The 70,763-nt window shown below is 43.1% G+C and overlaps 4 protein-coding genes across 4 annotated transcripts; 3 read left to right on the top strand and 1 right to left on the bottom strand.

Moving 5' to 3' along the window:
• The first annotated feature begins 12,747 nt into the window (after nt 1-12,747).
• On the top strand, nt 12,748-45,905 carry LOC139451761 (aquaporin-5-like). The gene is made up of 3 exons (XM_071233075.1): nt 12,748-13,434; nt 44,403-44,483; nt 45,202-45,905. Exons 1-3 carry the CDS (start codon nt 12,862-12,864, stop codon nt 45,466-45,468), a joined length of 921 nt encoding a protein of 306 aa, XP_071089176.1. The 5' UTR covers nt 12,748-12,861; the 3' UTR covers nt 45,469-45,905.
• Nucleotides 22,307-29,964, bottom strand: LOC139444367 (uncharacterized protein DDB_G0290587-like). The gene is made up of 3 exons (XM_071225324.1): nt 29,899-29,964; nt 23,184-23,312; nt 22,307-22,321 (listed from the first exon to the last, which is right to left on the bottom strand). Exons 1-3 carry the CDS (start codon nt 29,962-29,964, stop codon nt 22,307-22,309), a joined length of 210 nt encoding a protein of 69 aa, XP_071081425.1.
• A 3,230-nt stretch (nt 45,906-49,135) lies between the features above and the next one.
• LOC139451754 (aquaporin AQPAe.a-like) lies at nt 49,136-53,577 on the top strand. The gene is made up of 4 exons (XM_071233070.1): nt 49,136-49,696; nt 49,851-49,943; nt 51,946-52,026; nt 53,386-53,577. The coding sequence occupies exons 1-4, from the start codon at nt 49,136-49,138 to the stop codon at nt 53,575-53,577; spliced, it is 927 nt and encodes a 308-aa protein (XP_071089171.1).
• Nucleotides 53,578-62,546: 8,969 nt separating this feature from the next.
• LOC139454476 (aquaporin-5-like) lies at nt 62,547-67,917 on the top strand. The gene is made up of 3 exons (XM_071236206.1): nt 62,547-63,380; nt 66,247-66,327; nt 67,314-67,917. The coding sequence occupies exons 1-3, from the start codon at nt 62,778-62,780 to the stop codon at nt 67,566-67,568; spliced, it is 939 nt and encodes a 312-aa protein (XP_071092307.1). The 5' UTR covers nt 62,547-62,777; the 3' UTR covers nt 67,569-67,917.
• Nucleotides 67,918-70,763: the final 2,846 nt, after the last annotated feature.

Genomic DNA, 70,763 nt, shown 5'->3' with positions numbered 1-70,763 from the left:
GTAGTGACCATGGCTTTGCTGACAGTCTATGCAATTTCTGTAGAGATGATGAACCACACGCCACCACGCCTGAAGAGAATGTTGCCTCTGTATTGACAATGAAAAATGAAAGAAGCACCGTAAAATCAGCTGTACATGCCGCTCTCCAACTTGTTCACAGGGTCATTTGGTCCCCGCTGCCTTTCCCTGCCTAAGCACTGTACATAGTTTTACTATAGGATCCTGGTCTCTCTGTGTGGAGATCAAAGTGTGATCGGTGGATTTTCTGAGGTCGCAGGAATTTTTCTTTTTTTTCAAAGATAGCATGACATGGATAAAAACTTGTTGTGCAAGAAGAAAACGGCCACATGTCTAAGTTGTAAATGAGTGAGTTTGGTTTAAACCCGCTTTGAACAATATTCCAGTTACATCACAGCGTGGCAGCGTGATGTGGGACGAAATGCAGGTCCTGCCACCGCGGTGAAAGCCACGAGCACGGGTATGGTGAGGACAAACTTAGAAACATCATCAGAGAGAATCTGGCATTGGGACCGACGATAATAGGCTTCGGGCAACTCTGCACAGCGTATTACAGCAATTACGGGATTCGAACTAACAATCATAGGTTCCTGGCGTGCCCAAGGGACACAACTCTGCACAGCGTATTACGGCGCTATAGAAGACGTCGCACTCAGCACTAATCCACCTATATGACAGCGGTATTTAAATAATCGAGTCTCGACCTGACAATTCAGTGATTGATATCATGAGCACCGATCCACGCAGTTAGGATACGTTGACATGAATGAACCAGCCTGACCACCCGATCCCGTTAGTCGCCTCTTACGACAAGCGTAGTCGCCTTTTACGGCAAGCAAGGGTTGCTGAATGATTGGTTGTGTGTGTGTCTGTCTGTCTGTCTGTCTGTGTGTGTGTGTGTGTGTGTGTGTGTGTGTGTGTGTGTGTGGTGTACAAAACGTGCTAGGGACATTTAAAAAAGGGAAAGGTTTCTTAGCATAATCATATCTACGCTGTTCTGGGCGTTTTCAAAGATAGGAGCAAATACAAAAACGGTATTTCAATCCCAAGGGCGGATCCAGCATTTTTAAAAGGGAGGGTCAAAAATATTAAAATCCTGACAGATAATTTTACTCCCTACCACATACTACACTTGGTTATCAAAAGGGGGGGGGGGGGGGGCGGACCCCCTGGATCCGCCTATGATGGCACTCTCAACTCACTGTGACTGATGTGTCACTCTGCTGTCTTCTCCGAGTGGCAAGTTTGATAACAGACATAATCTACGCCGTTTCTGTTGGTTTTCAGCAAATGTTTTTTGTAAACCACGCACGACGCACGCACAGCACGATACAATAACGTCTGAACGTGTCTACATATAGTAACCCAGGCACAGCTGCACCGGTGTCCGTCTCATACAACCTAACATTTAAATGTACATGGGCGGTTCCGGGAATGGTGCCAGTCATGGATGTCCGGCACCACGGTGAGCCGCCATGACCAGAGGACCTGGATGGATGCGGACGCAACAGCAACGCTTTGCAAAACATACCAGCACATACGGACCTGTTTTCTCCTGGCACCAGGAACTTCAGGACCGTCGCAGAACAGGAGGCGTGTGCAACAGTCAACATGCGTACACAGCTTAAAGGACATTCCTACCTCTTGTGTGACAGTATCCTTGACTTTCAGGCGTATTGTGCCTCCATTGCTTTGACACATATCCTAGCTGTCAGGGTTTTACACGACCTGAAACCTGTGTCCAGTTGGTTGGTTTGTTGTTTAACGCCGCACTCAGTAATATTCCAGCTATATGACGGCGGTCTGTCAAAAATAGAGTCTGGACCAGACAATCCAGTGATTGACGACACGAGCATCGATCCACGCAATTGCTGTGTCCAGTACGCATGTGCACAAATGTTTAGAAAGGACACCGAAATATATTGCGTCCCCAAAGAGCACACAATATCATTCATTGTACCAAAGTCTTGACAAAAACTATTTTGGTCATGTAATTAATGTAATTGTCAGATTTTATAGTACAGTACACTACGCCATTTCAGTATTTTACGGGGGGCATGTGTGGCCCAGTTTTAAGGTGCCGCGATTCGCTGTGCATGTCCAGTATGCTCAAGTGTATTTATAGACGCAGAACAAATATATTACATCTTGAGAGAAACACAGTAATATTCATTTACCAAATTACTTTGGCGGTTCGGGTGGCCCAGTCGTCGAAGGCGCCGCGATTCGCTGTGCAGAGTTGCGTCCCTTGGGCACACCAGAAACCTATGATTGTCGGTTTGAATCCCTGTTCGCCCCGATTATGTTTCTAGGTTTGTCAGCACCATACCCATGCTCGTGGGTTTCACCGAAGTGGTAAACGTCTGAGACCTGCATCACTTTGGGCTTTCCTCCCACATTACGCTGACACGCCGCGATAAAACTGGAATACTGTTAAAAGCGGCGTTAAACCCAACTCACTCACTCACTCACTCATTACTTTACGGGACATTTGAACTTTGTTACTGAGACTCCTATATTCCTCATCAGTGGAAATAGAATCACGAAATATTGCGATGATTAATTAACGAAGACTGCTTCATGTATGCTAATACTTATAAAGTGAACACCGCTTCCGTGGTAGTGGTAGAGCGTCCGCCGAAGAGCGGAAGGTGCGGGGTTCGATCCCCGGCCGCGTTAGACCAAAATACGTTAAAAGATGGTACTTGTTGTTACCATGTCTGGCGCTCGGCATAAAGGGGCTAAAACAAGGACTGGTCGACTCGGAGTCAGTATACTGTGTCTAAGTGGGGTATTCATGTTAATCTGCGGCATGGTATCTCAGTGAGCTAGCACTATAAATCGGTATCAGTCCGGAATAGTACAAGCAGCCACACACACACATGCATGCACGTCGCTATATAAGTGCAATAATCTTGGACGTTAAACCCCATTTCACTTCACTTCACTATAAAGTGAAAATAAGCCATTCTGCCGATAAGGAATATTATTTACAGTAATGACAAACATTGCAAAGTACCTTTTCAAGAAATATCAATTTTCTTGGCTATAAACTTCATCGTTGAGTTTTAATCACACCTCCTTAAGAATATAACTTCTCTGCCAAAGTTCTAAGAAAGCAAGACCAACACAAACTCCCTGAACTTTTGATGTCTGTCGTAAAGTTCAACCCAGCCAGGAACAATAAGGATCAACGAGTACGCGGGCACACACATGAACAGGAGAAAAAAATTTACAACTAAATATTCCATCTCATTTGTTCTTATTTTCAATTAAAATTTGATCAGTTTCACATATTCACGATGGATGGTAGTGCAAAGGAACAGTCGAAAACTTGGTCGACCCAGTTTTTCTTTTCATTTTTTTTTTACAATTTCTGTTGGCCCTACGAATGCCATTCATTTCAACCCGCGAGCGATGTGAGAAAATGGTTGCCTAAAGACTGTTGTTATGAATTACATTGATGCAGGCAGAGCTTAATCGCTTCCATTCCCTCACACGGATGTCGCCTGATTCAGAAGCGGACACACCATGTCAGCGCCCCTCTCACTCGATTATCCGGGACTTTGTGTCCGCATTACAAACTCCTCGCATCACCAACATCCCGGATTATCTTGTACAACAAACCACAGGTTTCCAAACTCCTCACACACAAACCAACCACTGTCCTCTCTCGTGCTGTGTTACGACAGGGCGCAGTTCGGTTAAAACTCACGTGTCTTTTACGCTTCAGCCATGCCGAGAAAGGATGTTTTATATAGAGAGCGGTGACTATCATGTTTCAAGAAATGTGTCAAGTATTTGTTTTGCTAATAAGTAACGTCACCTTTTTCATTGACCATTCTTCCCTGCTAAAAATAATAATTCTGGTATGTGATAGTGGTCATGTTTTTGTATTTTCCGATTATTAAAACTTTCAATGAAGAGGTTTGACATGATTTATGTACATAAAAATACGTTGTTTGCCATTCAAAATGGAATCCAGCACTCGTAGCCTTCAAACGTCTCAGCGTATGCGATAACGCCGTCAGCACACCAAATGTGAACAGCATTCTTCTGATCTTTTGATGAAACAATCACACATCTTGAGATGGATCTTGCAGCGGAGAGGACCGCGAGCTATGATGGTTGCACGTCGTTGTTAGGAATATAGTATTAGAGTTATGGCAGTCGTTAGGCGCCTTTGATGGGGATGCGAGATGTCGCCTTCTAATCTACTAAATATTTCCATTATTGTTGCAGTGAATAAATAAGCAGCTTCCTGTGACAGCGACTGCTGAATGTGTTTGATGGAATTTGATCGCCGCCGCCTCGGTTTGTTTTCTCTTCCACATTACTTTAGATATTTTATACCCGATAAACCCACTTCCACGTCATGAAATATAATTGAGGCCGCTTGAGTCTTTATTGTTCGTTTGGTTGTTGTTTAACGCCACACTCAACAATATTCCAGCTATATGACGGCGGTCTGTAAATAATCGAGTCTGGACAAGACAATCCAGTGACTGACATCATGAGCATCGATCTATCCAATTGGGACACGAAAACATGCACCAGCAAAGTCAGCGAACCTGACCACCCGATCCCGTTAGCCGCCTCCCAGCTAACACGACAATGTTATAAAAAACATCCCTGAAACATTTTACGAAACATTCCGGAAATGATTTTAAAATGTTTTCTTCACGTGATTGTGTATGGTTCCAGAAACATTTTAGAAACATTTTTCGGAAACATTTGGTTATAACGTTTCAAAAATGTTTCTGTAAAATATTGCAGAAATGCTTTTGAAAACGTTTAAGTCATGTGGTTTTATATGGTTCCGGAAACGTTTAAGGAACGTTTTCTGTGAACATTTGGTTATAACGTTTCCAAAATGTTTTGAAAACGAACCAGGGTGTTGGAAAAGCTCAGTGTTTTGCTGCCAATGTTCAAAACGTACAACACCCACTCACTGTTAACATGATACAATTGATTAGGACAAATAGTCAGGGACTGAACACCCTTTAGGCATGTACTGCAGAAAACAGAATACCAATGACCGACATGGTAATACATGCCTTGTCTTCAACATTCAGTCAACAAAGAACTTCAAGACTCAATTCTGTGGAGATTTTAATATTTTTAGAAAACAGTTACACCTTTCTAAATTATTGATTTCAGAATCTTCTTTCTTTGGTTTTGACTTGATCCACTTTTCTGAAACATAAAAAATTCTGAAAAAATCTAAAGCAGATATTTAAAAAATGTATACATCCAACGGAAGAGACCATATTCCTTTTAAGGTAACGTTTTATCCGTATTCTAACAATAATATATATGTATGTGTTTGTTATATATTTTAATATTCATTCAGAGACAGATAAGTTCTTGTGGTAACTATAATAGTATTACAGTATCATGCATCTCATTGAATACAAAAAGAGGTACACCAGGAACACCCCAACCCACTTAACAGTCAGTGGCTGAGTGCAGATACAACGTCCAGTTCTTAGCATTAATTAAAAGCCACAAAACCATCAAAAGATACTTGATCTAGTTGCTCATAGTATTTAACAACAGTTTCTGCACTTACGTTTGCATCATTCACAGCCCCTGGTGTATACACTTATGAACGTCAATTTCGCGGCCATGTGACCGACCTCTCGTCCAATGGAAAAGTCGCATATCGTGTAAACGTCAAATTAAAAAATTATTCCTCAATATACCTAACATTTCCGTGTGTATTTCCTGGAATGCTGGTGTCTCCTTTTGCCCCTGGCTGAGGCGAAAACAATGTTCCACATTATAACAAATTTATAACTTGAACTATATTCAATAAGCATTATATTGTTAATCCAAAGATGAAATATATTATATATACAGGTTTATAACATTATTTTAATTCTGGAAACCCATTTGTCCAGAAACGCTTCATGCTGTGGCCAGTCTCGATCAAAATTGCTCTGGGAGACGACATTGCTGTGCTCATGGATACACATTAAAGATGAATAAAATTGAGTCGCCAACGGGCCTGTCAATACACGCACAGGCTGACATGGGCAATGAACACTAAAGTGCCCGCTTGCAAACGTCCTATGTGAATGTTTGAAGGTCTTCATTAATGAATTAAATTAAATTATAAGTTATCGGTCGTCGTATGATCACATTCTCTTCTTAAGTCCCGTCACGTCAATCTTTAACTGTTGTGCGTGTGGTGACAGGTGCAGTTGGTAGGACATAAAACATGTTCTGAACAGTATTCAAATATCAAGTGGTGTGCAAGTCCGTGCGCAGCTACATGTATTTATATTGTGCAGCTGAAGAAAACAACCGAATGCGAGGAAGAGAAATACATTTACTCTTTACAAAAATTGCCTGCCGCAACGCTTTTTAAAATGTTTAAGAGACATGATTATTAAATTACCCCACTCTCTCTCTCTCTCTCTCTCTCTCTCTCTCTCTCTCTCTCTCTCTCTCTCTCTCTCTCTCTCTCGCTTTATCCTTTCTTTTGTTGTTGAATGGAAGAGTTTGTTATTGTTTCATGTGAGACTTCTCATTTCGTAGCTAAATTTCCCACCTCTCTCATTTTATATATTATGTATGTATGTTGTTTATATTGTATATAGTGTCTCATAAGCCAATGTCTGGCAGGACGCACTCCATACACCTTTTGTCTTATGTGCATCGATTTTAAATTGTACATGTTGTGCGTGTGACACTTTAATAAACATTTTGCTACTACTGTATTTTCATAGTTGTTTACACCAGGGCCTTTATGCATTGTGAACATCATTTCAATGCCACATTTGATAATGCGACTATTACTAACAATGGATTGCAACGACAGATCATGTTTGAAAGGAACTTGGTATCAAACAAACCGTGCCATTAACATTAAGAGGCAGTGAGAAACACCTTGTTGTATTAGCCAACGTATGTACTACAGTGTCTGGAATACGCTATGAATACACGTAACGCTCTTCATTCGACACGGGTAAAAGTCATTCATTGCTGATGTGAATTTCATGATAGTTCAAGTACATAAGGGAATATATTTTTTCGCATATGCACATTAAAGTTTTCGCTTCGAACATAACGTTTTTGTACAGACCTCCGTCATAGTCTTATGGCTGGAATATTGTGTCGCACCGGCGGCGTTCAACAACTAACAAACATTCCAACAAAACTTGAGTCTTTATAATTTGAATTTGACTAAACTTGGTGCGCAGAATTTCCAAGGGTCTTAATCGTGGGAGGTGACCTCCGTATGTCATGCTCACCAGATGTTATATTGCTTCCCACTGTTCAAACCTTCGGTTAAACTGCATGGATTTAGAAAGAGAGTATTTTATGTTCTTGAACATATACTATAAATGTATCTGTCAACATTTGTTATTTATCATGGAGGTAATCAATGGCAAGGTCCACGTCAAGGGCATTTACTAATGATTCTGTTTTCTTCAGAAAGTATAACAGCTTTGTTTTGCAGCTAGAAATATTATCGCATTATTTTTGTTAAGTTTAGTTGTCAAGGCAACTCATAATGAAACGAGGATCACTCACGCTTGTGGTTGCATGCTAAGATGCTATCAAACCTAATCACATATAGAAACCATCGTACGTACCCACCTAGTCAAAGTCAAAATGAATATACTGCCGGTTGTTGGAGAGGATTTTAATCTTTTTCTCAAATGAGGTTTTCATAGGGGCAGTTGCTGATATGATCCGAGATGGCTGGATTTGATGGTTGAAGTTTTGTGCTCTTTGAATTTGATGTTGTTTTTCATTCTTTAATAAAGAACTTGTTATCCAAAAACCTTTGCCAACTTTGTTATTCGTCAACTTCTAAGAAATGCCTATCAAACAATAATTTTCAAGTGTATAGTTTCTTTTGGCAGGCAGTTTACGTTATTTCTCCGGCCCCTGCGAAATGGGTAAGGTCATGTAATATTATCTGGAAACATATTATAAGATTTCCTAAACATCATGGCAAGGTTATGTTGAGTTTGTACAGCATGAGAGTTAAGTAGCGACACAAAAGGCTTTCCCTTAACATTGGAAGTGCAACGTGCTGGGCACAGCCTTCTGAAGGTCAACAAGGGGCATTTCATACGACAGTAACGGGTTGTACGGCTGATTCCGTCAAAATCAGCGTTTATCTCTTGCTTCAGTTGGATAAGCATTTGAAACGGAAAAGTCTTTTCATACCCTGTGGGAAGTACTGCCATGCGATCTCGACCATCTGACAGACATTTCAGAATTAACTTTTGTTCAATTTTCAAATTTGGAATAGAGAACTTTGTCAAGATATTTTTCAAAGCGTAGTCGCCAGTTAGAAACTTGTGCCGTATAGCTCGAGAAAGCTGCTTTATGATACGCTAATGTCCACTTTTTGTTGGTCATTTCATTGGTTGGTCAAAGTTCGCGAAAGGTCGTTCTGACGTGTCCCGTAATGTGCTGTCCTCAGATCTTTTTTAACGGTAGCGAAACTAAGATCTGATTTTAATGAGATTGTGATGATGCCAGGTATTCGCGAAAAGGTGTGCGTATCTTGTCCCACCCTTGGCACCTGTCACGAACACATGCAAAGGCAAGTCATTTGTTCACATGAAAAAAAAATGGGAACATATGGTACAAGTTAAAATAGGGAATTGCATCGGACAACATTTGTGTTTGAGACGGGTGCCACCGGTAGGGCAGGATACACTCACCTTTTCGCGAACAACTGCATGGTATCATCCTATTTAATAGTGAATCATAAACTCATGATATAGTCGGAATCGTACAATTGACTCTGTTTTTGGCAGACATTTCTTATAAATATGGAAAGGGCTTTTATTGTCCCCGATGCGTCACATTTGGTGATGTCCTCCACATGGGCGGGCACGGGTGGCCCAGTCGTCTAAGGCGCCGCGATTCGCTGTGCAGAGTTGCGTCCCTTGGGCACACCAGAAACCTATGATTGTGGGTTCGAATCCCGGTTCGCCCCGATTATGTTACTAGGTTTGTCAGCACCATACCCGTGCTCGTGGATTTCACCGAAGTGGTAAACGTCTGAGACCTGCATCACTTCCAGCTTTCCTCCCACATTAAGCTGAGACGTCGTGATATAACTGGAATAATATTAAAAGCGGCGTTAAACCTAACTCACTCACTCACTCACTCACTCACTCACATGGCAATTGGTGAATTGTTCTGATGGAATGAAGCCCCATACTTTAGACTCGTACAACAACGGTACATGTTTAATAACCTCTAATTTAAACATTACAGAAAGAACATCATCTAGAGTTACTTTTGCCCTTTACAGCTAAGTCATTGCCCTTCTTACTCACACAGAGCGTATGAGTAAATAACACACCCACATATTTATTCATTTACCACCTCAATACATTTACCTTTATAACAACACTTCTCGTGCGCTCTGAGGATCAGCCTCTTCTGAAGATAACAGTTTTGTTTTTATCGATATCATTTGTATAGGTATCTTGTTTGTTTGTTTGTTTAACGCCGCACTCAGCAATACTACCAGCTATATGATTGCGGTCTGTAAATAATCGAGCCTGGACCAGACAATCCAGTGATTGACATCATAAGCATCTATCTACGCAATTCGGATACGATGACATGCATCAACCATGTCAGCGAGTCTGACCACCCGATCCTGTAAGTCGCCTGTTACGAAAAGCATAGTCGCCTGTCGCGGCAAGTATTAGTTGCTGAAGACATTCTAACCGGATCTTCACGGGTCGTGTAGGTATCTGACAGACTCAGATGATTTCGAAACCAAAAAGAGTATCGACAAAGAGAAGCTGGAGGGTTTAAAGTAAATCGGGATAAAGTTGTACATCATGTCTACTAAATTAATGATAATGCACAGATGAAAGGCAAAAACAAGATTGGAACAAGTATACACCCTTGCTTAACTCCAATAGGGCAAACAAAATAATCACTTGACATGATTCTCAATAAGTCCCCACTGCATCTCACACAGGCCTTGCGATTAGAAATAAATACCCCTTAACATACATACATCTTTCCATTAAGAAAAACATTTCTTAAGGCAATATCCTATTTTCTGGTCGAGTTAAAGATAGAGTAAACTTGACATGTTGTTAAATATCCATCTCCGAATCCTGCATGAGGTATTTTGTCCTTTATATCTGCACAAGCAGCAAATGCTTTGTACAAATGGACGTAAATGACTGTCCAAACTATTGGTTAATGGTTAATGAGATGCCTCTGAAGCTAGCAAGATTTGTATTTCTCGCTTCTTATGAAAATACTGATCTGTAATGACGACGCCGTTCCCATTTGGAAATAGCGACTGGTGTCTTGCTTGGATGATACAAATTACTTCCATCCAAACCCGGGATGAATTGTTGTGATGTTTCAAGGTGACGAACTTTATCAAAGTTTATGCGATTATTATTATTAATAACTGTATACATGTTCGTAAGGTAACAGTACGCTCTTTCCTGTTCTGCCGGAGTTCCCCCAATGCCCCCCTGGACTCCCTTCAGGGCTGATGTACACTCAGGGTTACGAGGTCTAAATCTTGTCGATGCCTGATTTGCTCGTTCCTACATACTTTAAGGTGTGAAAAGATATACATAGCGTGTTAGTGTACAATTATTACAATCAGACAACTCGGGAGTATTGTGGATATTTGATGATAGGAGATCCTCTCAACAGTTTATGAAACATTAACTTTTATCACCATTCCACACATGCCTACCATTAACAGGTGCTGAATCAGTTTGGTTTTATTAGGGCATTTGCTATACGTTAAACAGGCACATGTTAAGATGTCTTCAGATACCACACATATCGCACACATCGCATATACATGTCTTAATATACCTAACTTACACACATCGTATATACATGTCTTAATATACCTTACTTACACACATCGTATATACATGTCTTAATATACCATACTTACACACATAGTATATTAATTTCTTGATACCCCATACCTTTACACATAATATATAAAATATCTGGATACCCCATACCTATACATATAGTATATCAATATCTTGATACACCATACCTAAACACAAAGTATATGCATGTCTTGATCCACCATACCTTTACACAGTATATAAATGTCTTGATACACCATACCTATATACAAAGTATATTAATGTCTTTATACACCATACCTATACACATAGTATATTAATGTCGTGATACACCATACCTATACACATAGTATATCAATGTCTTGATACACCATACCTATACACATAGTATATCAATGTCTTGATACACCATAGCTATACACATAGTATATTAATGTCTTGATACACCATACCTATACACATAGTATATTAATGTCTTGATACACCATACCTATACACATAGAATAATAATGGCTTGATACACCATACCTATACACATAGTATATTAATGTCTTGTTACACCATACCTATACACATAGTATATCAATGTCTTGATACACCATACCTATACACATAGTATATCAATGTCTTGATACACCATACCTATACACATAGTATATTAATGTCTTGATACACCATACCTATACACATAGTATATTAATGTCTTGATACACCATACCTATACACATAGTATATTAATGTCTTGATACACCATACCTATACACATAGAATAATAATGGCTTGATACACCATACCTATACACATAGTATATTAATGTCTTGATACACCATACCTATACACATAGTATATCAATGTCTTGATACACCATACCTATACACATAGTATATCAATGTCTTGATACACCATACCTATACACATAGTATATTAATGTCTTGATACACCATACCTATACACATAGTATATTAATGTCTTGATACACCATACCTATACACATAGAATATTAATGGCTTGATACACCATACCTATACACATAGTATATTAATGTCTTGATACACCATACCTATACACATAGTATATTAATGTCTTGATACACCATACCTATACACATAGTATATTAATGTCTTGATACACCATACCTAAACAAATAGTATATTAATGTCTTGATACACCATACCTATACACATAGTATATTAATGTCTTGATACACCATACCTATACACATAGTATATTAATGTCTTGATACACCATACCTATACACATAGTACATTAATGTCTTGATACACCATACCTATACACATAGTACATTAATGTCTTGATCCACCATACCTATACACATAGTATATTAATGTCTTGATACACCATACCTATACACATAGTATGTTAATGTCTTGATACACCATACCTAAGCACATAGTATATTAATGTCTTGATACACCATACCTATGCACATTGTATGTTAATGTCTTGATACACCATACCTAAACACATAGTATATTAATGTCTTGATATACCATACCTATGCACATTGTATGTTAATGTCTTGATACACCATACCTAAGCACATAGTAAATACATATGTTACTAATATACCCAATGTAATTTGTTTGAATGCACCAAACCAACACAGTGTTCCCCCAACTTCTGTGAAACCAAACTCTGTTTGCGGCAATGAGTCGGCAAACTTCTCACAAATTGGTCGTAAATGGAAACGGAATTCAAGTCGAACCGGAATGTAAACATCATGGAATTATTATGAAAGCCTGTCGTGTCATATTTGAAGACTCAGAGAAACGCCGTCGCTGAACCAATGCAAACGCCCAGTGTATTCTTAACTTTCAACAAAACTTCGCCCGGTCTATATCCCAAGTCAAACAAGCAAACTGCAGCACGGCCCACGACTCAATTCAGATCAGCAGCAACTCGTAACAGTGTTGTCCTGACTGTAGGGATCCCACAACTGATAAGAGACAGCACCTTGGACTGCGACCTATAGATGTCAAGCGGCTTGCGTACAAACGACACCTGTCTGTCTAGAGCAAGAATGGTGACCAGTCTAGATGACATCCAGTCTCTGCGCTTCTGGAAAGCAATAGCAGCAGAGTTCCTGGGAACATTGCTTCTTGTGTTCGTCGGATGCGGATCATGTGTTTCCAAAGAAGCCAATATAGTAAGCATAGCGTTATGTTTCGGCCTGAGCGTTGCCACCATCGTATGGATGATCTGCCATGTCAGTGGGGGACACATCAACCCTGCAGTGACGGCGGCGATGTTAGCGACGAGGAAGATCAGTCTGGCGAGGGCTGTGTTCTACGTAATCTTCCAGCTTCTCGGTTCCATTGTAGGAGCGGGCTTGTTGTACGGGCTGAAAGATACTGGAGGAGAAGGTCTTGGGCTCACCCAAGTTAATGAAAAGATCGACCCAGGACGTGCAGTTGGGATAGAACTGTTCATTACCTTGGTCCTCGTCTTCACAGTGTTCGCTTCCGTCGACTCCAAGAGGAAGGACCTCAATGGCTCCACGCCTCTCACCATCGGACTCTCCGTCACTATGTGCCACCTGTTTGCGGTAAGTTGTACATTTATCAGAGACATCACTTTAGTTCTTAAACTGAGGGGGACGGTTTGGGTCGCATAGTGGTTAAAGCGTTCGCTCGTCACGCCGGGTTCGATTCCCCACATGGGTACAATGTGTGAGCCCGTTGCTGTCCTTCGCCTGGAATATTGCTTGAAGCGGCGTAAAACCGTACTCACTCACTCTTAAACGGAGTCGCGTAGGTGTCCCGGGGCAGAATGGGTTCCATGTACACGTTTTGCCGTAAGGACCTACTGGTGAGGAGCGGAGACTATGCGTCACCTAGATGGGTGAGTCATCGCATTCCGACGGCGTGGCTCATGATGTCAATCACTGGTTTTCCTGACCCAGTTTCGATTGCTGGTCACGGCGTAAAGATACAATCACGCCAAATGACATCTTAGAATTGGTCTTCAGCAACCCATGCTTTTCATAAAAGGCGACTAAAGGGATGGGGTGGTTGATGCATGTCATCGCGTCCCAATTGCGTGGATCGATGCTCATGATGTCAATCACTGAATTGTCAGGTCTTGACTCGATTATTTACAGACTGCCGTCATGTAGCTTGAATATTGCTGAGTGCGGCGTTAAACAACAAACAAACAAACAAACAAACAAAACCAGGATGACATATTCAATTGAGTGAGTGAGTATGGTTTTACGCCGCCCTTAGCAATATTCCAGCAATATCACGGCGGGGGAAAACAGAAATGGGCTTCACACATTGTACCCATGTCGGAAATCGAACCCAGGTCTTCGGCGTGACGAGTGAACGTTCAACCACTCGGCTACCCGAGAACTCCTCGACAATACAAACCAATAACAACTTTCCATTGTCTCTTCTAAACCTTTTTTCCTATCTCCTGTCTACGTTGGGCTAGCTTAGGGGTTGAATGCGTTGCGTTCAATTCCACACATAGGTACAGGTGCCAAGAAAGTCTATTCATATGTCCTTTATGTATAATGCTGCAATATTGCTTAAAAGCTAAACCCAAATCGCTCAGTCAGTGCATTGACAGGCGGATTCAGAGAAAGTGGTAGTTAATATGCATCTGCACATGCTATAAATCACCACTGTCACGTTATGACACAAACGAGCACAGACATTCAGAAAGGGATCACCTCGAAATGGGCCGAGATTACTGATAACCAAACTGACGAGTCATTGCTGATTCTGAGCATGCTATAGTGAGATCATGCGCACAGTCGTTGGGGACACTTCGTTAGTATGTGCAAGATGCGTGGTGTTTAGGAGGCTAAGGCAGAAACCAGTCGCAACACCCAATTCCATGTCAATGATTCTGGCATTTCTCTCTAATGTCCATCAGTGATCTAGATGACTGTAGGCACTGTCCAGCACGTATGTTGTGTGTAGTACGTACTCATACCACCACATGTACTTTGTATATGGCAGTCAGACCACCACGCCATATTGCTTATTTCAGACACATTTATTGTGTACCACAGGTTGTCTATGGTGGACACACCCGACTCGAATAAATGAATAATCTTTATTTTATTCAAAAGTATCGGAGAACCCGTGGAGATCCGGGGTAGAATAGGTCTTCAGCAACCCATCCTTGCCGTAAAAGGCGACTACGCTTGTCGTAAGAGGCGACTCACGGGATCGGGTGGTCAGGCTCGCTGACTTGGAAGATGTCATCGCATCCCAATTTCGGTTATCGATGCTCATGATGTCAATCACTCGATTGTCTGGTTCAGACTCGATTATTTACAGACCGCCGTCTAATATTGCTGGAATATTGCTGAGTGTGGCGGTAAACAACAAATAAACAAACAAACAAACAAATCACGTTTCCCCTTTTATCACTCTTTGTCTTTTCACGGACATACACACATTTCAATCAATTGAGAAAGAAGAATACATGTTGGTGAGGATAGTCGTAAAACAACAAACAAACATAACCCAGGATGACGACATATACAAGCCAATAACAACATTCTATTTACTTTTCTGAACCTTTTTTCTTAATTTCGCGCGTGTGTGTGTGTGTGTGTGTGTGTGCGTGCGTGCGTTGGGGTGGACGATTCTCCACGATTCTCCACGACTGTCGTCACGGACGCCAGGTTCTCCCTGTACGTTGCAGTCTTGACGTCCCCGTGGCAAAAGTACGTTCCCGGCAGGACGACCGGGTCCCTTCCCTGGTATCTCTGGGTTTCAGGTCAAAGGAACTGGGTCGAGCTGTCATGAATTTTTACTCTGTGTAAATGCAGTCCACATGACACATGGTGACACAAAACTGCGACAGGTGGCTTGGTGCTACATGTTCACCAAGATACCTCATATCAGTGTTTTGCTTCCGTCAGCAATAACAAGTATTGTCCATCACCCTCACAAGATAATCAGATTTAGGAACATATCAGAGCAGGATGACAGTCACATATGAAACATTCAGTTGTTGAGCAACCACGATCCCGCCGTAAACAAAACAAACGCCATGTATCTGCGAATTGTCGAATGTAGTTGCACCATGTGACGATTTGTCAACAAGTATGTAGCGTTGTACCTGCTCTTTTTCAAATCTTAAGGGGGAAGGGGAGGAAGAGGGGGGGGGGGGGGGGGGGGGGGCTGGGCAAGAGCTGAATAGCTGGCTATGCGTTTTTCACCAACACTTTGGAATGGTATTATCGAGAGAGGGAAGTGCTAGTGTAACATAGAGGCGCGGCTGCACCAAGTGTGGGAGTCATAAATGTAGCTGTTGTTGGTGTTGTATTATAAGGGGTTTTTGCAACATCTACATCTACAACCACGTCTACATCTACGTCTACCGGGATGCTTGGGTAGCTAAGTGGTTAAAAGCGTTTCCTCGTCACGACAAAGGCCCGCGTACGTTTCCCTACATGGGTACAATGTGTGAAGTCCATTTCTGTAATATTGGTGGAATATTCCTAAAAATGGCATTTATCTCACTCATTCTAAACATATTATTACTTCTGTAGCTAAGTGTACCGATCTGTCTACATCTAATAAGAATACCTCGCCACATCAACAACCGCGATGGTTCCCTACCATTAGTGCTACTACAACGACAACGTTATTTACTGTTGTAAATCGTTTCAAGGACACAGCAAATCTTCTTATAACGTAATTTCAAGCTCAGTGAACATTTTTCCATCAATGGCAAGAAGCACTGATGTAGACAGTCACCATAACCTGCTGTTATCACCGGCGTTCCGGGGGAGGTCAATGTTCGTACACCATAGAGTAAGTGAGTGAGTTGGGTTTAACCCCGCTTTGAACATTATTCCAGTTATATCACGACACGCTGGGGAAAGCCCGAAGTGATGCAGGTCTCAGACGTTGACAACTTTGGTGTGGTGCTGACAACCCTAGAAACATAATCGGGGAGAACAGGGATTCAAACCCAGAATTATAGGATTCTGGCGTCCCCAAGGGACGCAAATCAGTACAACAACGATTGGACCGACCGTGCCCACTACAACATAGATGATACTGACAATGGTAATGCATAACTAATATGCCACGTTTCCTGTCTTGAACTCATATATATTTCTCCTATTCTTTCAACACAGAAAGGGTATTCCTTTTAAATTGTAAACTTTCAAGGACATTATCAGGTGACAGACAGGGAGTGGTGAATTACTAGCCATTACCCGCCGATCATAATGAGGCATGACGTTAATCTGCGGCGAGAGGCGTGGACAGGCGTCTTAAGCGTCAGGTGCTGAGATGGTATCTCGCTTCTGACCAGGCTGCTATTGCTCCAATGGACAAAGAATGTTTACAGGTCTTACAGTGTTGTCACTACCCCTAATTTAGTGTACTCCAGTGCAGTACATTCACCCTCACGGTCAAAAGAACCCACTTATCCTAATGTAGATGACCAGATGGTGGAAACACGAATACGTCCATACACCCGAAACACAAGTGTCAAAATTGTGGTGTCATCCTAGACAAGTGTCTCTCTTCAAAGGTGCCTTTGTTCACCCATCATGGAATGGGGACCCGATATGCGAGGTGGATGGAGAAACCCTCTAGTGTAGGTACCTTGGGGTGTATACTCACCAGGGAGTTGAGAATGATGGCTAGGTTGTATACTCACCAGGGAGTTGAGAATGATGGCTAGGTTGTATACTCACCAGGGAGTTGAGAATGATGGCTTGGTTGTATACTCACCAGGGAGTTGAGAATGATGGCTAGGTTGTATACTCACCAGGGAGTTGAGAATGATGGCTTGGTTGTATACTCACCAGGGAGTTGAGAATGATGGCTAGGTTGTATACTCACCAGGGAGTTGAGAATGATGGCTAGGTTGTATACTCACCAGGGAGTTGAGAATGATGGCTAGGTTGTATACTCACCAGGGAGTTGAGAATGATGGCTTGGTTGTATACTCACCAGGGAGTTGAGAATGATGGCTAGGTTGTATACTCACCAGGGAGTTGAGAATGATGGCTTGGTTGTATACTCACCAGGGAGTTGAGAATGATGGCTTGGTTGTATACTCACCAGGGAGTTGAGAATGATGGCTTGGTTGTATACTCACCAGGGAGTTGAGAATGATGGCTTGGTTGTATACTCACCGGGGAGTTGAGAATGATGGCTTGGTTGTATACTCACCAGGGAGTTGAGAATGATGGCTTGGTTGTATACTCACCAGGGAGTTGAGAATGATGGCTTGGTTGTATACTCACCAGGGAGTTGAGAATGATGGCTGGGTTGTATACTCACCAGGGAGTTGAGAATGATGGCTTGGTTGTATACTCACCAGGGAGTTGAGAATGATGGCTGGGTTGTATACTCACCAGGGAGTTGAGAATGATGGCTTGGTTGTATACTCACCGGGGAGTTGAGAATGAAGGCTGGAATCCCTACGGATCCACTGGTCGGGGTACAAAAAAACGCAAGATACTTGTATCTTGATAAGTGCGGTATATAAATGAATAATATAATAATACTTATTTGAGATCACGGTGATGGCCAGCTTATAACACATACAATAAAAGTATCATATATTTTATATTATTTTTATGCATTCTTTTTTGGTACAGTGAATTATCATCAACTGCATGTATCAACTCATGTACATATTTTTCTAAAATATGTGTGTGCACCGTATACCGTAAAATTATGTCTCTACCGTATACAGTGTGTTAGACACGCCTGGCCTTCTATCTGGTACACATTATATCCAAGTGGGACTTGGGGTGTGTATACCATAAAAAACGTTTTCAGCTTAATTTAAGTTCCGTATTAATAATTTAGGGTATGATATGTTGTATTACAGGAGTATATACGGTACATATAGATAAGGTTTTATAAAACATCAATACTTAATAACCTAATTTGAACTATGCAATTGTTTTTGTTTTTTTTAATATACATGCGGTTCGGTAGTTTTTGATGCGTTCGTTTGTTAAATGGACAATTTGGCACGATTCCCTCAGACATTTTTTTATGTAATATTCCTGAAATAACTATGGAATACTACAAGGGACATTGTCGCATTGTCGCCCTTGCAAATCTAGCAAAAAGTGTTAAAGTTAGCCCAAGCTCAACATTGCGACAATGCGACAACGCGACGTTTAAGCCATTTGTCGCATTGTCGCAATGTCGCGCTTTGAGTAATCTTTTTTATTTCACCAAAGCGCGACAAGCGAGTTGCATGTCGTTTCACCTCTTGTTTCTTTCGCACAAAGACCACTGTGTGAGACAACCTGAATGAGTTATGAATGAACGGTTGAGTAAGTGAGGTTGTGACGTTTAATGTCGCTGTGTACAATATTTCAGTCATATCACCGACTGTCAGCTTAATGTGTCACAAGACTTCAAGCTTGTCACATTGTCCTTGTAGGTGATTTGTTTGTTTGGTTGGTTGGTTGGTTGGCTGGTGTTAAACGCCGCATTCAGCAATATTCCAGATATAATATACATAATAATCGAGTCTGTACCAGACAATCCAATGATTGATATCATGAGCATCGATCCACGCAATTGGGATATGATGACAAATCAACCAAGTCAGCGAGCCTGACCACCCGATCCCGTTAGTCGTCTCTTACGACAGGCATAGTCGCCTTTTACGGCAAGCATGGGTTGCTGAAGACCTAGTCTACCCTTGATCTTCAGGGGTCCAAAGTACATGTGGTATACGCAACATACGTACTGGACAATGCCTACATACATCTAGATCACAGATGAACATCACATATATTTGGATATAAGACGTTGCTGAAGACGTATTCTAACCCGGTTCTCGACGGCTCTCCCTCTAGGTGAAACCCATGGGTGTAATGTGGCACACCAAATACCTTGATCACTTGTATTCTAGGATTCAAACCCTTAAAATCTAGGAGTCAGATCGAGACACGGCTAAGGGAAGTAACTCCGTCTCAGACACACTGGGCTTTTACGATCTTATCCGTCGCACGATGCATGTAATACGTCATCATCTTCTCCGCTGATGTACTTTCACATGAAAACATAAAAAGAGAACAAAGAGGTTTACATGAAATGAACACAAAAAATGTCTGTTTTGATGCAGTGAAAACTATAACCTGTCCATGACGCCCACATCAGAACTACATGATAACTTAAAATGTCTATCCTGCGAATCAAAACTAATTGTTACTATAATAGCCTTGTTTACATATTGGTACCGTTAAACATGGCAGACACAACACTTCAGAGCTGACAGAGAGGGATGCTGCAAGTTATTAGGAAACGTGTTCTTTCACCGTAATGAGATGATCTTTTTCGCATGACTGTTTTGGTAATCGCCTTTTAGATGAAACCGAAACTTAAAACGTTATTCGTGAGTGAGTGAGTGAGTTGGGTTTAACGCCGCTTTTAACAGTATTCCAGTTACATCACGGCGTGTCAGCTTAATGTGGGAGGAAAGCCCGAAGTGATGCAGGTCTCAGATGTTTACCACTTCGGTGAAACCCACGAGCATGGGTATGGTGCTAACCTAGAAACATAATTTGGGGCGAACCGGGATTCGAACCCACGATCATAGGTTTCTTGCATGCCCAAGAGATGCAACTCTGCACAACGAATCGCGGCGCCTTAGACGACTGGGTCACCCGTGCCCCCTTGGGATCTAGAAACGAACTTCGTTCATCCGCACATTAGGATGTGTTTCTGAAACCGAGCTAAAACTGTTTATGGTGTTCTATTGACATTCTGAACATGTAGTGATTATCACGTTGTCAAGTTTAACTTTTGGAAATGAGAGTTTTCCTAGTTCATATTATTTTCTCGTGAAAACAAGTTCAAACATGACTGAAAGCATCACTGAGTTTGTTTCTAAGTCAGAAAGTTAATTAGAAGACGGAACCATTTCCATAATCATAAGAAATTTGTTTTATTAATGTTTAATATTTATTAAATGTGTGTATTTATCACAATCAAATAGTGATGACACCAGGTGTTTGCGAAAAATTGAACGTATGCTAACATGTTCCATCTTCCCGAGGCAAGAGCGGTAACTGACTGTAAAAGTCCAGTTTCCACCCTTGCCGAACTTGGCTGGAGTTTCTGGTCTCGATCGTAGCGCCAACAGTGGCTATTACAAGTTATGCCCCTTCTTCAATCAGATTCCACCCCTCGTATCACTTGCATTTGTTTCAAATAAAATGGCGTCGCCCAGTGAAGACGATTTGATCGATAATCAAGATCTATTTTGCAATAAAACGGGTCTTACTTCGCGGGGTGCATCAGATCACCTGAGCACCTTGATTAAAAACATAAAAACATTTGGAAAATATCGGTTTACGATAAGTTGTCGGTAAACATTCTGTGCAAATCTTGCAGTCGACCGAAATCTACACGGCAGTTTACGAACCGGATAGCGAATGTGTTACGCGATTTTGATTGGACTACGCATAGACTCGATAGTCCAGCCGAAATGTCATTCCAGCCTCGTTCGGCAAAAGTTAAAACTTGACTTTTATAGTCAGTTAACTTCTGTGCATTTGGAAGATGAACATGTTCAAGATGTCTTCCTACGAAACATATTGACTAAAAGATCTTGTTCTTTTAAGAATTCATTACCATTTTGTCAAAGCGTCAGTTGCTACGTCCGGGGCGACTATTGGCGACCACATTGACACTGATGCGACAACACACTCTTGCACCAACCTCTACCGAGGCACTACGTTTTGCGAGTGGTTGCGGCTGTAATCCCCCGTAATTTTACAGATGGTAACATGATTGTGACTTTGTCGTAAATGTCACGTGATCTCCACATTTACAACCATGGCAGCTACTGCCGCTCTAAGCAATATTTCAGTTTGGAAATAATTGAGTCTTCAATGATTATTTTGCAGCATACTTTCACCGGTTTGAGTGATTTGGGGTTAGTTGCGGTCAACCTCAGAGAAAATCTATTTGTAATTTGTTAATTAGATGAGTCGGAAATTCGCGACCGGAAGTTATGACACTTGACCTTTAGGGAGGTATCATTTGCGTGAACTAATGACGTTAACAACTCGTTCTTCCTGTATACATATGAAAGAGGATGCATTAACGCCCAATGAACGACCCCGGAGAACACTAGTCCTCGTTGTCTAAAAATGTCAGATTTACGCAAGATATATTTACAATACTAAATGGAGGCAATCTACTGTGATTATATCTCTTTACATCACACTTGGCTCCAGCACGTGCACGTTGCCATGGTTTCATTGATCGTTCGTGCAGTGTCTTGCTGTTTGCTTTTCACGGATATGCATATTTCCAACAATTATCCTCCTTTGTCGTTCCACGGATAAATTATGCATACCTGCGCCAGTTATCAACTTTTGTCACATGACTGATCTGCATATTTCCGTTAGCTATCACCCTTTGACTTTCGACTGATGTGCACATTTCCAACAGTTATCACCCTTTGTCTTCCTGCGGATATGCATATTTTTAATAATATATCACCCTTTGGCTTTCCCGCTGATGTGGATATTTCACAAAGGCGACTAACGGGACCGGGAGGTCAGGCTCGCTGACTTGATTGATGCATGTCATCGTATCCCAATTGTGTAAATCGATGCTCATGATGTCATTCACTGGATTGTCCGTTCCAGACTCGAATATTTACTGACCGTCGTCATATAGTTGGAATATTGCTGAGTGCGGCGTTAAACAACAAATAAACAAACCAACAAACAAACAAATCATATTTCCCCTTCTATCACTCAGAACACATGTTGGTCAGGATAGTCGTAGTTTGTTTAATACACACGAGGCAATATTCCAGCAATATGACGGAGACGTGTGAATAACTATAATCTGGACTAGATAAACCAGTGATTGATATTATGAGCGACGTCCCGCGAGGTCGGGGTTCGATGACACACAATCAACCGGTTACAAGCGTAGGTCACCGTGGACCGGTTCTACGCTAGTTCCCACTGGCTAGCAGTTGTTGATGTTATACGTACAGTTGTGAAGATGGTGGCAGTTGCAATGACAATGCATTAAAAAGCTACCGAACCCGTGGATTTGGCGTGACGAGCGAACGCTTTGACCACTAGGCTTCCCCGCCGCCCCTGTAGCAATAAAACAGGTAGCAGATGCAACAGCAGAGACTGGTCGTATCAGAAGTAGAGGTCGCAGATGTTGCAACAGACGGGACAGTACAAGTAGTAGCAGTAGTGGCCGTAGCAGTTGCAACAGCAGGGACAGTAGAAGTAGTAGTCATTGTCGTAGCGGTTGCAACAGCAGGGACAGTAGAAGTAGTAGTCGTTGTCATAGCGGTTGCTACAGCAGGGACAGTAGAAGTAGTTGTCGTTGTCGTAGCGGTTGCAACAGAAGGGACAGTAGAAGTAGTAGTCGTTGTCGTAGCGGTTGCAACAGAAGGGACAGTAGACGTAGTAACAGTAGTGGTTGTAGACTTTGCAACAGGCGGTACAGTAGTGGTCGTAGCAGTTGCAACAGCGGGGACAGTGGAAGTAGTAGCAGTTAATACCCTACCAAGTACCCCACCGACCTGAACGTTTATCACCCCCCTCTTCACATGTGACTTTAAGGTCGATGCAAGGGGACATAATCCATGGAGTACATAGTACTTGAAACCAGAACCCCTTAAACACCAGTTAAAGAACTGGCGCGGGTCAGATTGTCGACGGTCGCGGGAATCTCAAACTGAGATACTATGAGGAATATTCTGACGTACAATTCGTGTTTCAGTTCTCATGCTATAATTACCTCCCTGTTTGTCAGATGTAGGTTGAACGCTCTGTATTTTCACCGACCCGCTTAACGTGCACTGTGTAATGGCCTCGCACTTTCACTGCAATCGTAAGTCAGTACCTCATCACCATTTCCTATCGCCAACTAAATAAAGCCTATGAAGAAATGACTGGCCTCATCTCCGTGTCGATTTCAATACTGGAGACAGAAAGTATATACTTAAATGTAGATAATGGACCTAATTTAAGACGTTGAGACAAACAATACTGCTAGGTTCTAGTCATGTCTGTTCTGCTAAAGTAAACCTCAAGTTAGTTGTTTGTTTGTTCATGTTGCTTTATCTAGAGCCCCTTAAGAATTGAGGGGCACGGGTGGCCCAGTCGTCTAGGGCGCCGCAATTCGCTGTGCAGAGTTGCGTCCCTTGGGCACGCCAGAAACCTATGATTGTGGGTTCGAATCCCGGTTCGCCCCAATTATGTTTCTAGGTTTGTCCGCACCATACCCGTGCTCGTGGGTTTCACCGAAGTGGTAAACGTCTTAGACCTGCATCACTTCGGGCTTTCCTCCCACATTAAGCTGACACGCCGTGATATAACTGGAATACTGTTAAAAGCGGCGTTAAACACAACTCACTCACTTAAGAATTGAGCTCTTATATATCCAAGATGTTAACATCAGAGTGGATGCTGCAGAACGCCGAAATAAAAATTAACACACTTTTACGTTGACTCTGTGCATGAACGAACACCTTCACCCAAGACGCCCAACTGTTGAAACTGAGTGGTTTATGACAACGTGAGACCCATTTAAACATCTCTCTTTCCCCACAAATATGTTACTTCCCGGCCATGAACTCCACCAGTCAAAGAAGTCGCATCAACTGATCTAAGTTGAAACGCCTCGCATATGCTTACGCCATCAACGTTTTTATTCCCAAATCTATGTGGAACGGGAAAAGAGAAGAGTGGTTATTGTTTTTCACATTCCATGTTCCCGACCTGTTTCTGTGTTTGCCGTTGTGGTACCAGTGCTTGGTGATACGGTACGTGGTCTATATAAGTAACAACGAGACACATTCTTGCTTGACAACAAGTACTTAGTGACCCAGTTAGCTTAAATACGGTCACCGTTGTATCAATTAGTCCGGTTCTACAAGAGTTGTAGCGAATATTTAAAAGAATCGTTTCAAGTTTCAGCTTTGAACAAAGATGAATTTAGACCTACACTGGATGTTTATGATGCCGTTGATGATGCAGTATTTCACTATGAGCTAGAGTCCACAATTACTAAACAAGAGATAATAATTGCTATTCAATCATTAAAGAAGGGTAAATCATCAGGTGTAGATATGTTATTACCGAAAATGTTCAAATCGTCATGTAAAATAATTATGCCACACATTCATACTTTAATTAATGTGATGCTTTCAACAGCCCAGTTTCCATCGTCATGGAGTGAAGTATATTAGTGTCAATTTAAAAGAATGACCCAAGAGATGATCTTAATATTTACATGGCTATATGTTTAAAAAGTGTTTTCGGAAAGATATTTACAGCAATAATTAACTGCAGATTATAAACATGGGCCGAAAATAATAACAAAATATGTACAGAACGAGTATGTTTCATACCCGGATATGCAACAACGGATAAATTGGTCACACTTACTGTTTGCATACCAAAATATCTAATTTAATCAGAGGTAGATTTTTATTGCCTTAGAGACTTAAAAAGACACATTTGGTTCTGTAGACAGAAGAAAAGCTTATGTATGTTCTCCACAAATGTGATTGCCTGTTAAAACGTTGAATATGTTTCAGTCTATGTATTCGTCTGTTACAGCATGCGTACGGTGTAACACTGGTTTCACTGAGTGTTTGGACAGTCCTATTGGAGTAAAACAGGGCTCTGTATTAAGCCCAATTTTATTTTCACTTTTAATTAAGGTGTTGGCTGTTGAAATTCTTGATACATGTCGAAAAGGAGTACAATTATTCCCCGACTTACGTGAATTGTTCCTATTGACGTTTGCTGGTGATGTTAGTTTTATTTTTGATCGAGTGAGTTACAATTTAACGTCACATCGGCAATATTTCAGCCATATCGTGAATTTCTGATCGAGGAAGTGGACAAAAGAGCAACTGAATATACTAGATAATTATTGTTCAGCCTGGAAGTTAAATGTTACCCAGACGAAAACAAAAATAATTTGATTTTCGTAAAGGTGGAATTGTTAAACAATGTGAGAAATCGTATTATACGTAATGAAATTGTAGAAGTTATATCAGAAGTACCTTGGAGTCATGATAACTCCATCTTTAAATTTAACAAGAGCAATGTTACATTTGACGTTAAATGGGGAAAGGTTACTAATAAATTCTTAAAATTGGTTTGGACATATGGAAAAATCCCAGTCGGAACATTTTCAAAATATTTGATCCAATAAATATGGAGACATCAGTTATTAGAGATAATAGGAAGGCCCTAGTATTTAGCATGCAATTAACACTCCAAATGTAATGGCTTTAGGGGAATGTGGGCGGTACCCACTGTTTATAAACAGTTCGGTGAAATGCATCTATACTGGCTAAAACTACGTCACATGTCTAGATGGTTCAGCAAAATGGAAATCGCGTGTTTCCGTACAATATCGACCACTGTCTAGATCTAGATGTTTCAGTTCAATATGAACCACTGTGTAGACGTTTCAGTTCAATATGAATCACTATCTCTAGATGTTTCAGTTCAACATAAATCACTATCTAGATGTTTCAGTTCAACATAAACCACTATCTGGATGTTTCAGTTGAACATGAACCACTGTCTGCATGTTTATTTATTTTATGATCATGCCACGACGGCCAGGGAGGATGCTCATGCTATCAACCACTGGTAAGCCTGACACAAGCTCGATTATGTACATGACGTCGTGATATTGCTGGAATGTCTCTATCCGGCGTCAAACAACAAACACTCACTCACAATCTCGTCAGACAATGGCAGCAGTAATTCATAAAGAAACGCATCGAGTGGAGCGGTGTTCACACGGTTTCCCGGCGGTCCTGACGGAGCAGCAACAATTATTCAGAAAATGTCAACTATGGTGATAATGACGAAGTGTCATGTCGCATTGCCCCACAACTTAGATTATGATTAGCACAGATTGACAGCTCCACCCGGGTCTGCCGGTGATTATTTTTGGAATCTCAACCTAATTTTGACATTCATGTTTAGTTATGCTTAGTCAACAAGTGACTCAAAAATATCCAATCTCATTAAATCAGATCTTAGTTCGCGCTACCACTAGCGATAACTAAGGTCTGATTTTAATGAGATTGAGTGAGTGAGTGAGTGAGTGAGTTTGGTTTTACGCCGCTTTTAGCAATATTCCAGCAATATCACGGCGGGGGACACCAGAAATGGGCTTCAAACATTGTACCCATGTCGGGAATCGAACCCGGGTCTTCAGCGTGACGAGCGAACGCTTTAACCACTAGGCTACCCGACCGCCCCTTTAATGAGATTGAAACATATCAAAACTATTAGAAAGGCTGTACAAGGAAACATAATAGTGACATCGAACTTAACATGACGGTGACCTTTGCGGTACGGTGACTCGTTTAACCTGCGCTTAACTGATAGTACGCTTCTCCGTGCGTCCCGGGACATTCCTTGTTGCAGGTTGTGTATCTCGCGCACTTAAACATCGGTACACAATGTTAGCCACCGTGTGATGATGACACAAACATATGTCCACGATGATAACCTTGTCTATCACAGAACAAAGATAGCAAGGATTGTCATTCACAAGGTCTTATCAACATGGGTGTAGTCATATAAAGAGTGAGTGAGTGAGTGAGTATGGTTTTACGCCGTTTCTAGCAATATGAGCAAATGCCAAACGGAAGACAACCCTGACCACAAGGTTACCCGACCCCTGCAGGGTGAGGCATAAAGCGGAGACGGGGTAGCCAGCACACAGAGTCCGGTCACAGGGGGGGGTCAAGTAATGAGGTGTAGCCCTCTCAGGTAGGGACACCTACAATGCGCGGGGGGCGTGGCCACTCAGTAGGTATGTGGTCACTGAGAGGTCATCTGTAAGCTTTTACAGATTATAGATGTCATTAATGGATGACGTCATATGCTGCCACAACAAAACTGTTAGAAGAACAATGGAATGCAGGAAAAAACTAAAACTATTTCGTAACTTACGAGGTATTAAGAATTACGATTATCTGTCCCGAGTGACTTAACATCGATTAGGACTACGGTGTTTATGTCAGCATGCCGAAAGCCACAATTTCAATATGAAAACGCGAAATAAATTAATTCATAAAAAATATGTGTACGTTATACTGAGATATATTCACTCCAATATGCTGTCTCCGTTTGTATTGTGTGTTTGCTTGTTGTTTAACGCCGCACTCCGCAATATTGCAACTATATGACGGCGGTCTGTAAAAAATCGAATCTGGACTAGGCAATCCAGTGATTGACATCATGAGCATCGATCCACGCATTTTGGATCGATGACATGCATCAAACAAGTGAGCAAGCCTGACTACCCGATCCCGTTACTCGCTTCTCAGGACAAACATAACCGCCTTTAACGGCAAGCATAGGTTTGCTGAAGACCTATTTTACCCCAGATCTTCACGGGTCTGCCGTCCCCGTCTCTCACCTTGCTGGGCTCCGTTCCTCAAAGCGATCTCAGCGCTAAGGTGATCGAAAGTCCCATACTTTAACATAGGCTTACAGTAATCGTAGCGCTAAGATCGCTTTGAGGAACGGGGCCCAGGTGTATGAACATGCTGTCAAGGTCTGTGAACATTGCGGTCAACACTGTGAACTGTAAATGGATTTGTATATGAAATTTACCATTTCCAACCAGACATTATATAACATCACATACCTTCATTTGTTTGTCAATGATGCATGAAATCATTTTTGATGAGTTTTGGTGGGGATAATAACTCATTTTAGTGTATTGCAACATATTGATTTATGTGGAATGTGCGAGATTACATTATGCCACTAAGCATACTGACACAAAATGTATGTGAAATTTGCTGGGGATCTATTCTAACCCTTGTTCCAACGGGGGACAAGCAATAATGTGCTGGGGACATATTCTAACCCTTGTTCCAACGAGGGACCAGCAAAAATGTGCTGGGGACCTGTTCTAACCCTTGTTCCAACGAGGGACCAGCAAAAATGTGCTGGGGACCTGTTCTAACCCTTGTTCCAACGGGGGACAAGCAATAATGTGCTGGGGACCTATTCTAACCCTTGTTCCAACGGGGGACAAGCAATAATTTGCTGGGGACCTATTCTAACCCTTGTTCCAACGGGGGACAAGCAATAATGTGCTGGGGACCTATTCTAACCCTTGTTCCAACGAGGGACCAGCAATAATGTGCTGGGGACCTATTCTAACCCTTGTTTCAACGGGGGACCAGCAAACAATGTGCTGGGGACCTATTCTAACCCTTGTTCCAACGAGGGACCAGCAATAATGTGCTGGGGACCTATTCTAACCCTTGTTCCAACGGGGGACAGGCAATAATGTGCTGGGGACCTATTCTAACCCTTGTTCCAACGGGGGACCAGCAATAATTTGCTGGGGACCTATTCTAACCCTTGTTCCAACGGGGGACAGGCAATAATGTGCTGGGGACCTATCCTAACCCTTGTTCCAACGGGGGACCAGCAATAATTTGCTGGGGACCTATTCTAACCCTTGTTCCAACGAGGGACCAGCAATAATGTGCTGGGGACCTATTCTAACCCTTGTTCCAACGGGGGACAGGCAATAATGTGCTGGGGACCTATCCTAACCCTTGTTCCAACGGGGGACCAGCAATAATTTGCTGGGGACCTATTCTAACCCTTGTTCCAACGAGGGACCAGCAAAAATATGCTGGGGACCTATTCTAACCCTTGTTCCAACGAGGGACCAGCAAAAATGTGCTGGGGACCTATTCTAACCCTTGTTCCAACGAGGGACCAGCAATAATGTGCTGGGGACCTATTCTAACTCAGATTTTGACGTGGTGCCATGGCAATACAGATGATGCGAGTAGATGTATGTGACCCAACGGGAGAAAGGGGACCTAATGGGTGCTGGAAAACAATTGTGCCGTGATGTCATAAAGAGGGACGCTTGACGTCAACTTACTTCAGGAAAATTATTTTCTCTCGTTAGTTCGTAATGTAATAAAAACATTGTTTCAAAACATTTCAGCATACACGTCTACGTCAATTAATAAGACACTAAAGATCTAAAACTGCAGTCATCACATAAACAGTAATAAGTCTGAAAATGCGACTTTGCAGAAACTGAGTCCAAATCATGCATGCCATATATCTCTGTAATATAGATAAATTGAAGCATGTGAATTGTATTTTTGTGTTTCTAAGATGCTGTAGTTTTAAAATATTATGAGAAGTCAAAATGTGATTTTTTTTCCCCATTTGGTCCCTCAGCTCATGGGGGTCACATATTTCACATGTATCCTGTTGAGATTATCACCTGCAAGCCCGTGGTTGCTTCTGCGCATGTGTGTCAGCAGTAACATAGCAACAGTGTGACAGCACCCGGAACACCTCAGGGTTGGTGCACCCACTGTAGCACCACCAGCTTAAGGCGGACTAGGTTCGAGCAAATCGACAGTGCCCACAACTTGGCAACAAGTCGTTCTCACATTACTTTGTTTGTCTTCTCCAATTTTAACCGTCCAGCAGTTAACAGGTATCCTAATTACACAGAAGCATGTCTCATTACAAAGGAAAATCTAGGCATAGACAGACAATGGACAATAGACAAAAACAATATTGGCGTTGTTGAGAGGTTTACGATTTTGGAGAATGTAAACATAGTAATTTATCCAAGTTTTTGACTAATCAGAATGAGGCAAAACACCTATACTCCCCTTTTCGCGAACATATCTAAAAAAAACCATAAAGGTTTCGCATAAGTTTTTACATCTAAAATCGTGTGGGACGGATGGTTTTAATAATTGAATTTTAACTATACAGTGTAGTATTTATTGACTTAATAAGGAAATACATGTGATCAAATATTTGTATACAATATCTAATATTTTTCTTGCAAAAGTAATTGTAATTTGTTTCGTTTTAAATTCAATACCTATGTTATCTATATCCTATTGAAAGACCATATTTGTTAAAAACTGTCTGTTGAACATTTGCATTCTTTAAAAACAGGTGATTAACGGCATATAGATGTATTCCATTAAATATAAAAATTTACTGAAATTCTGACAGCAAAAGTTAAGCACAGATTTTCGTTTCGACAAATCAAATGAAAAAATGGGTTCCCATGCTCGTTCGGGTTCTCGTCAAAATGTAGCATAGTTTGCATATTGTCCAAAATTCATTTTCCAATATATGTTCGTAGAAAAAATGTTTTTTGAATGAAATTGACTGATCAATATAAATTACACATTTTCAACACAATAATCTTTGCATTCAATAAAGCGCTTTTAAAACAGTTTGGTCTTTTTATATTTAAGTCTACATCATCCCGTTTTATGTTTAAAATAAGATATAGATATACCCGAGACCATTCAGACAAAACCATCGTAAACGTATAGGGTCAACGGATAAATACTAGTAAATTATTCTCAGCAATTCTGTCAGACAAGCCAAACATCATTGAACTACGTTCTGGAATAGATTTGACACATTACAAAGTATTTCGCTCCTCGGCCAGATTTAAATCAGACAAACAAGTTTATTAGCTCTACGTAATTTAAAAGGATAGAAAATGACATTATATGTGTGTTCACGTTAACTTGTGGCGTGTTCCATGAGACAATATAACTTAACAATTCCTGTAGTTATCTCTCTTTGCGAACGAAAATTAGCGTCACTTTTAAATTTTGAAAAGAATTATTGATCTAGACAGGTAAAAGAAATAATTTCATTATCTAAATACTAATAGCTTGATATTGTATTTAAGTCCTTGGTTAAGTCATGAAATATATTGGATACATAAATAACAAAACAAACTTAACAAGCTTAGATTGTCGTAAAAACTTGCTTGTGGGTGTGCTGCTTCCTGAACAATTTTTGTTTTGAGTGTTTCCACGTTTAATGTTGGCGTTCACACTAAAATAAACTTGACTTTTGACATAAACACAAAAATATACCTTATACATCACCTTACATCAGACTTGAACACGCATGTTAAATGCTGAACGCCTATGCTGTTCTGTCAAAGGTCTCGTCATTGTCATTTAGAATAACGTCCCTTACTTTCGTCCTTGACTTTGTACGCGATGTGTTTATATCATAAAGTTCTGCGCGGTGACGAGAGGACTATTTGAAGGGAAAATAGTGAAGTATCTTTTGGCACGTTATTTCAATTCTAGTAGCTAAAGTGCGGTAACACTAACACTTATTGATTACAACATTTATTGGTTTTGAAAAATGCTATTGCATGGCACACGAATGTTATTTGTGTTCCGGTAGTCATGGCATCTTTTATCATAAGAACAAAGCGTCTACATGCAGGACATATGTAGGATTGCACAGAATTTCGCTCAAATATGTGCATGTTAAACAATGTGACCTGACAATGTGATCATGAATTCCGTGTCACTTATCTATGTGGTTATTGTCAGCAGCTGGGAAATCCCCGTGACGTCATTGGGAAACACCCCGCTCTTTCAATCTCTAACACAAATGAGTTCCTTCTCAGAGTTACGATAGGTATCGTAACTCTGAACGATCTGCGACAGGTGTACGATAGTTTCGAAAATCTATCTTATCTTAACCTTAAGATATCTTATCTTTGAACGTAAGTTGTTAAGATTTATCTTAGCTAAGATCGTTCCGAAAATCTAGGCCCTGTATCATCACTATTTAAAAGGGATTTATAAACACATGATATAGTTGGAATCGTACTATGGATTCTGCCCTGTGTCGGGATGTATGTCGAGCTCAGACGGTCCGGCCGGCCGTTTCATGCATATCCATGAAGAGTGCGCACAGGGACTGTTTCTGATCAATGGTCATGAATGGATGGCCAGTTGAACATATACTATGAACAGTCTCCGACCACATCAGTCATCATGGGTACTCAGTGAAATGTACCTGACCACGTGTCGAGTTGTCTTCATGGAATGATTCTGACCATGTGTCGAGTTGTCTTCATGGAATGTGTCTGACCATGTGTCGAGTTGTCTTCATGGAATGTGTCTGACCATGTGTCGAGTTGTCTTAATGAAATGTACCTGTCCACGTGTCGAGTTGTCTTAATGAAATGTACCTGACCACGTGTCGAGTTGTCTTCATTGAATGTGTCTGACAACGTGTCGAGTTGTCTTCATGGATGTTTCTGACCACGTGTCGAGTTGTCTTAATGAAATGTACCTGACCACGTGTCGAGTTGTTTTAATGAAATGTACCTGACCACGTGTCGAGTTGTCTCAATGAAATGTACCTGACCACGTGTCGAGTTGTCTCAATGAAATGTACCTGACCACGTGTCGAGTTGTCTCAATGAAATGTACCTGACCACGTGTCGAGTTGTCTCAATGAAATGTACCTGACCACGTGTCGAGTTGTCTCAATGAAATGTACCTGACCAAGTGTCGAGTTGTTTTAATGAAATGTACCTGACCACGTGTCGAGTTGTCTCAATGAAATGTACCTGACCAAGTGTCGAGTTATTTTAATGAAATGTTTCTGACCACGCCTCGAGTTGTCTAAATTCAATGATTGTGAATGAATGTTTTTGTCCGATCAAGGGGCCATCAGCCAAGTGTACAAGATCATAGCATCATACATAAATATGGTAGCGCACATGTCGAGTGTTTCTGACCATGTGTCAGGTTTTTACTTGAAATCTTCCTGACTACGTGTATAGTCGTACACGTTCAATGACCATATCCCCATCAGTAACAGATGACCAACCCAACACAGCTTTTTGGCAACTATCACCAAGTAGTGCTCCTTTCAGGAATACACTGCTGGGAAAAGGAAAGTATGCATTTGAAGTTGGAATTGCCAAAAATACCAAACCGACCGTTTCTAGGCTGAAAACAGTCGCCGAAACACTGCAAACTAAAGCTCCAAATACAACTATGATACCCGTATCAAATTCATCCCCATCGAATAACCATCATTTGTTTGTTTCTTAAGCGACCATCAAGCAGGGGTATATACGTCCAGAAAGTTTAGACAGCAGAGAGAGTAACGATTGTCACCAGGTGGTTCTCTATTCGGTAAGAAGAGATGTGTGAGAGGCTTGCTTCAGATCACATTTGTGTATATGTAACAGTGTTACGATCTCCCCCATGCCATCTTTAGAAACCGGCCACCATACCACCAGGGACGCCATACACCGTATCACTTGATCAGTTCTCATTACCAGCAGTAAGGAGGGTTCTCGTTCACCGAATGTAATCGGGAGTGATGACTGTCATTACAGGACATGTGGAAATACCAGCCGAGGCCGAGGTCGAGGTCGCTGACGATGTGGTGACTGAAACCTATCTATCTACTTCTGTCAGGAGAGCCGGTCGTCCTCATTTGGGTTGACCTCTTCTTTTGAACTGCGTTGTTTCGTCGTGACAATGTGTCTCATTATGTAGACAGGCGGGTAATCTGAACATTAAACTGTCTTGTCTTTTTCATTCTCAGCGGCCGAGGTCCATTTACATTAGTCCATCATCACACACTTTCCTAGGGGGGCGGTCGGGTAGCCTAGTGGTTAAAGCGTTCGCTCGTCACGCCGAAGACCCTCTCTGGTGTCCCCCGCCGTGATATTGCTGGAATATTGCTAAAAGCGGCGTAAAACCATACTCACTCACTCACTCACTTTCCTAGGCTGAAACCGTCTCTTGCACTCTTTAAATAAATAAAAGCGACAAAAATCTTTCCATAATTATAAGAAATCTCTGCTAAAATATGAGTGGAAAGTACGATTCTGATTACAATCCCGGGAAAAACAAAGTACGCCAATTTTTGATGGTGTCTAAAGTGAAACAAACAAGAAATGGTTATTCGATGGTGATGTGTTTGATACGGGTATCATAGTTGTGTGTTGACCTTAAGTTTGCAGTGACTTTTTTCAGCATCGTAATGTTTTGGTAACGTTCGACTTTTTGGTCAATCCAATTTGTATTACAGCCATGTGTATGTCTGTATCGGCAGATAATCCAAACATGATTATTCTCTAGCGTTGACGTTTCATGTTTATGTATCAGAATATCAAATGGCCCCTAATAGCCATGGTGTGCACCTTGAAACAAGTTGAAAGTCCACTTCTTTCAGTAAGACCCACTAGACAAGACATACGGTTTGTGTGGGACCCTCTAGACAAGACATACGGTTTGTGTGGGAACCATTAGACAAGACATACGGTTTGTGTGGGACCCACTAGACAAGACATAAGGTTTGTGTAGGACCAACTAGACAAGACATACAGTTTGTGTGGGGCCCACTAGACAAGACATACAGTTTGTGTGGGGCCCTCTAGACAAGACATACGGTTTCTGTAGGACCCACTAGACAAGACATACGGTTTGTGTAGGACCCACTAGACAAGACATACGGTTTGTGTAGGACCCTCTAGACAGGACATACAGTTTGTGTGGGACCCCCTAGACAAGACATACGGTTTGTGTGGGACCCTCAAGACAACACATGCGGTTCGTATGGGACCCACTAGACAAGAGGAAAGAGTTGTTTGGGACCCTCTAGACAGGACATACAGTTTTTGTGGGACCCTCTAGACAAGACATACGGTTTGTGTAGGACCCTGTAGACAAGACATGCGGTTCGTGTGGGACCCACTAGACAAGAGGAAAGAGTTGTTTGGGACCCACTAGACAAGACATACGGGTTGTATACAAGTTGGTGTCATGTAAAAACAAATTAATAGAAGGAAATCATGTTGCCCTGGTGTATTCTCGGTGCTCCTAGCTTCACTTTTGTTTGCTCGATGGGTAGGCGATCTGCAATATTCACACAGGGGAATTATTATTCACATGCTTATTATGACATGTGCTTCTGACCCATTTCCTTTGGCACCAGTTCTGCCTACGAAATAATAATGTCTGATGGTACGATACACACACCGTTGTTGTACGTCCCGTCAGGGCAATGCAGTGTCAGAGGTTTTAATTCATTAAGAGTCCCAACTTGGAAACTGTTCTAACATTGTGTAGAGATTTCTGCATCTTGTGGGCGCTGACTGTGTTGTGGGAATATAACATCTCCGGGGGGTGTCAGACGTGGCTGAATACAAGGAGCTTGTTCCTCATAATAGCACCATCAGATCCTCTGGTTAGTGTTAGGGTGTTGACACAGATGTCTGTGTTAGGTGAGGTGAGGTGAAATGGGGTTTAACGTCGCGTCCAAAATTATTGCACTTCTATAGCGACGTGCATGTACGTGTATGTGTTTGTGCGGCTGCTTATACTAGTCCGGACTGATGCCGATTTATAGTGCTAGCCCACTGAGATACCATGCCGCAGTTTAACATGAATACCCCACTCAGACACAGTATACTGACTCCGAGCCGACCAGTCCTTGTTTTAGCCCATTAATGCCGAGCGCCAGACAGGGTAACAACAAGTACCATCTTTTAACGTCTTTTGGTAGTCTGTGTTAGGATGTGTACATGTAGCTGCTATTACACACGGGGCACAATGGACTCTCAGCCTAATTCTTCTACAATCAGTTGTAACTCTGATAGTATATCACAGTTACAGGGGGCACGGGTGGCCCAGTCGTCTAAGGCGCCGCGATTCGATTTGCAGAGTTGCGTCCCTTGGGCACGCCGGAAACCTATGATTGTGGGTTCGAATCCCGGTTCGCCCCGATTATGTTTCTAGGTTTGTCAGCACCATACCCGGACTCGTGGGTTTTACCGAAGTAGTTAACGTCTGAGACTAGCATCACTTCGGGCTTTCCTCTCACATTAAGCTGACACGCCGTGATATAACAGGAATAATGTTAAAAGCGGCGTTAAACCCAACGCACTCACTCACTCAGAGTTACAGGATCTGCTAGGACCTTGGAATTACATGGTATGAAGTGTGCATCAAGGTCACTGATAAGCCGAAAAGGGGATGTAACTACAGTCGTACCCATATGTCGAACCTATTCTCTGGTCCCAACCGCCTCTATGTATTAATACGAGTACATATACATTTACGTATAGAAAATACGTGGCGCTGTCTTGAATCTTGGACACGGTCCCAGCTTTGACTTCACTATAGAATTTTGTAACTTTATCTCTGAGTTGGCATTTGCCACATTAACAGTTTTGAGAAGCGCAAATAAGCATTTCGCGTATCGGTGTTTGTTTGTTTGTTGTTTAACGCCGCATTCAGCAATATTCCAACTATATGACGGCGGTCTGTAAATAATCGAGTCTGGACCAGACAACCCAGTGACGGACAACATGAGCATTGATCCACGCAATTGGGATCGATGACATGCATCAACCAAGTCAGCGAGCCTGACCACCCTTTCCCGTTAGTCGCCTCTTACGACAAGCATTATTGCCTTTTACGGCAAGCAAGGGTTGCTGAAGACCTATTCTACCCCGTTGGGTTTTACGGCGCTTTTAGCAATATTCCAGCCATATTCAGGCGGGGGACACTAGAAATTTGGCTTAAGACAATCGAACCCGGGCCTTCGGCGTGACGAGCGAAGGCTTTAACTACTAGGCTACCCTACAGCCCCTTCTTCAGAGAAGTATGATTTGTGTTGTTGACAATGCTTCAAGCTGCTCCACTACTGAATTCATAGTATATACAGCGAGCCCTCGTCGTAGCCATCAAATGTATGTCGACTTATGCGTTGTTCGTAAAAGAATTAAGTGTTATACAGCCCACGGCGATATACGGTGTCGTACTCCCACAGTGCTCCCTGTCCGAGGACCGTGCCTGACACACCACTGGAGGTGCGATATGAGACAATATTGAAGGAATGTATGAATATGCAGATTATCGTGCGAGCATCTGACAGTTTGACTGAATTCTGTCAGATAAGCCACCTCGGCCCCTTCACGTCACAGACGATGTGTGTTGCATGCGGTATCAGGCACGACAAGCCCACTTAAAATATATGGTGTGCAACAATGGGTTATTGTTGTCTTTGATGAAAATGCTTTACGGTCCCCCAGGACGTCGGTTGACTGACCACCCTCTCCCCTGTCCTCCAGAACGTCGGGTGTATCTGACCACCCTCGCTGCCCTCCCCCAGGACGTCGGTTGACTGACCACCCTCTGCCCTGTCCTCCAGAACGTCGGGTGTGTCTGACCACCCTCGCTGCCCTCCCCCAGGACGTCGGGTGTGTCTGACCACCCTCGCTGCCCTCCCCCAGGACGTCGGTTGACTGACCACCCTCTCCCCTGTCCTCCAGAACGTCGGGTGTGTCTGACCACCCTCGCTGCCCTCCCCCAGGACGTGGGGTGTGTCTGACCACCCTCGCTGCACTCCCCCAGGACGTGGGGTGTGTCTGACTACCCTACCCCAAAACGTCGGGTGTGTCTGACTACCCTCGCTGCCCTCCCCCAGGACGTCGGGTGTGTCTGACAACTGCTAATCCCCTACCCAAAACTGTCGGGTGTTTCTGACCACCCTCGTTTCCCTCCCCTAGGACGTGGGGTGTGTGTGACAACTGCTTCTCCTCTACCCCAAAACGTCGGGTGTGTCTGACCACCCTCGTTTCCCTCCCCTAGGACGTCGGGTGTGTCTGACAACTGCTACTCCCCTACCCCAAAACGCCGGGTGTGTCTAATAATAATAATAATCCAAACAAACTTTGGGTCATAAACTCCCCCAACCATAAAAGGGCATTTGCCCCAGCTGTTTGCAGTAGAGTACCTGAGGCGGTGGGGTAGCCAAGTGGGTAATGCATTCACTCGTCACGGCAAAGGCTCGGGTTCTACTCTCCGCATGCGAGAAGCCCATTTCTGGTCTACCCCGCTATTGCTACAATACTGCTAGGAGTCAACCTCATTCTAGTAGGTGTATTTCCAGCACAGCACAAGACGAGGTATACCGTCCACGTCCATGTTGGTATGCCAACCACGTGTCGTTGTGTACACCACACGGGTTCGCTGACACCTGGCATATCCCCTGCCACGGAATGAATGCCCTGTGTCAACACGTCACGACCTGTACCGACTGTGTCCCCTGGTGGAGTGCTGTTATGTAGGAAGCAGTCAGCAATAGCCGTGTATGTCACGGCCATTGTGTCACAGGGCAAATGTTACGCTATTCATTTCGACATTAAATGGCGGGGAAACTATTCTCTCTGTGGGGAAAAAAGAAGCGCCTCCAAGCATATTTAACTGAAGCCAAGATTCCATGTTAGTTTTGAATCTAATATGTTCACGGTAATCAGTGTACGTCTGACAGTGCAATTGGTGACACTATGTAGCTAGTATGGCGATATTTCGTGTTGTACAACAGATATTAACGACGTTCTTGGGTGGAAGGGGTAGGTGGTGAGACAGTCCGACGTTCTGGGAGGGGTTGAGGGTGGTCAGACACACCCGACGTTCTGGGAGGGGATGAGGGTGGTCAGACACACCCGACGTTCTGGGAGAGGGGTGGGGGTGGTCAGACACACCCGACGTTCTGGGGGAGAGGGGTAGGGGTGGTCAGACACACCCGACGTTCTGGGAGGGGGGGTGAGGGTGGTCAGACACACCCGACGTTCTGGGAGGGGGTGAGGGTGGTCAGACACACCCGACGTTCTGGGAGGGGGGTGAGGGTGGTCAGACACACCCGACGTTCTGGGAGAGGGGTGAGGGTGGTCAGACACACCCGACGTTCTGGGAGAGGGGTGGGGGTGGTCAGACACACCCGACGTTCTGGGGGAGAGGGGTAGGGGTGGTCAGACACACCCGACGTTCTGGGGGAGAGGGGTAGGGGTGGTCAGACACACCCGACGTTCTGGGAGGGGGGTGAGGGTGGTCAGACACACCCGACGTTCTGGGAGGGGGTAAGGGTGGTCAGACCCATACGACGTTCTTGGGGGAGGGTTGAGGGTGTTCAGACTCATCCGACGTTCTTGGGGGAGAGGGGTGAGTTTTGTTAGACATACCCGACGTTCTGGGGGAGAGGGGTAATTGTGGATAGACACACCCGACGTTCTGGGGGAGAGGGGTGATTTTGGTTAGACACGCCCGACAATCTGGGAGAGAGGAGTGAGTTCGGTTAGACATACCCGACGTTCTTGGGGAGAGGGGGTGATTGTGGTTAGACACACCCGACGTTCTTGGGGAGAGGGGTGAGTTTGGTTAGACACACCCGACGTTCTTGGGAAGAGGGGTGAGTTTGGTTAGACACACCCGACGTTCTTGGGGAGGGGGGTGAGTTTGGTTAGACACACCCGACGTTCTTGTGGAGAGGGGTGAGTTTGGTTAGACACACCCGAAAATCTGGGAGAGAGGAGTGAGTTCGGTTAGACATACCCGACGTTCTGGGGGAGAGGGGTGATTGTGGATAGACACACCCGACGTTCTTGGGAAGAGGGGTGATTTTGGTTAGACACGCCCGACAATCTGGGAGAGAGGAGTGAGTTCGGTTAGACATACCCGACGTTCTTGGGGAGAGGGGATGATTGTGGTTAGACACACCCGACGTTCTTGGGGAGAGGGGTGAGTTTGGTTAGACACACCCGACGTTCTTGGGGAGAGGGGTGAGTTTGGTTAGACACACCCGACGTTCTTGGGAAGAGGGGTGAGTTTGGTTAGACACACCCGACGTTCTTGGGAAGAGGGGTGAGTTTGGTTAGACACACCCGACGTTCTGGGGGAGGGGGGTGAGTTTGGTTAGACACAACCGACGTTCTGGGGAAGAGGGGTGAGTTTGGTTAGACACACCCGACGTTCTTGGGAAGAGGGGTGAGTTTGGTTAGACACACCCGACGTTCTTGGGAAGAGGGGTGAGTTTGGTTAGACACACCCGACGTTCTGGGGAAGAGGGGTGAGTTTGGTTAGACACACCCGACGTTCTTGGGAAGAGGGGTGAGTTTGGTTAGACACACCCGACGTTCTGGGGGAGGGGGGTGAGTTTGGTTAGACACAACCGACGTTCTGGGGAAGAGGGGTGAGTTTGGTTAGACACACCCGACGTTCTTGGGGAGAGGGGTGAGTTTGGTTAGACACGCCCGACGTTCTTGGGGAGGGGGGTGAGTTTGGTTAGACACACCCGACGTTCTTGGGGAGGGGGGTGAGTTTGGTTAGACACACCCGACGTTCTTGGGAAGAGGGGTGAGTTTGGTTAGACACGCCCGACGTTCTTGGGGAGAGGGGTGAGTTTGGTTAGACACACCCGACAATCTTGGGGAGAGGGGTTGATTGTGGCTACACACACCCAACGTTCTGGGGGAGTTACAGCTTGCTTTTGGGAACGGTTCAGAGCCAAAACAGTCCACCGGTGTTTATTGATCCACGTCTTAGGGGGATAAATCATATCTTAGTGGTCATGGGTCCAAACGTATACTGTCAACTATTTTTGACAGTTGTGTGTTTTGGACTGTTTCGTCTAAAATATGTCAAAAGGCCCGTATTTGTCGTGTTCCAAGAAGTGTATTTATGATATGTACAAGTCTTTGGCCCTAGATGGACTTGTCAAGATATACGGTCACCGACTTGATTATACACTGATCACGGTTAGATTTGTCTCCAAAAGATCACAAGTTGTATGATAATGTCTGAAACCGTTTCTGTACTTTGAAACGTGTTGTTGTAATGCGACCCTTAGTATGGCACACCCTTTACCGTTTTACTTGGCATTACTCAAAAGTAGCATTCTGTGAATTTAGTCCAAATATCACCATCAACTGAAAGTAGCATTGTACAGCTGAAGACCTCGGTGAGATGGTAAAAGGTGAGGTGAAATGGGGTTTAACGTCGCGTCCATGATTATTGCAGAATATATATAGTTGTGGAGGATTAACAGTAACAACAGCTACGTACATCAGAGAGATTAACGTGAGTAGATTAAACAATGGCAATAGAACGGTAAAACCTGTAACACCATGATGGGCAGAGAACGCATGATGAGGAAGCCAATGGGACAGAAAGCCAACTGAACAGGATTCAGTGTACATAGGTGGGGTGATTATTGCTTAATGAGTTCATAGTAGGCGGGTGGGATGAAATAGCCTTGATCTCTGTTGATTGATGTCTTGGGGCGGCGAAAGTGGACTGCTGTTAATTTTCTTTTAGTGAAGTCATGGAGGTTGTTGGAGAGGATTTGGACGTTTTCCCAGTTGATGTGATTGGGGCAGTTGCTGATATGGTCTGAGGTGGCTGATTTACTGTCTGATTTTATGGTAGAAGATTTGTGCTCTTTGAATCTAGTGTTGATGGGGCGGCATGTTTCACCTACGTAGGATAGTCCACAGTTAAACTACTCCTTTAGGTTCTTGGCGTTTGGTTGTGTTTCTGTCGTTGGCTCTTGGTAGAATAATAAAAACACATCTTTTATACTTCCTGATCCACTTCGGTGCAAGTATTGATACAAAGCAAAATACCATCAATAGTATTAAGCACAAATATTATCCTCATTGGATCTACTGAAACGCCCCCCTCGTAACCCCAATCTCCCCCGTCCCTCTTCTGTAAATAATACCACCCATGAGAGTTTACCAGAGTTTACATTACAGAAACAGTTGTAAGTTGATAATGTTAATGAAATGACTACGTGATGTTTGTGTATTTCCCTCGCCCTCTAACAGGCAAGTGTTGATACATGGTGTATTGTTCTGTGTGGGGTGAAATATTACATGACGCTGTCAGCAACACGCTCTCCCTGTCCCCCAGATAACAAGGACGCCGTGTGTGGCGGTGGTCGTCCCTGCGTCTCAATCAGACAATGTTGCAGTCAGTGCACAGGGGGGGGGGGGGGGGGGGGGGGGGGGGTTGACAGAGGGGGTCTGTACACAACGACAACCTGGTCAATTAGCTGCAACACCTCCTGACATGCTACTACTACTACACACACGGGGCTGTGTCCCAATCTGGGATGGGTCGGGGCATATCACGAGTGCAGGTCTTTGATAAACTGTGAATGACATGCATGTCATATGTTGTACCGCAAATCCTTGGATAAATGCCGGATCATTTGTTTGTTGATTAACGCCGCACTCGGCAGTATTGCAGCTATATGAAGGACCTTGTAAGTAATCGAGAGGACCAGACAAACCAGTGATTGATATCATGAGCAAACTCTCTGTCGAGGCACGATGCCAGATCACCACATGCACTGAAATAAATAAAAGCATGCGACTCACCAGAAGTCTGGTGACTTTTGAACATTATTACATTTTAGGGGGCTAGGGGGGGGGGGGGGGGGGATATCGCCTTAGAGGCCAGAAGACCCTGAGAAAATGTGAGATACCCAAGAGAGATACGAACACAGGAAATCCGCGTAACGAGCAAACACCTTGACCTCAAGGCTACTCCTGCTGTAGTACATGCTACATACATGTAGCTGAAAACAAGACATTACGGGATGTATTGCAGGCAACAGTTTTGAATGAAAAAATATGAAAATACATTTATCGAATTAAATCTCAAACAGATTCCACTTCTATCGGGCTCTACTGCAGTGCGTGACACATTCATTATTAGCTTCTATGTACAAGGAACGAGATGTCGCTGTGCTGAGATTAATAAATCACGTGTCCAGATGATAACATAGCCATTTTAGCCGATGAACGAGCGAATGAATAAAGCTTTGTATTTAGCGTTAAGATAGACATATATTTAGTTTTTATCAAAATATGCAAACGCAGAAGGTATATACAGAAACATATCATCCCCATGTTTGTTTCAACCTTGACCGCTGTAGGAGACCCTCGGTAGTGAGATAACCCGACAACCGATATACGATATTAAGAAGAAACAGCTGATAGTAAACATTAGCTTCTTCTAAATAATTAACATCCTATTTTTCATAAATTACGTTTCTCAAATGAAAAGAATCTTTCATAGCATTTAATTTGTAATGCCTTCTGACCCTAACTGCGGCCTCATTTCTGAGAGCTTCACTTATACGTGTATTACCACATAGGTTTTCTTGCTGACTTAGCAAATGCTTTAGCCTTATCTTAACGAGATGCATGAAGAAAAGTGACACTCATAGCGATCTGTAGTCAGAGTGTTCATCAGGGCTATCTATGTTTGTATAAAAAGATAGCTCATTTAATGGAAAATCACCCTTTTGGTTATTTTGACTGATAGCATTCGTCTGCAATACGTCATAATCCCTTGTACCCATTCTGGGGACAGAACCACGGCTCTGCGTGAGGAGACAGCACTATCTACTTACCTACCTCATTACAATTATGATATGATTTTGAAGGAAGATGGGTGGTTATCATGTTATAATGTTTAATATGTGTCCACAATTATTGTTTGTATATTTTATATGCATTGTATTGAAATGTATTTCACATGTGGCGCTTTGATAAACTATTTGGGGACGCATTATTATTTTGAACCACACTTCGTTGTAATCGCGGGCGATGGGGTAGCCTAGTGGTTGAAGCGTTCGCTTATCATGCCGAAGTTCCGGGTCCGATTCCCCACATGGGTACAATGTGTGTGTCTGGTGTCTATCGCCGTAATATTGCTTAATTATCACTAAAGGCGGGGTAAAACTATACTCCCTCCCGCCTTGTAATCGCCTAACCACACGGCATCGTATTAAATATTTTACGTGCGCTTGTGGAGTAAACGCTTGACTTTTCTTGTAAATAATGTGATTTATCGCTTGTGTTGCAGATCCCCTTCACTGGCTCAAGCATGAACACTGCGCGGAGCTTTGGTCCGGCCGTTGTGATGTGGGAGTGGACACACCACTGGGTAGGTCCCTGAGTGAGTCGGTGGGTGGGATTTGGGTTGATGGGTTTATGTGTGAGTGAGTGAGTGAGTGGAGTTTAACGCTGCTCTGACCAGTATGTCAGTCATATCACGGCATGTCGGATTTTTGTGGTAGAAAAGCCTGGCGTGTGCTGTGCTTACCGTTGTTAAGCCAAGCTAACGATCAGCAGCAGATCCTGGCGTGGCTAGGGGACGTAACAGTGAACAGTGACCTGTGGCACCTTTGATCAAATGGTCGCAGAAACAACACATCTATAGTGCCATCCAGAGCAGTCACAACGCAATGAAGCTTCGTTAACTCAAAGTTCTTGTGACATAATTCGAAAGGCCGAGTGAACACTTTTTTTTATCGAATCCACTTCAATGTAGTATCGTGATAATGAAGTGACAATGTTTAACTGAATATGGACTCATTCGAGTATTTGCAAACCTTTCTTCGCCAGGTGCACTGAGGGTGTCCCTTATAGGGGCGTGGCAGCCTTTGCATTTATAATCAAGCTCAACTTTAAAGGTTTAACAATACGTACATCGGTTATATGATCGTATATGAACATTTACACATTTTACTTCGGGTGGGGTACTAGGTGGGTCCCTCATAGGGAGCGTGGCAGCCATTATTTTGAAACAAACAAATTCGAGTTCAAATGTTTAACACTTTCTCCACTGCTCAAATGAGCATTTACATTTCTTTCTCCCTCAGGTGTACTGGGTGGGGCCCATCATAGGGGGCGTGGCAGCCGGCCTCATCTACGAGCACGTGTTCGCCGTCAACGCTTCGATGACGAAAGCAAAGGCGTGCATGTTGTCGAGCTCCTACGATGACGAGAAGTACGAGGCCCAGAAGCTGAAGATCCGCATCCTGGAGGAGGATGACGTGGAGACGATTAACCTGAAGGACGCGGAGGCGGGTGCGGGGGAGGGTGAGGGGGGTAAGTCGAACCATGACGACCCCCCGGTGGAGGTGTAGAACAGACTGTCGGTCGTGCCGCCACATCCCGGCGTTCTCTCACGTCTAACCTTAACTGCTACTTTTGTAGCTACGTACTGCCCCGTTTACACTTTCCGAAATTTACAGGTAGGAAATTGTTCCGTATCCATTTTACAGGAACGTACTATCAGTGAGTGAGTTACGTTTGAGTTCACATGACCGCATTATGGCCGATGTGATATAAAAGTGAAGCTCACTCTCATGTCCAATGCTGATACGAATACGGATTTCATTAACATCAGACTCCCATATCTCTCCAAAATTCCAAAATGACATTGAAGTAAACCAAAATATTTTGATTGAAATGTATTTGCTAAGTGTTGGCTAGAAACACGAACGAGTCGCAATTCATACACATTTACTATATTTAGAATACTGCTGCAGGAAGGGTGTTTGTGTGTTTGTGTGTGTGTGTGTGGGGGGGGGGGGGGGGGGGGGGGGGGGGGGGGTTGTTTTGAATAAAATCAGTACGATGGTAAGAGCGGAACAGTACGTAGATACCATTGTACAGCCAGCCAGTCTACACTACAGTCTGTATACATCGCGCAAGCATGACGCGTCCGGTCTAAATCAAGAATGAATATGTTTGAAACTGGAATATTTTTTACAGAAAAGAAACTCGGTATCAGTGTGCCATGTTTTGAACCACCGCTTACTCATTACTGTTTTCACAAAAGAGCTTGCTGGATGAAATGGAGAAGTGTATGGAGGGGGGATTTTTTTGCGGGCCATGGACAAAGGGAGATAACTCGAACGGTCTTATTTGTTCCCCGTCTTATTGGGGACATCACGAAATCAGTATGCAACATGGAAGTATTAACAATGACACATTTACGTCTTCTGACAATTATGGTCTCTACTCGATATGTCTATATTCACATTATATCCCATTTTTGTATGAAGGCTGCATTTATTTTCATATATATTAGCCGAGTTACTGAACAATTAAAATATTTCTTTTTTCTTGTTGATGAATTTGATTTTTGTAGGCTTTATAGAAGCTTACGAATGGTAAATATTCAAGCATTAAGTGCAATGATCAAGTCTTTAGACACATGCAATCTCTCGAATGACAAACGAACAACACTTGAAGAAATGTCATACTGCACCTGTGCATGCTTGCCAACTACCTGTATTGCACATGTGGCGCTTTGATAAACTATTTGGTGACGCATTATTATTTTGAAGAAGTTGGCCCTGTTGGCTAGCGATCTTACCGCTACGATTGTCATGTTAACGTATTGGACTCAAGATCGTCTTAGTGCTAAGACAGCTTTGTGGAACGGGGCCCCGGATTTTTAAGAGTTAACTGAAAGGACACAGCTTTTGTTACTGTGGTACTATGACAACCGCAGTGTAGTGCTAGCCTCGTCAATATAAGGAATGCGTTTCCTAGCCTATGCTGAATACAGCGCATATTGTGTTTGGTGCAATAATTTTTAAACACTTTGTACAAACCAAAGATATACGGTAACCGCTAGTGTTGCCATAGCAACCTTATTTATCCAGTATCATGTTACCATAGCAACGTATTATGTTCCTCCTAACAATCTGTGTTACTATAGGAACCGCCTGTAGTTAGTGCTACCTTGTAGGGTCGAGAGCACCGTTTCTATGTGTTACCATATACGTCATAGGATTATCAATAAATCTCACATAAACCTCCAAAGCGTTTGTTCTGTATTACGTTCGTCTGTTACATGGGGCGGTGGGGTAGCCGTGTGGTTAAAGCGTTGGCTCGTCAGGCCGAAGGCCCGGGTTCGATTCCCCACATGGGTACAATGTGTGAAACCCATTTCTGGTGTCCCCCGACGTCATATTGCTGGAATATTGCTAAACAAATTCGGTGTAAAACCAAACTCACTCACTCACCCACTCACTCGTCTGTTACATTGTGTCTCTCTCTCGATATGGTTTTACGGTTTTTAATGTTATATTAAAACAAGAAATGGCCACACTGTATTTGCAGCGTTATCGATGCGCTACACAACAACCGAGAAAACAAGCCAGTGGGTGAGTTGCGTTTAACGCCGCTTTCAACAGTATTCCAGTTATGTCCAGTGTCAGCTTAATGTGTGTGTGTGTGTGTGTGTGTGTGTGTGTGTGTGTGTGTGTGTGTGTGTGTGTGTGTGTGTGTGTGTGTGTGTGTGTGTGTGTGTGTGTTTAACACCGTGCTCGGCTTGGACGTACCAGCGTTTAACCACTTAGCTAATTTTCTTTTCTTTGTTTGTTGCTTAACGCCGCCCCTAGCAATATTCAAGTTACATAACGATCCCGATCCCGTTAGTCGCCTCTTACGACAAGCATAGTCGCCTTTTACTTTTATGGGTTCCTGAAGACCTTTTCTACCCCGGATCTTCACGAGCTACTTTAACATCAACTACTGGCAGATGTTTGAGCGAAACAAAGCAGTGTTGTCAAAGAGCCATCTTACCGACCTGACGTATGGATGAAGCCTTTATCGTCCAAGTCAACACGTAGCCAAACCACAATCTCATTAAAATCGGATCAGATTAGCGACAGAGAGAAGTAAGATCCGACTTAATGAGATTGGGCCAAACCAATACATGTCACCAGAACATGTTGTCATAGATACCAGAACTGACGGGTCCCCAGCTTTAGCCTAGGTTTATTAACACTAATCAACTATACAGTTCAAATGTATATGGTCACTTAATGACATCTTAACGTTCAAATACACCCCTTCCACGCATGAGCATCAGGTCACGTGGTAGAGCGTACACCCAGGGAGCGCAAGGTTGGGCATCGATCGTTAAAACATGGTATCTAATGCCTACCCTGTCTGGCGATCGACATTAAGGGCCTAAAAAGTGCGATGTGGTATCTCAGTGGGCTTGCACTATAAATCGGCATTAGTCCGGACTAGAGCAAGCACACACACACACACAAGCACACACACACACACACACACACACACACACACACACAAACACACACACACACGCAAGCACGCACGCGCACACATACACACACACGCACGCACACATACCTACGCACACAAACACAGAGGCACGCACACACAAACACACACTTACATCGCTATATAAGTGCAATAATGCTGAACGCTAAACCCTATTTCACCAAACTAAACCCAGCTCACCCCACCTCACTTCGCTTCCAAATGATGACTGTAGAAAATGGATACGTTATAACTATTTTCCCATATCAGCGAAATAGATTAGTTTTGTGGACAGGCTGAGGAGAAACAACCGTGACTGTCCACCACTGACGTCACTGCCATGTGAATCAGGAACTGAAAACAAGTGAAACACGAGTGATCACTGATCTCGATCTGCTAGACTCATTGATGCGTGAATCTTTAAGTCCAGCGAGTCACTCATTCCACGGTGTACATAACCAAAAGATATCAACTTAAAGCAAGAATATGATACTTGTATAATGTTACTCCGTATATTTATTTCCGCCCATATTTACTAATTATACCTGTCCACTATTCACGGGTGGGGTTACCCGACACTCACACCCGTTTACGCACCTGGCGGGTAGGGTCGTGTGCAACATCGCAGTATAAAACCCCGATGTGGGCATCCACACATGTATATGATGCCATGGCAATATCGGGTGGCGTGTCAAACTTTACCAACACATATACTAATACGTTACCATGGAAAAACGTGAAGTTCAAAACGTGATCAGTGCGTTAACACAGAGAAGTACAGACTACCGGCGATCGTGTTCAGGTCGTGTCAGGAGTTTGTTCACTACGGAAGATATGAAGAGGTCCAAATTCTTGCAAGAACTGACAGCAGAGTTCCTCGGGTCCGCCCTGTTGGTTATCTTCGGTTGCGGCTCCGCCGTAACGCTGGAACCCCAGTTAGCACCGACGGTACCGCCAATAGCCATCGCTTTCGGCCTGGCAGTTGCAACGATCATCTGGTCACTTGGTCACGTTAGTGGTGCCCAGATCAACCCGTGTGTGACCCTGACACTATGCTTGACCAGGAAGATGACGTTGATGAAGTGCATGTTCTATTGCGCTATACAGTGTGTCGGTGCTATAGCGGGCGCCTACATTCTCTATGGACTGACCCCCCAAGACCGGCGTGGCATGCTAGGAATCACCCTGGTGTCCCCAAGGATCAGCCTGTGGCATGGAGTGGGGGTGGAGATCCTCGCTACCTTTATGTTAACCCTTGCCATCTATGCTACGATAGACTCCCGTATAGTGAGTGAGTGAGTGAGTATGGTTTTACGCCGCTTTTAGCAATATTCCAGCAATATCACGGCGGGGAACACCAGAAATGGGCTTCACACATTGTACCAATGTCGGGAATCGAACCCGGGTCTTCGGCGTGACGAGCGAACGCTTTAACCACTAGGCTACCCGACCGCCAAACGCCCGTATAACTGACCATCCCGGCTCCAAGGCCCTAACTATCGGTTTTGTGGTGACCATGGACATTCCTTGGGCGGTGAGTATTGCTTTCATTCATATTCATTACAAAATGTGAAATAACTGTCTTCAGAGATTAGTGTCATTCCTGTTGTTACGGTTTGCACATATGGGTTAATACATCATGGCGAGTGATTCACATTGCAGAGGCAGTGTTTCACGTTTCTCAATCACAGAAGTTTTCACAGAGTTTATATGCAAAAATGAAATATAAACTTGGAGAGATTGTGGTACAGATCGTCAAAAACCGTTTTCTCTGCTAAAAATTGATCAGAGAGCGTCTCTCCAGTTAACCGTGCATCACATTTTGTTTCACATTGCAACAATTTCAAAGGAGGTCACCATGCACTGTGCACTGAACAGCCTGTAAGTAATGCTGAGTATTCTCGTCTAGCTGCAGCCATTATCCCTAGAATGTTATTTCTGCCACAAAGGGTGAACATTTTAATCACAATCTGTACAATTAACATCGTAGGACATTAAACAACCACAACGAGTGAGTAAAAGAATATATGTATACAGTATCCATGGTTAGGGCCCAATTGAGGTATTACACAATACCTAAAGTACTGTGACGTCGGTATATATATATATATATATATATATCCAGGATTAGGGTCAAGGTGAAGACATCCAGCTGCATAACATTGCCACATAACTTGTGTTCATGTATTGGAACGACCGTGTAGACATTACATAATCCTTAATACATTAGATAATCTGTTTCACAGTCACTGATCATATTATACACCCATTGACTGTAATGAAAAAGCCCTATCTGAATTTTCTAGATTTTCCTCGGGTTCAGTATATCCCAACTCACTGGGCTCCTTTTCAATTTACCGCCTCCGTGGTCTAGTAGTAGAGCGTCCGCCCAGACTGCGGAAGGTCCGGGGTTCGATCCCCGGCCGCGTCATACCAAAAGACGTTAAAAGATGGTGCTTGTTGTTACCCTGTCTGGCGCTCGGCATTAAGGGGATAAAACAAGGACTGGTCGGCTCGGAGTCAGTATACTGTGTCTGAGTGGGGTATTCATGTTAAACTGCGGCGTGGTATCTCAGTGAGCTAGCACTATAAATCGGCATCAGTCCGGACTAGTACAAGCAGCCACACAAACACACACACGTACATGCACGTCGCTATATAAGTTCAATAATCTTGGACGCGACGTTAAACCCCATTTCACCTCACCTCACCTCCTTTTCAATTTAAATGGAGTTATCTGTTTCTATCAAAATTATATTTTTTCAGAGACTATAAACGTTAGTCCAAGATGTAGCAAACTGACCGGGGATCTTTTTAATCGGGTAGTGGGTCATCATGGGTGATCAAGCGGGAAAGTTGTCACCGCAACTCCCACTTATACTGAATTCCCTTTGACAAGTAGTTTCTGTGTAGAGGCATTGTGTCATTCCGAGTGACATTCCCCCGCGCCTTCAAACAGATAGATCATTTGTCTAGCCTTATGTACAACATACATAAGTCTTTAAAATACATAACAATGGGTTAAGATATCCCCGTCAGCAAGCTGACAGGGTAAGAATGTCATCTGTGGGATGACTCCACTCCCTGCTACATACTTCCCCGTCAACAGAAGGCACGTCCCGGGCCGCAAAGAAGGCTACTGAGACTTATTTTGCTCAAATTTAATATGAACATGCTCAGCCAAAGTTGGCGCCAATGTAGCGGCCATGAAATTTCCGAGTCCCGTGACAGGATTCGAACCACGGACCTTCTGATCCGAGGTCGGACGCCTTGTCCACATGACCAAAGAGGTTAACCCTGTCAGCAAACTGACAAGGTAAGGATGTCATCTGTGGGATGACGTCACTCCCTGTTACACATGTATTGTTAATTACTAAGCCAGACAGTGGGGTTACTGGTTAACTGGGCGCCTGTCTACTGGATACCTGTATCGGGTTCTCATGCAGCCAACAGTTACGCCTCTAGGGTTTCTGGTATTCCCTATTTGGAATCCGTTTTCAACTATGAACAGTGTGTTGGCGCTTTTTCTATTGTAGATCCAGTACACTGGGGGGAGCATGAACCCTGCAAGGAGTTTGGGACCCGTGGTTGTCATGGGAGTTTGGGATCACCATTGGGTGAGCGATTCATGCGAACTCCACGATGAACATACCGAAGGTTTAAATCCACGTACAGGATTAGAACTAAACTAATACTGCACATCCAACGATTAGCTAATCTTTGTTCATCTGCATCTTCATCTATTGTAAGGGCGGTCGGGTAGCCTAGTGGTTAAAGCGTTCGCTCGTCACGCCGAAGACCCGGGTTCGATTCCCGACATGGGTACAATGTGTGAAGCCCATTTCTGGTGTCCCCCGCCGTGATATTGCTGGAATATTGCCAAAAGCGGCGTAAATCCATACTCACTCACTCACTCACACATCACTGTGATCACTCGCATGACATACATAGACAGTATCCCAGTTTCTAAGGTCTCGACGTTCACTTGACGTAGGCAGCACAGCGTGGATCATGGTGCCTCGTCCTTCACATCAACTTTTGACCTGTGGTGTGAGTGAGTGAGTGAGTGCGTTTCACGCCGTTTTGAACAGTATAACAGTAATCACGGCACATCAGTTTAATGTGAGAGAAAGCCCAAATCGATGTAGATCTTATCGTTACCACTTTGGGGAACGCAATCAACCAACAGGGTCATACTCAGGGAGAATCGTGGATTCTGGACAACGATCATCGGATTCTGGCACGTCTAAGGGACGCAACTATGCACATGTACAGTTAATTTGAAACGACTGGGCACCCCCTCTCCTGTCGAGACAAGACGGCCATCATCGATTGAGCTTTCTGCATACCACTAATGTCTTTGAAATGTCGAAACGTTAAAACATTCCATCCACGGCCATTCGGAACATACAAGGTATAATGTATAACTGCGACAAAAACATTTCCATAATTTTGAGAAAGTTCTGAAAGCAGAACTCGTTATACTATACCTTGCATATGTGTTAATGAATCACTATTAAATAGTGACGACAGTAGGTCTTCGTGAATAGGTGTGTGTATCCTGCCCCACCAGTGGCACCCGTCGCAAAAGCATGCACAGGCAAGTCAAGTGTTCCCCTGAAGAAGCACGAGAATATATGGTACAAATGAAAATAGGGAATTGCATCGGACATAAATTTGGTCACTGATGCGTCAAATTTGGAGATTCCTCCACACGCATCCTATAAAAACGGTTTGAACGCTTTTGAAAGGTTGTTATTGTCAACAATAGAGAGGTTGGTCAATGTGTTGGTAGAAGTTATATGAACTTGTCACCATCAAGTTGTAGAGTTTAAATTACGAACTGCCAGGGCCACCTTTAAGCTGGTTCCCGGCTCCCTATGCGCGTCGTCAACTTGTGACATAAGAGACGGGGCCCAGCTTAGGGCCAACTTCTGCATAACGATCCGTGATGTGTCGTGACCTTGCCATTGCAGGTTTTCTGGTTGGGACCCATCCTGGGCGCTCTCGCAGCTGGCGTCCTGTACGAGACGGCGTGTGCTGTCAACGCATCCGTCAAGAAAACCAGGGCATGTTTGTGTGGCAACATCTTCGACGAATACCTACTGGATGCATACGAACTTGACTGCATCACTGTCGACAACAACGTAGCCGAGTTGAAGCCGTAAGACTTTGGACTGAAAATAAGACAGGACAAAATACATTAGCTTGTATTGTATGTACCCCTGCTAACCTGAACCGTTCTGCGCTTCGTACCGGAAACATAACAGTATATTTGTATTGAAGAACATAATGGAAATATACAGGACATGATTTAAAATGATATTAATAAAGCTTGATGTGTAATAATAAACATATTTTTCCATTAAAAAATTCAAACTGTTTGGTTTTTTATCTCCACGTCACTTTAAAACATTGGACCAGCATGCTTCACGGTTTTAAGGCCTGGTGGCGTTATGATGTCGTACTGTACCGTTTTAAGATGGACTTGTGGACGGGTTCCTGGTGACCATTCAAAGGTGGGAGGGCCTCTGCACGCAATGTCACAGTATGGTTTTACGCCGCTTTTGGCAATATTCCAACAATTTCACGGAGGGGACATCAGAAATGCGGTTTCACACATTGTACCCATGTGGGGAAACGAACCCGGGTGTGGTCGTTACGAGCGAACGCTTTAACCACTTTAACCCACCCACCACTGACCGGTAGTAAGGCTAGACGTGTTTGCTTTAATTTCCAGGGAATCAAAATTGCAAAAATTAACGGACAAATAACCAATCTTTTGGAAATGGTTATTATATTGTATTTGTTCTGCATTTCTGGCTGTGTTCCATTTCCTTGATGCGAATACGGGCGGTACCCTGCCTTTAGTCACACGCCAGGTCCTGCTTCACTTAGTGCGTAATCCAGGCATACAGGTACACGGACTGCTCCAGGAAGTCTGATTGTTTGTTTGTTTGTTTGTTTGTTTGTTTGTTGTTTAACGCCGCACTCAGCAATATTCCAGCTGTATGACGGCGGTCTGTAAATAATCAAGTCTGGACCAGACAATCCAGTGATTAACATCATTAGCATCGATCCATGCAATTGGGATACGATGACATGCATCAACCAAGTCAGCGAGTCTGACCACCCGATCCCGTTAGTCGCCTCTTTCAACAAGAATAGTCGCCTTTTATGACAATATTGGGTTGCTGAAGACCTATTCTACCCCGGATCTTCGCGGGTCGGCCCAATAAGTAGTGGACAGCTGGCACAGGCAGAATAGGGATTCATATTGATTGTTAGAAGAAATGTTTGCTCTTTGTTTATGTACGTCAATTTCTGATGGCAATTTGTATAGTAATAAACATAGCAGTTTGACAGTTCTCAAGCACAATTGCAATATAATGTTGTAACACATGGCAGAATTTCATTAATACAGTCACAAGATAGGTGTCACATATGCAGTGTAGTCAAAAGTCAGCTTCATCAGTTTGCCCAGGAATTCCACGTGAAGCCGATGCTATATCATTCGGTCTGACAATTCCGTTTTTTATTTCCTTGTACACATCCTGTAGAGTGTGGGTAAGTCGATGAAATAGTTGTCGTGTGTGGTGGTAAAGTGTTCATCATGCTGTGAATGACGATAAATACTCTGTATCGGTCCATTCCTCCTGATCTTCCCTCAAACTGAATGTAGAGAGGGCTGCTTCTTCTACCCTCTGATGCATGCTACTGTTTGTGTGATAATTGTTAACGCCGCGCTCAGCAATATTCCAGCTATATGACGGTTGTCTGTAAATAATCGAGTCTGGAACAGAGAATCCAGTGATTGACATCATGAGCATCGATTGGGATACGATGACGTGCATCAACCAAGTCAGCGCGCCTGACCACCCGATCCCGCTGGTCGCCTCTTTCAACAAGCATTGTCGCCTTTTACGGCAAGCATGGGTTGCTGAAGACCTATTCTGACCCGGATCTTCACGGGTCTGCATGGTACTGAAAAATCCCGCCTCAACAGAGGGTTGATTGCGTTCTCTTGCATTCTGTTTGAAGTCAGTGATTGTTGTGCGTCTTCCGATATATGTCTTCTCGATGGAGGTCCAGTGCTTGCAGGTAACATACTAGACTGGTTCCCGTTTGTTCCTGCGACAGACTGATTGGAAAGCGGAACAAGTGCAGCGACACCAAGCGGAGGATCCGAGAACCAGTCTAGTAACATTCATTAGACTTGTAGCTCAGACATACCAGACCGGAATCAAGAACAACTTGTGTATGACCTCTGTATGACCGATATATTATGCCCTGCTCTGTCACACCATACTTACATCCCTAGAAGGACATTGTCGCGTTGCCTCCCTTACAAAATCACGCAAACAATTAACCAAAATACGACATCGCGACAAAGATACAATTGGTCAAATTGTCGTGCTTATATGTAACCGTTTACTTGACTTTGAAAGTGCGACAACGCGACAATGTCCCTTGTAGGGTTCCATGTCGTATTGTAAGGGTTTGTCCAACGTCATCTGATTATCTCTTCTTTGTGTCTATGGATGTGTCAAGTGGTAAGTCATTATTGAAAACAAGAACATGAACCTGGGAGGAATTAGTCATCTAATCCAACTGCCGCAAGTGTTAATTGAAAACTGACCACCTCTAGAAGCGGGTATAAACAAGGCTTTAGGGGTATGCTCGATGGGTGTAAGACAAAAACGGACATAACAATGGGTGTGTGACAAATAGGGGTATAACCAATGAGTGTGTGACAAATAGGGGTATAACCAATGGGTGTGTGACAAATATGGGTATAACCAATGAGTGTGTGACAAATATGGGTATAACCAATGGGTGTGTGACAAATAGGGGTATAACCAATGAGTGTGTGACAAATATGGGTATAACCAATGGGTGTGTGACAAATATGGGTATAACCAATGGGTTTGAGACAAAGAGGGGTATAACCAATGGGTGTGTGACAAATAGGGGTATAACCAATGGGTGTGTGACAGATAGGGGTATAACCAATGGGTGTGAGACAAATAGGGGTATAACCAATGAGTGTGTGACAAATATGGGTATAACCAATGGGTGTGTGACAAATATGGGTATAACCAATGGGTTTGAGACAAAGAGGGGTATAACCAATGAGTGTGTGACAAAGAGGGGTATAACCAATGGGTGTGTGACAAATAGGGGTATAACCAATGAGTGTGTGACAAAGAGGGGTATAACCAATGGGTGTGTGACAAATAGGGGTATAACCAATGGGTGTGTGACAGATAGGGGTATAACCAATGGGTGTGAGACAAATAGGGGTATAACCAATGGGTGTGTGACAAATAAGAGTAACCCACACGCGCCTACACACACACACACACACACACACATACACACACATACACACATACACACACCTCATTTTATCTGGTAATCCCTCATGCATGATGCAAGAAACACATACGCTATCGCCCTAAAGCTACCATGTATCAGATAGCGCCCATATTGCGACCAGGGTTTCCCATTGCGGAGGTTCAAGAACAGCTTAATACAGTACAGATATATGGATATAGATATATGGACCTCATAGAAATGCTTTTAAGGCTGATTAAAGCAATACATATGTATATCTATACATTTGTAGATTCCCTTACGAATGATGCTTCGCCGCTATATATATACAAGTAAACAATAATCGTACTTAAATAGCAACGATTAATTCTCCATCATTAAAGGATTATCCAAAGATGATGTGTTAAAGACAATGATTTTAGCAGTTATGTTTAATTCATTATTGTAATTTATAATTTATATAAACTGAGGTCGGACATTATAACTAACCATAGCGTACTCGTGTCTGCTCAACCACTGTAGCATACGTGTGTGTAACTTATCAGTGTCAACATAGTGTTGCATACATGTGTGTACCTTGTCAATGTCAGCATAGGCACCTGATAGGGTATACCCATGTGGTTGGCCTATCGTGAATTAAGGCTACGGATAATAAGTATTGTTAGAAGTCTTCGTCCAACAAAGGTAATTGCGTCAGGACCAACGAAATACATTTCTCCGCTGTTCACTGCACTGCAATAAACGCTGAACACCAGCTGTCTATATCACAATCCCTGAACCAAATTATTTTCCCTTACGCCCAGCCTTTCTGTAAAGCAAAAGACCTAAATGAACGAGTCTAGAATTTCCCCAGGTTCTGAAACTACCTTCTCACGAGGCTACTTTGTTTTCATCAAAATTATAGATTTTCAGAGACTAAGCGTTAGTCCATTTCCCCATTTCTGTTTATCTCCAGCCTACAGCTGCTGTTAGGTCCACGTCAAAACACAGTGATACTGATAGTCCATGAAATATGTATTTCTCACACAATATATCTGTGTAGATCTCCCTTACTACACTATTGCAACATCCGTTACCACATCACAACATAATCACGGAGACACCAGAAAGATCTCGAACGGTTCACATGGCGCTAAATGTAACATATGTTCATCGCAATGATAGTCACACAGAATGCGTGTTATCGCAATGTGAATCTCATAGTGGCTTGGTAGTTGTAATGTGAAACACTGTGACCGCATTTTTGCAATGTGAATCCATCTTGACCTAATTGGTTCAATGGCTGTTGGTACATACTCTGGGCCGTTCAAGATAACCAGTCTATAGTAATGTCTCATGTTGCCTGTCGCGTGTCTCAGTCATCAGAAACAACAAAACAACGTGTGTCCCACTTGCACAACAGGCAGACACTACAGTTCTATCTCACACTTTGCCATCATGATAGTCGTTATTTGACAGTCAACCTTGACATACACATGTGGAACACGTGCTCCCTGCTGGGGTGGATCGTGAAATATGTGCTCCGGTTCATCTTGTTTTTTGTTCATACTGGTTATTTATCTCCGTTGATACTGGCTTTTTAACTACTTCAAGTAAACATAACATTCTTTAGATGCTGTTTTGTTACTGATAAAAATAAAGGATGCGGCAAAGAGGGTTTGGGTGACCCTGACACAGTCAGGCTGGTTAGGCATCATCAGCTCAGGGCCCTTGCCCCCTCTACACGCAGCCCAGACAGCGAATGGGACTTCTCCCAGGAAGCGCTGCCTAGTTGAACCCACCCAGAACCTTACGGAAAATGTGAAGACTCCCCAACACTGCAGCCTTCTGCATTACCAAGATTGTCAGAAGGGCTGTATTCCTGGCAGCAAACCCGGGTACTCGCCTAATGTCAGTCAACAGGTTGGGAGGCACCGAGAACAATGGGGAGTCAGACAACTTGGTACTTGGGATGCAAGCGTGACATCTTTGGCCCGTCTCGCCGAAAAACCTGGGTTGGATTCTTAACATGGGTACAATGTTTGAAGCCCTTTTGGATGACATATTGTTCTCAGTAACTGTAATGTGGAAATAGATAGTTTATTGGTTTTATATTCAAGTTGGTATTTCCGCTATTCAAAGTGTTCAATGAGGCCGTCTTATCAACAGTCATTTCTGAGACATAAATGCAAAGTATAACTACCGTATTCGATGTAATAAGCGCCGCGCTCTAATAAACGCCCACGGCGATATTTGCTAATATATTGTCTAGTGAAACAATCCCAATTAGCACCCCTTCCGATTGATTAATGTACACAAGACTTATTTATTCGCGTTAAATACGCACTCGTGCGTTATATGCACACTTAATTATGGGCAATTAAATTCGGAAAAAAGATATCTGCCGTACAGAAACATTTCAGGCTGTCAGCATAAACCACGAAATTTATCTTTTGAACTGAACTTTTTTTCACCAAAATAATATTCTAATTTTGAGAGCGCCCTGGGCGCTTATTACGTCGAATATGGTAATTATGTCTACGCTAATGTTTTTGCATTTATAATTAACTCTAACGTTAATTTCAAGATTTACATTACATACTATTCAAAAGAAGTTAAAGAACACCCGATTCCTTCATATGACTATGGTTAGTCATTAGAAGAAGCGATAGAGCGAGAAAGCGATAGAGCGAGAAAGCGATAAAGCAAGAAAGCGATAGAGCGAGAAAGCGATAAAGCAAGAAAGCGATAGAGCGAGAAAGCGATAGAGCGAGAAAGCGATAGAGCGAGAAAGCGAGAAAGCGATAGAGCGATAGAGCGATATTTCCCATAATGCCGTACATTAAAACGTTTTTTGCTGATATTTAGTGATCCATTCCTGTAATTCTCACCGCTACTTTGCCTCTTAGGATTAGATTTTTTTTAAATCTTGTAGTAGATAAATATGTTACAAAATACACACGTATTTTTTTCTCGTTTAGCTTGTATATTTTCTTGTAGTGTAATAAATAAGCAAGATTTAGAGAATACAGACAGTCACTGTTCATATTTTTATTTTGTTCATAGTAACCCAACACCCCACCCCACCCCATTCCTCCATCAATCTTAAAACTGATAAAAAGGATATCATATATTGACAAATAATTGTCAGTTTTATTAGCCAGTTTGTATTGTTTGCAACGTCCAAAGAATTATTTTTTTCGGTCATTAGATTTGGAATTGAAGAATTAGATGTATGTCTCTACCTTAAGTCACATATACGGCTTTCGAGAGCGTCATTAACCCGTAACCCCATTCCTTAAAGCTTGGACAATAGAAATGAAATGCGTTGTAAATTATTTTTTTTAAACAACTCGTTTCTTATAAAGACTTTCGATCAAACTGTCTTCGGGAATTAAATTTAATGCTAAAGTGCTTGTGAAATAATGTTTAACTTTCCCGTCAGGAGAGACTAGATATTCAATTATAGTATAGGCTCAGGCAGGAATATACATATTTATGTAGCAATTCTCTATCCATTTAAACTGTAATGGTTTAACAATTAAATGTGCGTTCTGATGTGAGTTATGTAGTTATCTACTACCTTTTTACACAGACAATGAGTCGGACAAACACACAAACACACACAGACGCACGCACACACACACACACACACACACACACACACACATACATAATTTTGACAAAACTATACTTAAGATATACATAACATATTACAATGATAGCTGATTTAATATATGTAATAGATAATCATAGTAATGCATTTTATATTGTTATCAACCTTAACTATGCGACCACACTAATTATTATGTCTCTCCATATATGTAGTTAACACAAGTACACATATCAACTGTGATTATGCCACAGCGATGGGGGCAGTGGGGTAGCCTAGTGGTTAAAGCGTTCGATCGTCAAGCCGAAGACCCACTTCGATTCCCCGCATGGGTACAATGTGTGAAGCCCATTTCTGGTGTTCCCCGTGATATTACTGGATCATTGTTAAAAGCGACGTGAAACCATTCTCACTCACTCACTCACTCACTCACTCACTCACTCACAGCGGTGTTTATCAAATTTCTATATGCAAATACATATATTTGTAGATTTGCACAAGACAAGAAACACAATTCAAGTTAAACATACATCAAATGTCAAAAAGAACATTTACGGACAACCTTATGACACACTGTAACATCATATACAACCGAAAACAAGTTATAGAACACCAACAATTATAAGATTGTATTTTTGTAAAACAATCAGCCATGACTAATTAACCATAGTCTTCTTAACTTCTTTTGAAAAGTATATATTTAGATTTTAACCTGATTTATTTAGAGCGTATTGCCATGATCTGCCACGCGCTTTCGGCGTGATGGTCACATACAACTGAATAGGGCCATAAATAAATCAATTACATTTTACGCAAAAAATCTGTGGATTGTTTTAAAATCACCTACGTCTCTACAGTTAAATCATGTTTTAAGTAAACAGTGAGAAAAGTTCAACATCAACTCCCAATTGCAGCAGATATCACATGCGCCACCCCCCCCCACCCCACACCCCCCACCCCCACCCCCACCCCACCCCCCCCCCCACCCCCCACCCCACCCCACCCCACCCCCCCCACCCCCTGTGGTCAAGAGGGGATACTGCTTAACCGCGAGAAAGCGATAGAGCGATAGAGCGAGAAAGCAAGAAAGCAATAAAGCGAGAAAGCGATGTCCCCTCTCGGCCATAGTTTTTATGCGATGACATTTTATTGATTTTTTTGCAAGGGCCGTTTGCTTTCGTCATGTTTATGACCTTGTGGCATTGGTCAGCTTCAGAAACAATCACGACTGAATCCTTGACTAATGAGTCCCCTGAATCTCTGCGAGACTTCTCAGGCATTTAAACTGTTATCACCGAACACACGAGATATGTGTGCGATGACCCCACGTCACTGGACAACGGGATATGTGTGTACCGCATTTCCTGTATTTAGAGGCCGGGACTCAAATGCACGCCGGCTTGTAATTGAGGCCCGAAGATACTCTCTCCGAAAAATAAAGGCCTGGCCTCTATGAGAGGCCGAATCAAACATTTGATGGAATCAATTATCGTCATCGCATTAACATACGGTGTGTAATGGTTACTCGGTTCCGCACAACAATTAACGTTTCCTGTAAACGTATCTTTTGTATGACTCTCAAAATGGGGATATGGTTGATAGTGAGTTGCCACTGTGGCAGAGTTAGAATAGACACGGGGCCTGTGATAGACGCCGGTCTACGACTTGCGCGAAATTATTGGACACCCGGGCGCCTAATACAGGAAATACGGTATCTGGACATGGGTCAAATGTTACCCGACGTCTTCGGACACACGGGCATGTCAACCTCTACTGGACGCCTCTCTTCTGTGTGACGTCCTCGACCTATATCACAGGGACCGGGTATCCGACCGGGGCCATGTAATTATTTATATAACTGACGATTTCGCAATGTTTGTATAGATCTCAGACGTCCCACTCCAGGAGAATATGACCCAATGCAAATAGGACCCGCATGAGCTGATCGTGTAATCGCCGTTGTTGTGGAGCTGTAGTCTGTCAGACGTAAACAGGTAAAGGTGATAGAGGGGGCGGAATGGGCGAGCTGTATTTTGTTATCAAGGAGACTGTGTCATGGACTGATAGGTCTAGACTCTTCTCCGGGCTGCACACGACACCCTCCCTCACTACCCTCATTTCCCCTACATGCGTAGTTCCGTGTGCAGCTATTGCATATAAAGACCGGGTCACAGATTCACATGTCACTGTTAAGTTAAACCAGCAGGTGTGTCGTTATACACGTTGTATAGGTGTGACGTAATTAAGGTTATACAGATCGCACTAATGTGATATTATTCAGGTGGTACGGTGTGACATGATACCGATGGTACAACTGTGACATGATACATATGGTACATAAAGGCGAAGACTGAACGGACCCGGCACAATAAAGGGCGTTGAGGCTAATATACAGACATCGCCGTCGGTGTTCAAACAGTGTCGCGAGAGGCATTTGTGATGGACGTCGAGGTGGATGGGGGAAAGACGGGATCAAGATACAGTATGTGGAATCCGTTGAAGAACCTGGCCAACATCAGTGACTGCGCCTTCCCACAGTTCCCGAAGGCACTGCTAGCCGAGTTTCTGGGTTCCGCCATTCTGGTCATCTTCGGATGCGGGTCAGCGCTAACGGTGGAGGAGAACCTTAAGCCCAACATTGCCTCCATCGCCATCACCTTCGGCCTCACCGTCGCCACCGTCATCTGGGCGTTAGGTCACGTGAGTGGTGCCCAAATTAACCCTTGTGTCGCCGTGGCCATGTGCGTGACGCGGAAGATGACCTTCGCCAAGGCGCTAGCCTACTGTGTGACGCAGTGTGGTGGTGCCATTATGGGGGGCTATGTGTTGCACGCTTTAACGCCGGCAGGGAGACGGGGTAATTTAGGGGCGACACTGGTACACAGTGAGGTTGGTGTGTGGCAAGCCGTGGGGGTGGAGTTCCTGGCAACATTTGTCCTTATTCTAGGAATCTTCGCTACATGTGACTCCCGTATTCGTGACCATCCCGGCTCCAAGGCCCTTAGTATCGGCTTTGTGGTGACCATGGATATTCCCTGGGCGGTAAGTAAATAAGGGATATTGTATTTTTTGAAGTGATGGAAACTTAGATCTGTTATGCTAAAGTATTATTCCAAAAGAGAGTACTAAACTGCCGGGAGAAAAATGATACATCCATGTTTGATGGTAGCTAGAATCATACAAGAAATGGTTATTCGATGGTGAGTGAGTGAGTATGGTTTTTACGCCGCTTTTAGCAATATTCCAGAAATATCACGACGGGGGACACATTAGCGCTACGACTGTCGCATGTCTGGTTCCACGAGGCGACATTAGCGCTACGACTGTCGTATGTCTTGCTCCACGAGGCGACATTAGCGCTACGACTGTCGTATGTCTTGCTCCACGAGGCGACATTAGCGCTACGACTGTCGTATGTCTTGCTCCTCGAGGCGACATTAGCGCTACGACTGTCGTATGTCTTGCTCCACGAGGCGACATTAGCGCTACGACTGTCGTATGTCTTGCTCCACGAGGCGACATTAGCGCTACGAAGGTCGCATGTCTTTTGGCCCATCTCAAGTCATACTATCGTATGGGATGTATGCACCTTGCAAGTTTATCACCCGTAAACGCTCTTTCAAAATGGCCTGGGTTAGGGCACCCAATCCCTAACTCTACATAAATGATTTTCAATGCTTCTAGCCAGGGATAATGTTTTTTATTAAAATACCGAGACATGTCAAGTCGGAGATGAATAGAGTTATTTATAACTGCACACCGACAATAATGTGTCTGCTGTGTGCACTTAACTGCACTTTACAAACACCGACATTTGAGACCCGTGAAGATGCAGGGTAGAATTCCACAACCCATACTTGCCGTAAAAGGCGACTATGCTTGTGGTAAGAGGCGACTAACGGGATCGGGTGGTCAGGGACGCTGACTTGGTTGATGCACTTCATCGTATCCCAATGGCGTGGATCGATGCTCATGATATCTTCTTTTGTCTTCTTCTTTTTTGTCTTTATTTGTTGTTTAACGCCGCACTCCGCAATATTCCAGCTATATGACGGCGGTCTGTAGATAATCGAGTCTGGATCAGACAATCCAGTGATTGACATCATGAGCATCGATCCATGCATCAACCAAGTCAGCGAGCCTGACCACCCGATCCTGTTTGTCGTGATATCAATCACTGGATTGTCTGGTCCAGACCGCCGTCGTATTGCTGGAATATTGCTGAGTGCGGCGTCAACCATCATGAAACAAACACATCGACATTTGCCGTCTATATATGGCTTTGTCCAGTTGTCTAAGGGCCTTAGGCACACCAGAACCCTGTGATCGTGGGTTCGAACTCCGGTTCGCCCTGATTACTTTTCTAGGTTTGCCAGTGCTTATAGTACACCGATGTTGTAAAAGACTCCTGTCTTTCCTTCCTCATCAAGGTGACAGGCCGTGATATAACTGGAACAAGCTCAAAGCCGCGTAAAAACTCACCCACTCACTAACTCACTGTTATTTTAAAAACAAACGACTCGTGGTCGTTGTTTATCGTACAATTAACCACTTCAGGGAGAATAAACCACTCAGGGTATGAGATATCAACATTATGTACGGCCTCTTTACGGATGATGATGAAATGTACATACTTTAAAAATATTAACCCGTATTTAAATAATGATGACTCCCTCAATAGAATCCGACCTCAGCAACGTCGGACAGGACCATGTAATGCACAGGTGGGTATTTCCGCATATTCTCACAATCGTCACGTCGATTATCTGTTATTTTTTCTTCCAATACCGATTGTGATATCTCTCTCACCAATGGATGTAGGCTAATGCGATCGTTCATCTTCCCGAGGCAAGAGAGTTAACTGACTATAAAAGTCCAGTTACCACCCTTGCCGAACTAGGCTGGTATTATGAAGTTACATTTTGGCTGGACTAACGAGTCTATGCATAGTCCAATCAAAATCGCGCACCGAAATCGAAATCCAGTTCGTAAACTGTCCTCCAGATTTCTGTTGATTGCAGGATTTGCAAAGCATGTGCAGCGCCAACTCGTTGTCAGCAGATATTTTCCCAACCTTTACCAGTTTTTAATCAAGGTGCTCACGTGTAAGACCCGTTTTATCACAATATAGATCTTGATTATCGATCAGATCGTCCTGGCCGGGCGCCACCATTTTGTGTGAGGCAAACACAAGTGGTACGAGAGGTGGAATCTGATTGGTCCATAGGAGAGGCTTAGAAGGGACATAACTGGTAATAGCCACTGGTGGCGCTTCGATCGAACCCAGTAATTCCAGCCTAGTTCGGCAAGGGTGGAAACTGAACTTTTAAAGTCAGTTAACTCTCTTGCCTTGTGAAGATGGCGGTCTTTCGGCCTTTGCGTCTTTCTACGTTGCCCAGCTACATCTCCATGGAACAACTCACTGTACACTTCCCTTTAAACATAATAGAACAACGTTATTATCGTGAAATAACCACGCTTCGTTCTTCATTGTTCTTTGCGATTTTCGCGTAGCTATCTTATATATATAGTTGTATACATAATGTTCCCAAAGGCAGATAACATTTCAATATCGACTAACAGTCATTGATTGTACACTGTCAGGGCAACAGATACGACGGACTGTTGGAAGTATGTCCTGTCGCTGTATAGATCGGTGTATGTGTTTGGATTTAGTCTGTCATACAGACCCTGAAACAAATATATCCAATACAGCCCATGCAAATCTATAATGTTTGGCAAGTCTAGATTACTGCAGTATCTGAAAATGAAGAAAGTCTCTGGGCTCCTTTTTATCAAATTTTATAACTATAATTTAACAACTGTTTTTTTATGTAAAATATGTTCATTTCAGAGCCTAGATGTTAGTCTAGTTTGCATTGTAAGTCAATATATCTATTCTTCGCAGGCTCAGTACACCGGTGCAAGTATGAACAGTGCAAGGAGCTTGGGTCCCGCCTTGGTGATGGGCATCTGGGATCACCACTGGGTACGCATGCGCTCGATCGCCTTAATGAATTCTTGGGATCCTTCAACAAAGTGATCTTAGCTCCATGCTTGCCGTGTGTCCTATGCTTTCACATTGGCATACATGGTGTTAAGATCGCTTTGTGGAACGGCGTCCTGGTTTGGATTGACTGGAATTCAAACCAAATAATGTTGAGTCAACTTTCCTTTTTCAAAATCGGTGGACCAGACAATCCAGTGATTGACGCCATGAGCATCGATCCTCGATCCCGTTAGTCTGACCACCCGATCCCGTTAGTCGCCTTTTACGGCAAGCATTGTTTGCTGAAGACTTTGTAAGAGGCGACTAACGGGACCGGGTGGTCGGGCTCGCTGACTTGGTTAATGCATGTCATTGTATCCCACACTACGTATCACTGGATTGTCTGGTCCAGACTCGATTATTTACAGACCGCCGTCATATGGCTGGAATATTGCTGAGAGCGGCGTTAAACAACAAACAAACAAACCCGGATTTTCACGAATAAAGTATATAACGAAATTTTATGGACCACCTCCATGATTTTTATGCAAAAGTGTCTGTCCGGAGAACGCAAAATCTGGGGTTCCACCTGAATATATTTGATTTATATATATTTGACTTATCATTCAGAGAGGAGACCTGCATCACTTCGCGCTTTCCTCCCACATTAAGCTGACACGCCGTGATATAACTGGAATACTGTTAAAAATGGCGTAAAACCCATCTCACTCACTCACTATCATTCAGAGAGACACTATGCTGGACGTGTCTTTGACCCATCATAGGCTCTTTATGTGTTTGGCCATTCAGAGATACACTTCAAACAGCAAGTTTCTTTCATTTTATTTCTTTCAATCATTTTTTCTTGAATAGCTTTGCAATTGTGACTTACTGCAATTTCAACCGTCTACACTTAGCTTTAAAAGAATACAGTGTTCAGATTGTATTTATGCATGGGCTACACGGCTGTGTTTCTACACTGACAGGTGTACTGGCTGGGGCCCATGTTGGGTGGTGTTGTCGCGGGGTTGGTGTATGAACAAATCTTCGCCGTCAACGCATCTGTTCTCAAGACTAAAGAATGGCTGGGATCACGTGACTATGACGAGAACAGGATATACCGATATATGACGTCACGTGACCGGAAGACAAGGGAAGGGAGCAGTTTGGAGGCACGGTCACTGAGCGCTACCTTCAACGGGTTGGAGGATAACGACGGGGTGTGGCAGTCCCTTGTTTAACTCCTTCTTTCTTCTCTCTCCCCTCTCTCCCCCCATCTATCCATTCACTTCTGTCTGGCGCACGTTCCGATGGGAGGGTCGTCGATCAGCGTGCGTTCTGTCTCGCACGTCAACAGGAAGAGGAAACCGTCTCTGAAAGGGGAGTTCATGAGGTGAAGGATGGCAGCATGCTTGTCAGGCCACCACGAACAATTAAAACACACCCTCAGATTTGAGTGACATTCGTCCCCAGCCCCAGCCGTGGGGACACTCAGAATAGGCTTCACACATTACACACAGGAAGGGAATCGAACTCGGGTCTGCGACGAGACGAGCACCACTAAGCTGCATATATATATTTTATGAATGGCCGGGTCACTGAAACACAGTGATGACACCAGGTGTTCGCGACACTGATACACTGACACCATGCAGTCATACATAGCTACACATAGTATGGTGAGTTATTACGTAGCATGATACATCTATACATACAGTGTATACAAAGTGTCGGTAGTTATTTAAAGGACGACTTTGGTGGTCCCACGACACTTGATTCAACGCCCAGAACATAGTACTATGAGCAGAATAAAAGGCACCAAACCGACCACAATTGCATTTTTTTAAATATTTGGTGTGTATCTGAATTCTATTCAATATAGGTAAACAAACTTGGCGAATATATAGAAATACATATCCATTGTAATAGTACTGATATGCTATCAGTAGAGATAACAGACTATGAAATTAGAAAACAAAACCTCTTACAAATCTTATATCTAGCAAATCATGGGGGATATATGGCCCGCCTCCCGAGTTTCTTTAGTACTCAATAGCCTTTATTCCATATCTAAACATTATATAATACAATCTTGAACACTGCCATTTTTCCAGATGCGTGGAATAATGGTTTAATTACACCCTTATACATGTTATAGTGCAAACCATTTCAATACTTTTATTTAGAATAGTGCAAACCATTTCAATACTTTTATTTTACATTTCATTTATCTAAATACCTAACTGGTTCAATATGTTTCCAAGTGCACCGAAATTCTATGCCCTTTGTCTGTTTAATATATTCAGCAAACATTCGGCGTTCCCCTCTTATCATAAGCCCCTCCGGGCAGGACCCATAATCTCCAGCGCTATCTATAAATTTTAATTAACACCTCCTAACGTCGCCGGATCTTACGTATATACATACACGTGGGACAATGACCTTGCCACACGTTAAGTAATACCTCGCTCTACAAAACCCGACTGACATGGTCAGTCAGGGAGACAGCCTAGAGAACAACCAGAAGGTAAGTGACAGAACGGTTCTCCCACCCGGGAAGATTGGCCACTCGGTCCCGGTGTGCGTTCTGTCACGTTCTTATTAACATGTACCCTTTCGACTTATTCCAAACCATCAACAATAAACATGGCTGCTGTCGTCTTAAACTTCACCCCTGAGTTTTGTCTTCCGTCATCACCCTGAGCTACCATCCGAGGGCCGAAACTAACGCCCTTGGACATACACATCTGGCGACCCCACACTTCCGAATGATTATAGGTGTATACATCTTTATATCGTAAAGGTGGAAATCTATTGCTGAAGAAAAATTAGGACTGAATTAAACGAGGTGTTATCATAATCGTAAGCAGGCTTTAGGGCAGATCGCTCAATAGCAGACACTACTTTTGTGATACATGCCCTCAGCCATAAATACTTTCGGAAATCTAAACATAGTTTTTATGCCTTTTAAAAATGCCTTTTTGCCAAGTTGATGTAGACCGAAAAATATTGATATGTCAAAACTGTGATGATATGGTTATCGAAGATGAACACCATTTCTTCTGGTTTGCCCTCATTATACAGAAATTAGAAATAAGTTTATCCCGAATTATTACTGAACTGTTCTTCTCGCCAAAAACTAACTGAACTGATGTCTAAAAAGTATGAATAAACACATTGAAAGGTATTGTCCTGTAATTAAAAAGAAACTTATGTAAATGAAAATATGTACTTCATGATATTTGTTGTTAAAGTGTTATCCACACACTTTAAAAATCCACCCGCGAAGATCCGGGGTAGAATAGGTTTTCGGCAACCCGTGCTTGCCGTAAAAGGCGACTTTGCTTGTCGCAAGAGGCGACTAACTGGATCGGGTGGTCAGACTCCCTGACTTGGTTGATGCATGTCATCGATCAAAATGGCATGGATTGATGCTCATGATATCAATCACTGGATTGTCTGGTCCAGACTCGATTATTTACAAATCGCCGTCATATAGCTGGAATATTGCTGAGTGAGACGTTAAACAACAAACAAACAAACATATTCTTTTCACATACCATTATTTATACAATATAGTATGTCTCATCAGTACTTTGGTACCAGCACTGTGGTTTCACTACTTTTCAGTGTACACAGCCAAAACATATTTCCTTGCAAAAAGCCAGCAAACTGATACAACGCGAGAAAACGTTTCGGACAGTATCCGAAATGGAAATGAAGACGTGCTAGTCAATGGAGACGTCGCCATATAACAATGCACAATGTCGATGGATTGTTTCGTAATGATTTGATACACGAAACCTGAACAAAACAATTAGGTGGAATGATTTCAGCTGCACATATATATAACTTACAGACAGTTTTTAATTTCTATATGGGATACACTATATATCTGTTTCGGTAGATAATCGAGATGGATTATTATCTGGCTTTTACGTTCAGTATTTACATTGCTTATGTTTGAGACATTGTACATCCATAGCTAATGTTTGAGACATTGTACTTAGATAGCTAATGTTTGAGACATTGTCATTCCATAACTTTTGTTTGAGACATTGTACTTAGATAGCTAATGTTTGAGACATTGTATTTTCATAACTTCTGTTTGAGACATTGTACTTCGATAACTTCAGTTTGAGAAACTGTACTTCGATAACATCTGATTGAGACATTGTACTTACATACTCTCTGCTTGAGACATTGATTCATACACACATTCTCATAATAAAGTCGGAATTGTACAATCGACTCTGTTTTAATGGAGACCTCCTAGGAACATGGAAAGGTTTTTGTCGCTGTTATTTACAGATCTTATATTTATGGCATTGTATTTATATAAAGGATAACTATAATAGCACGTGCTTGATTGCGTTGTGGGACAGGGTGGACTGTATGGGCAGTGTTAAAAGTGGAATATATTAATAAATCAACGA

This window comes from Haliotis cracherodii, unplaced genomic scaffold (assembly GCF_022045235.1).
Source record: "Haliotis cracherodii isolate W230 unplaced genomic scaffold, xgHalCrac1.p SCAF_10, whole genome shotgun sequence".
NCBI lineage: Eukaryota > Metazoa > Mollusca > Gastropoda > Lepetellida > Haliotidae > Haliotis > Haliotis cracherodii.
This window is presented reverse-complemented; position numbering and strand designations above follow the sequence as displayed.

Coding starts and splice junctions, on each gene's coding strand:
- LOC139451761 (XM_071233075.1), top strand. CDS start 12,862: ATGTCAAGCGGCTTGCGTACAAACGACACCTGTCTGTCTAGAGCAAGA. Junction 13,435..44,402: donor CTATGTGCCACCTGTTTGCG/GTAAGTTGTACA, acceptor CTTGTGTTGCAG/ATCCCCTTCACTGGCTCAAG. Junction 44,484..45,201: donor GGGAGTGGACACACCACTGG/GTAGGTCCCTGA, acceptor TTTCTCCCTCAG/GTGTACTGGGTGGGGCCCAT.
- LOC139444367 (XM_071225324.1), bottom strand. CDS start 29,964: ATGATTTGGACTCAGTTTCTGCAAAGTCGCATTTTCAGACTTATTACT. Junction 23,313..29,898: donor CTGTTTATGTGATGACTGCA/GTTTTAGATCTT, acceptor CCTGTTGCAAAG/TCTACAACCACTACTGTTAC.
- LOC139451754 (XM_071233070.1), top strand. CDS start 49,136: ATGGAAAAACGTGAAGTTCAAAACGTGATCAGTGCGTTAACACAGAGA. Junction 49,697..49,850: donor CTACGATAGACTCCCGTATA/GTGAGTGAGTGA, acceptor TTTAACCACTAG/GCTACCCGACCGCCAAACGC. Junction 49,944..51,945: donor CCATGGACATTCCTTGGGCG/GTGAGTATTGCT, acceptor TTTCTATTGTAG/ATCCAGTACACTGGGGGGAG.
- LOC139454476 (XM_071236206.1), top strand. CDS start 62,778: ATGGACGTCGAGGTGGATGGGGGAAAGACGGGATCAAGATACAGTATG. Junction 63,381..66,246: donor CCATGGATATTCCCTGGGCG/GTAAGTAAATAA, acceptor TATTCTTCGCAG/GCTCAGTACACCGGTGCAAG. Junction 66,328..67,313: donor GCATCTGGGATCACCACTGG/GTACGCATGCGC, acceptor CTACACTGACAG/GTGTACTGGCTGGGGCCCAT.